The 69603-nt window shown below is 41.4% G+C and overlaps 3 protein-coding genes across 3 annotated transcripts; 2 read left to right on the forward strand and 1 right to left on the reverse strand.

Moving 5' to 3' along the window:
- Positions 1–30735: 30735 nt before the first annotated feature.
- On the forward strand, positions 30736–32992 carry LOC311014971 (adenosine receptor A2b; the record flags this gene model as incomplete). The annotated part of the gene is made up of 2 exons (XM_084011947.1): positions 30736–31537; positions 32700–32992. 2 exons carry the CDS (start codon positions 30736–30738, stop codon positions 32990–32992), a joined length of 1095 nt encoding a protein of 364 aa, XP_083868073.1.
- A 5048-nt stretch (positions 32993–38040) lies between these two features.
- Positions 38041–42163, reverse strand: cyb5b (cytochrome b5 type B). The gene is made up of 5 exons (XM_084023967.1): positions 41701–42163; positions 40782–40910; positions 40378–40404; positions 40214–40245; positions 38041–39472 (listed from the first exon to the last, which is right to left on the reverse strand). Exons 1-5 carry the CDS (start codon positions 41899–41901, stop codon positions 39382–39384), a joined length of 480 nt encoding a protein of 159 aa, XP_083880093.1. The 5' UTR covers positions 41902–42163; the 3' UTR covers positions 38041–39381.
- Positions 42164–43269: 1106 nt separating this feature from the next.
- On the forward strand, positions 43270–60741 carry dhx38 (DEAH (Asp-Glu-Ala-His) box polypeptide 38). The gene is made up of 27 exons (XM_084013724.1): positions 43270–43511; positions 44282–44610; positions 44867–45063; positions 45932–46087; positions 46167–46329; positions 46589–46707; positions 46800–46876; positions 46963–47118; positions 47242–47403; positions 47629–47736; positions 48115–48239; positions 48339–48476; positions 48621–48807; positions 49956–50141; positions 50290–50430; positions 50838–50948; positions 51197–51313; positions 51408–51515; positions 52023–52135; positions 53338–53546; positions 54921–55075; positions 55968–56123; positions 56422–56556; positions 56995–57120; positions 57207–57302; positions 57443–57564; positions 59880–60741. The coding sequence occupies exons 2-27, from the start codon at positions 44285–44287 to the stop codon at positions 59959–59961; spliced, it is 3771 nt and encodes a 1256-aa protein (XP_083869850.1). The 5' UTR covers positions 43270–43511; positions 44282–44284; the 3' UTR covers positions 59962–60741.
- Positions 60742–69603: the final 8862 nt, after the last annotated feature.

A 69603-nucleotide genomic window follows, 5' to 3' on the forward strand; every position in this document is an offset into this window, starting at 1 on the left:
TGTTTTCCAAACAGTATAACATGCATATCTTCTATATAAACACGGTCTTTGTAGCTAACTTACACCACAGGGGTAGACTGATAACGGGTTGATTTGTGTCATTTCCACAGAGAACTGGCAGGCAGTGTGACTCCATGTTCACACATTTACAGCTACGGTGGAGATAAGTAAATCTTTCAGCCACTTAAAATGTCAGCAGTGTCACGTCCTTGAATAAAAGAATGTTTCCACATTCACTACAGGTTCAATGTGGTGTAAAACTGAATTTTGAGACCACATTTCTTCTTTGAGCAGAAAACGTAAGGGGTTATAAACGTTATAAAGTCACAAGGTGATGAATCCACTGATCAGTAGTATAATATATGTGCTGATATGCCTCTAGACAGACGGTCACATGTTTGTTTTTTTACGTCTGCTTCAAGTATAACAGTAATTTTGTAGGTCAGCTCTAAATACAGAGGTCATAAGTGTGTGCTGTATTATCCCAAAATTACATCTGTTGTATAAAATGCCATTATGGGATTTTCAAATAACAATTAGGGACAGTTTGCATCTGTTTGCATTCAGTGTATCAAAGACATTAAAAAAGTGAATTACATATCATTTGATATTATAAATGTAAAGGTAAATGTAACGGCTTGCTATTTAGACAGGTTGAACAAATACTATGCTGTGTGAATCATGCCCCTCCTTCCCCCGATGGGCTCTATTGACCACAAGGTTGCGATGAAATTCAAGATATTCCAGGTTTGTTTACCCGGCGTTGCATTTGCAAGAAAAAAAGCTGATTATACTCACGAGAGGAATCCCAGAACAACACCAAGATGTGCTCAAATTGGATTTGTGAAGCTTTTGCATTGATTGGTGATGCCATCGGCGATGTTGTGTTTAAATGTTATCTCGCTGGCCTTAGGAGGCGGGTTTCCATCGATTAATGATGTCATTTAAGATCTTCAGCACATGAGGTGGCTTGCTCAACTCCTGAGTTAGTTACCTATTGATCGGTGATGTTGTTAAAGAGACAACGCTCCCTTTGGTTTGATTTTTTTTATAATCAATGTAATCTCTTGTGATCTCAAGTTTGCATTTCACCTGTGTGACCGTATTGAATCGAGGCCGGTGTATTTTCTACTGGTTAGTGTAACATTGTACTCAAAATCAATGACATCTGGGAACAGAGCGACATCACTACATGGACGTATGGAATTAGTTTAGTTTAGTTTAGTTTATTTGTTTATTTCGGGCATGTCAGTTAAATCATCTTCACACATCATTTTCACATAGTAAAAAATACACATGGCCGAAAGGGAAAGCGGGAGAAGCCAAGGCTTATCTAGTCCCGCCCCCATTACACACAGAATAAAATCATCATCAGAATCTTTTCTTTTCATTGCATTTTTCATTTGACATAACTTTTCCTTTTCCTAGTGACATTTGACACAACATGTTACAGCAGTAGGTGGTACAGAGAGCTGAAGTCCAGTGCATACAGATTACGTGTGTGTTTGCACACTTGTCCATATTTATTCATCACAATAGAGCAACAGTCTCAACATGTAGACAAGGTCCGAGGGAAAAGAGAAGTAAAAAATAAAAAATAGAAGAATAAAAAAGATAAAAAAAATAAAGAATAAAAATAAAAATAAAAAATACAGATAAAAAATATAGTCCAGTGTTGGAGAAGTAAATAATGAATAAAAAATAAAAAATGAAAAAAGTAAAAATCAAGATAAAAAATAAAGTCCAGTGTAGGTACTAGTTGTTGAGATGGTGAGAGATGGTGTGGGAGCCCCCCCTTTTTTTTTTTTTTTATGAATCCTCACTGTACTCTGCAGCTTTCGCTGCCCTTGACTTAGCCACTTCCTCCCGGTTATTGGCAACTTCAGCTCGCTTCCGTGACGGGAACTCGCGAAGTGCGGAGAGGTCAGAGCGCATCCCGACCATGGTTGACCGATTGGTCACTATTTCTTCCCGGTTAGTGGCCACTTCAACTCGCACCAGTGCCGTGGAGTCACGAACTGCCGAGATATCAGAGCCCATCCCGACCACAGTAGACCGAGTGGTGGCGTTGTCCGCCCTCACACTGGTCATCTCCGTGGCGATCTTTCTCAATTTCCGATGTAGCATGAAGATTCATTCTTTAACAGGTTTTTTTGGCAGACAACAGCCACATAGTGAAATAATGACATCAATGATTGAATGCTATTGATAATGATTGATTATGAAATGATTCTCTTCTCCCATCTTTTCTGGTCCATTGATGACTTTGCGTCACAGTAACTTCAGTGTTTTAACGATGACAGAAATCAAAGAGGGTGGGTTCTCTTTTTGTTGTTGTTCCTTAATTTATTTCCGCGAGAGAAATTAACAGACAAAACATGTGTTGCAACCCATTATTTAGTTTTTTTAATAAGCCAACAAAGAGAGGCACCAATTTACAGCCTCCGGTGGCTCACTGTCTCTGTAGGAGATAAATGGACTTAATTTTCTTCAGTGCTCAGCCTGCATGATCCATTGTCAAACCAACAAAAGCAAAGCGCAAACTACAAGGAAACAGATACTGATATCTCTGTTTCTATTTATCCCTGTACGATAATGCTGGACATCATGAAGCAAAATCCCTTTACTACGTAGCTATGTACATAATTCAATCCTGACGTTCCAGTATGAATGCATTTTTGGACATTGAGTAGCCGTTTCTCTTCCCAAGGTAATCTCCTGGCCGGACTCCCGGCCTCTGCGATTAAACCATTGCAGCGTATCTAGAATGCTGCAGCATGCCTTATCTTCAATCTACCCAAATTCTCCCATGTGACCCCCCTCCTCCGTGACCTCCACTGGCTCCCTGTTGCAGCACGCATCCAATTCAAGACGATGGCACTGGCCTTCAGGGCCATTAATGGAACGGCACCCATCTACCTTCAAACACTGGTCAAACCTCATGCCCCGAAGCGAGCACTTCGCTCCTCTACTTCAGCTGGCCGGCTGGTACCACCATCGCTGAAATCAAACAAATGTCGCTCAGCAAAGTCCAGACTCTTCTCTGTTCTGGTCCTCAGTGGTGGAACGAACTCCCGACTAATGTCAGGACAGCAGAGTCACTGCCATCTTCTGGAAAAGGCTCAAGACTCACCTGTTCAGACTTCACCTCGACTCTGCATAGCATGACCCACTAACACCCCCCCCAAAAAAAACCTATAGCACTCTGATCATAGCACTGTTGCTCTTGAAGTACTACTTTACTCAGATGAGGATCTAACACTTGTTCTATTTTTAGCTCTTACTTTATCAGCAATGATTCGTTGTGGTTTCTTTGTTTCCTTCTTTTGACAAATGTACTTATTGTAAGTTGCTTTGGACAAAAGCGTCTACATGACAAGAAGCCAACTTCATAAAAGGACTCCCATAGGTGGGGTTACTTGTGTGGCTGTCAAAGTCCCACACCGGCATAAACAGAACAAGAATGACAGGAAAAGAGAAAAATAACTTTCCTCATTAAGGCCTGGAGGGAAAGTGATAAAACAAACACAACACAGTGAGTACATAACTAATAAAATAAATCTCAAGAGGTAGCACTCAACACAGTCATACTTACAGAGGCTCCTTCCATTCATGTTACCAGAGTAACACTGATCAGGTCTCTAAATAATAATATTGTAGAGTTGCCGTTACTATTAGATTAGATATTAAAATACCACATTCTGTGTTCCCTGTAATCAGACTTTATAAAGTAATTGACACAGTTACTGGTGGCCCCAGACAAAGTAAGTAATTATGAACTTACTATCTATCTATGAACTTCTTATTCTGCACTGTATCTTATATTCCTTGATACTCTTGTTTTTATTTTAATTTAATTTAATTTATTTATTTATTTATTTTTAATGTTTTAATTTTAAACATTATTTTATTATTGGCTTGTTTTAATGGCTTTTATTTTCTCCAATGCTTTTAATGTTTTATGTAAAGCACTTTGAATTGCCCTGTTGTTGAAAGGTGCTATACAAATAAAATTGCCTTGCCTTGCAGTTATAAAAGGCAGACCTAGAGAGCAAGTATTAGATGGGTCACGTTCGTAAAGATCCATTTGTTCCCAGACCCCGTTTGTGTGGCCAAATGTGGTCCTGCAGACACTTGCTGTATGTAGATCTGGAGCCCCGCCCAGGTAGGTATAGGGAGCTTTAAAAGAACAGGTGAGGGCAATTAGCAGCTCTTTGTCTGGTAGCTGTGTGGCAGGACTGCTGTATCCATGCAGGGGGAAGAAGTGGCTTGTATTGTGTTACTGGAAGGTTAATGAGGTTTCTTGTATATATCCAGTTGTGGTGTGGCCGTGCCCCGATTGATCCAGATTGATGTAGCTCTAACCTCCTGCTGTAGAGGAAGGCTAGATGATGCTGTTTGTGTTCAGCTTAAGACATATCATATATACTCAGTCTTGCTTAGATGCAGAACCCCATACTGAGTATGTGTAATGGTAGTATGGTAATGTAGGAGGGAGACTCCCTCTGAGCTGCTTTGCCTGGACTTATTCACCAGTGCTGTACAGCCCATGTGCACACAGTCTTCAACTGTGTCCCACTGAGCCATTTTGTTTGCACCAGCAACTTACGAGTTGTAATATACCTTTTATGTGGAGGTGTGGTGTTTCATATTAACTCCTGTTGTTCAGTGTCAGTTTTAGCTTTTTTTTAGCCACCATCCCATTTTAAATAATCCTCATTGTGAACTGAATGCACGTCTCCTGCTGTTTGGAAGATTATCTGTTCCCTCCTCACCTCACAGACCCAGAGCCACGCCCCTTTCTTTGCCCATTCATTTCCCCACTCAGCGCAATCACCTCCAACCAGCCCATGTCAATCACTCAATCACTCCCTGCCCTGCCACAGACTATTTAAGCCACAGCTGTGACCACACCCCACCCTTTTGCTCAGAGACACAGAAACCTGAGACCTTTGTTGGAAGAGACTGAAACCCTTGAGCTCCTCGTGTGCGTTAACTGAGAAATGTGAGTTTGTTTAATTTGTTGTGGTAAATTACCTTCTGAAACCATTGTATTGCTGCTGAAGTTAGTAAATGTGACCATGAAGATGATTCTTGGATTCTTAGTTTCTTTATTTGAATGCAGCATGTTGTAATATATTTTGACCTAGTTATGGGCCTTAGGTGAACATTTGTCAAGCTTGTGGGAGATGTATTATATTATGTTACCGGATGTGGCAGTGAATTGTGGAGCTGATTATGTGCCTTTTGTTTGCTCCCTAGAAACCACACACACACACACACACACACACACACACACACACACACACACACACACACACACACACACACACACCGATACATGTTGGAAATAAAACCTTTTGAACCTTTGGAACTTTGACTGGACAACCCTGTGTTCTCACCGACACCCCCATTGGTATCAAGCCAGCATCTCAACACCCCCAAAATATCTCCTCTTCACCTGCTCTTCTTGAACCCCTGCAGTTTGATTTGTGTCCACACTCTGGTCGTTTGGGCCTATTACAGCCGACTGGCTTATTTAGGGACAATTCTGTCTAACTTGGACACTATTGAGTCGCATACAGGTGAACCTCAATAATGAGGCCAACAGAAACCGTGCCGTACAGGCTGGTTTATTACAATCGGGGTCATTCAAATCAATGTGTCCTGCTGCAGTGATGCAATCAATCAGCAGGCTGAGGTAATGGAAGTATGTCATCAGTGAACAACCAATAACTTACTAAAAATACAGGAAGGCAAACGATAACTCAATCTTTGGACCTGTCGGAATGACTCGTATGGTCCTTTAAGTACATCAGCAAACCATCTCTGAGACAAATGCTCCCAACCAAATGGCTGGTGATATTTATTTTGTGCTGTCCACAAGACGGAGCATTCTGTCCTCTCCAAGCACATCCATTGTGGGAGTAATGCATCACCAACAGTTTCCCGTTAATGTCTCTGAGCAATGTGAACTTCAAAAAAAACATTTTCTTATAATGGCCACCGATAGTATCTGCCTCTAACTGCAGACTCATGCCAGAGGTGCCATCTATCAGAAGTGACTAAATGGATGAATACATCTGTCGCTATTTGTCACATGATTGATTAATCAGTTACTCAAGAGAAAACTAACATCTACTGCTGCGACAAAACATTATCGAGGGACATTTGAAAGAAGATTTGAAAGCAATGTGTCAGACATATAGTCTGAAAATGATCCTAATAATGAAATGAATAGGGGCATAACTTTCTTTTCTTCCTTTAAATTATTTTTATTGGTTTTTACACAGGTATTGTACAAAATATTCTTTATAGGTAGTCACAGTATTGCATATTCGAACCCACCCCACCCCTCCACTCAAAGAAGAGAGAGAAAACACACACATAAACACATGTATGTGTGCAAAGGAATGCAGTAAATACACATGAATGAAGCGATTAAGTGGCTTACACACTAGGAAATCACAGGACAACTGCTATAAGGTAGTTCCATTTTGGGAGCCTGGTCTGTGGGTCTTAATGCTGGAATATCAAGGGCAGTGTTGGGATTATCAGGGTTCAATTATAACATATAAGCAAGAAGCGGTGCCCATATCCTATAAAACGTTTGCTCTGACTTACGAATAGAGCAGCGTCCATCCATCCATCGTCTACTGCTTATCCTGTATTCAGGGTTGCAGGGGGGATATGCAGAGTCGAGGTGAAGTCTGAACAGGTGAGTCTTGAGCCTTTTTCGGAAGATGGCAAATGACTTGATATGTAGGAATAAAGTCAAGCCACAGAGTTATCTGCTCTTTGCTTGGGTGAGAGTAGGATTTTAAAAGCACCCTAAAGGCTAGGTCAGGGAATGGTAAATGTATGATGGTACAGCCTGATACTACTGCAGTGTTTAAATGCAAATAGGTCTTCACCAAAGTTTTCCTAATGTCGATATCTGCTTATTCCCACTTCTCCCAGTGCCTCAGGCACATCTGTTTCCAGCGAAGCCCTGCAATGACCTCTTTCCCTCCAGTCCCTACGTGCCCACATTCTCACCAGTCCCTCCTTCCCTCATCTGTCTTGCATTTGCTTGACCTTCCCTGCTCACCTGCTTCCTATTCTCCCTAATTGGCCCAGTATACTTCCACTTCTACTCTGTCCGCTCATCAAAGTGTCTATTTTTGCATTGTTGTTTCATGCCTTTCCTTTTTGTCTATCTGTACCAGAACCTGCAGCTGATTTCTTCAATGAATCACGGAAGATCTCTGATTCGGGTCTTTCCCCTGTTACCTTGCACACACCAGCCGCCTGTGACGCAACACAAGGAAAACCCATCCTTCAGATCCATAACCACATCCTGTGCACACGTGGGAATGGGATTGTGTTTCAGATGTAGAGGGATCTGACGTCTGTCGATATCATGTGGTGGCATTGACTGAAATTATAGAGGCGGTATCTCCCAGCATGCAACGTGTGCTGTGTGGCTTGTGTCCTTTCGATTTTTTGAAGGAGACCACCTGGATGCAGGAAATGGCCTAATAGATGTCCCCCTCGTTCACTCATGCAACTTAATGACAGAGAAACCTGGAAAATATGTACAATATGAGAAAGAAAATCATAAATATGGGGAACCATGTTTTACGTTTATGTCCCTTTTTTATCTCACTGTGATAACTGGGTTGTAATACAGGACACTGAGATAGATTGGTATTAACAAGTTTGTTTAATTGATCCCGACAGCATGTCTTTAATGAAACTGGGCCACTTCTTTGACTAAAAGTTTTGAGTTTTCTGCAACTCTAAAACAGATTTATGATGCTAGCAGTCATAAACTATCTCGGGAGAAGTGGGTGATGCACAGAAACTGTTTGTTGTCCATTAGCAGCTTGATAATGGTTCTGCTGGTCCACTAAATGTTTGCCCAGTGTGGAAAAAGTCAAAGCTTCACGTGGGCCTGACTGTCCGTTGTGATTTAATGCCATTATCCCTTGTGCCATCCCACGTTATCATGCTGCAGTCGCGTTATTACTGTCTCCGTGTTTTGCAAGCACAAAATGCCCTGATGGGAGCGAAGGGGTCCGAGTCCTATTTATTCTAAAGTTTAATCTGGAGGCCAGAATATGCTTTGTGTCCACAATTTCTCGTTACCGACGGCGGCGTGGATGCTATTAAAGTTCATTTGCTGTTATTGCCGCTGCCTAGACTGCATAAACACTGAGATGTGATAATGCATAATATTGTGCTCTATTCTACATTACACACAAATGCGCACAAACACAATTAGTTTTAAGAAGAGTTGAGAGACAGAGACAAACAGTCAAATAGAGTTGGCTGGCTAGTGTTGTTGGCAGGTAAGTTAAATCTCCCCAAATCTGCTTTTGAACACCTGGCAGAGATTTATTTTGGCCTTGCTTCTCAAAAGATTACTCACCAATCATCAGCACATTGTATGCTCAGCTTTCCTTTTCACTTGGGTGCTTCCAAATGTGTTAGTTTTAAGCCATGACACCACCAGTTTTATTTGTTTCAGCTTAGTTTCAGAGAAATCGTACTTTGTCCATCATTTTGGCTCTAAATCAGAGACCTTCAACCGCAGAGTTACAGCAGGGGGCGATTTCATCCCAAACTTTTTTCTCTTCCAAAATGTAAAATATGTCTTAAAATACACATTAACATTAATACAACATCTAATAAGCAAATATAAATGTTAATTATAAGTGTTAATGTGAAATTGTGATGGAGAAATGCCAAAATAGAATAACAATATGTTCTATAAATATATGAATCTGTCAAGAATTATTATTTTAATGGCTTAGCATTGTATACACACAAAGTTCCTTTACACATGGCACTATAGGCTGCACTACACATTATTATAATAAGCAACATCATTTCCTAAGATAATAGGGGGTCCCTCCACCGTGTCACAATCAGCCAATAGGGGTCCTCGGCCTGAAAACGTTGAAAAGAAGCCAGCCACAGGTGAGAATCAGAGCGTTAGCCAACTCAAAAAAGCTTTGCCGGTGCAGTTGAGGACACATTTTAATGTGAGAGATTCCACAATAACTTCCCTGTGTACATCTCAGTAGCTTCCCTTGTGTGTTGTGTTTGCTCTTTATCAGCTGAAACACTTGGACCAGCACTATCACGCCTCCGGTTGCTGCCACTGTGCTGCATTTCATTGAGGACAATTTATAGAGGAGATTTCTGCTTACTCTGGACAATCGATCAGCAGTTGCAAGGGATTCCTTCAAATCTCAGTTAGCTTGGAGATGAAAATGGTGAAGCAGTCAGAGCACTGAATTGCTGAGAGAGTAGGTGTGAGATTTCTGCAGTCCTACACATCCTGGATTAAGCCTCTGTGCTTGTTTTTTTACTCCCTGACTGACTCCACGGATGAATGGCAACTACCTTTCCAAGCGTTTGACTGTCCCCGCTGTTATTTAATTATCCTTTCCAGAGCTCTCATTTCCTCCTCGCATGGAATCGGGTAATTTGTGTGGATGTAGTGAAACATCATCTCAAAGAAAAGGTTATGATGAGAAAATGTGCACAACTTCAAAGAGACGTGATTTATAGGGTAATTGTCCATCAACCAGAAAATGCTTAAAGGGAATAATTGAAATTGTGAATGTAATAAATGTAATGCTCAGCCAGATGTTTAACAAACTAAAGGATCCATGGCGACTCTCTCCCAATAGTAAAACTGACCAACAGCAAGTGCTCCACTTAATTTATAGAGCATCTGATTAAAAGGCTTATGATGACACCTCCACATTCAGTCTGTCTTTGAAAAACTCAACTTTCCCAGAGTTGAATAAACTGTTTTTAGGCAGTCAAGCAGAATATTGGTCAGGTTCTTGATTGTTCCATACTTCCTGGTCTGTGCAACAATGCCGCGATCGATGCCATTGATTCTCCACAGGTCCACTTTCTGGTGAAGATCAGATGAGGAGCGCGCTCAATAAGCCTTTTCCTGTCTGCCTCTGCTATGTCCTCAGCTTCATTGACTGCTTGGCAGATTAGTTGTCACTTTTAGTGGACAGAAAAGCAATTCTCTGCAATCGTGGGTTTGTAAAACTCCATTTACACTGTGCTGTCCAAACAGACTGATACTACTACTTATATCTATTCATGCTTTTTGTATTGACCTGTTTGCCAGGACACAAGCTCACTGGATCTGAGTAAACTACCAAATCCAAATACTGGGATGAAACTGGGCAGTGACTAACGGAATCATCAAACTGCATTTGAATAGTTTTTGTGTATCAATACACTGACTAAATATTATTAGGTTATTGTTAAAAAAAATCAGTATATTACACTTCGATGGGCGAAACGCGAAACCTGGAAAAAATCTGAAAAATTCACAAAAAAAGGTTTTCTTGCAGAATGATATTTGTTGTCCAATCAGCACGAAGGGCTGTGTTCGTGCACACACAGAGCCCCTCCCCCCTCGGGTCGTTCCACTATCACAGGGGGGAGGCGGAGGGAAGTAGCAACAAGCTTCCAATTCCTGAGCTGCGTTTCAATAACGGTTTGAGTCGCCCTCGCTCACTCGCCCTAAGCACTTGCCCTCGGGGGAATCCCCGGCGCCATCTTAAGGGCTGTTCCATTTCCCTGAACAGCTGAAGTGAACTCCGTGAGATCGACCCTTGAGGGCTGAGTGATCGAGTGAACAACGATGGCCACTTCAGAGCTGTATATCACCCACAATGCATTGCAGTGGTGCACGAAAAATATGTCCATGCGGTGGCGATAATGAACCTCAAACACCAGTGTCTGCTGTCTATTCACCACCAAGGAAGAAGAAGAAAGAAGAAAGTAGAAAATGAATTAAATTTAATTCATTTTCTTAAATTGTGCAGTTAGACTGTCTGTTGCAGAGTTATGGCAGAGCCCACCGTTTACAAGTGTAAGTAAATAAGCCGACGTATTGCCATCAAGCGCAGAATACGTCTTCGTCTCAATGAATGAGTCTCCGCATATTTAGTGTAATTTGGAATAGGCAGTATAGCGCTATTCCAACAACGTGTGGTTGATCCATGATTGTCTGGGCTGTTAGTGAACGAGGGCAGGTGTGTTCCATTTACCTCTTTCACTCCCCCTCCGCCCACTTTCCCTCCGCCCTCCAAGTGGCCTCCGTGTGACGTCATAGCAAGGGCTGAGGGCAAGTGAGCGAGGGCGACTCAAACTGTTATTGAAATGCAGCCCTGGTTAAAAACCCAAACGAGGAGGTCCAAAACAACCAAGGAAAAGAAAACACCGGTGGAAAAGAAGGGAAAAAAATCAAAGATGGCGACGGTGCCCGTGATAAAACCAGAGTCAACATCGGACCCGCATTTCAAAGGTGGCGTGATCTAAGGGATTTCAAAGGGCACGGAGTCGAGGGGGAGGAGCTCGGTGGTCGTGGGGGAGGAGCTTGGTGGTCGTGGGGGAGGAGCTCGGTGGTCGAGGGGGAGGAGCTCGGTGGTCGTGGGGGAGGAGCTCGGTGGTCGAGGGGGAGGAGCTCGGTGGTCGTGGGGGAGGAGCTCGGTGGGCGAGGGGGAGGAGCTCGGTGGTCGTGGGGGAGGAGCTCGGTGGTCGAGGGGGAGGAGCTCGGTGGTCGTGGGGGAGGAGCCTGAGAGTTGGAAACATTAAAAATCTGACAGAGTGCCCTCCATCTGCCGGACTTGGCGACTGGGACTTTAACAATACAGACTAGGTATTGTTAACCTTCCTTGTTCTCATCATCCAAAGTGAAATCCGCTAATCAGACAATCCTGCAGATAGGAGGTTTTGCTTTTTGGCTATCGATATGTCATCTTAAAGCTCCGGGTCAAACAGCTTGATGACAGTAAAAGTCATTAAACAGGTGACTTTGAGCAGGAACGCTGTGGTTGCTCCAGGCGTTGCATCCACCTGAACTCACACAGAGCAGGCATCCTTAGGGATCTGAGAATTTAATGACCCACATAGTTGATTCCCTGAAAAATAAAAGAGAAGAAAACAAGACGCTGCCAGATCGTGGCATGAAGCAGCTCCATTGTGTGGTCACTTTGAAAGAGCGCTCAGTGTATTGTTCATTAATCCATTTTCTGAGCTGCAGCCAGGAAATTACACAGTTCAATAAAAATCATGCAACCAATTCACTTGAAAACAATATAATAGCTTATTAAAATGATTACATAATATAGGTTCCAGCACCAAAACCTTATGGGATATATCTAGTCAGTGCTCACATTATGTTGTGAGACTGATACTACACTGCTTTAGTGGCATAAAATAAAATATGCCTTGAAAATGTTTTGTTTCGTAGATTCTGAACTCTGGTTTAAATAATGAAACATAACAACATTGTATCACGGTGTCACATTAATTTATCTACAAAAGGAAAACCAAGGATGTTTTGTGCATCATTTTAATCATTTATCACAAAATCTTCCTTATATCTAAGGTATTGATTTCAAAATAATGTTCTGTTAACTTCAACAATGCCTCTCTGGGCAGCATGTAGCCAGCACATATCTCTGCATTACTAATCACAGCTAATATAACAAAAGACTAAAAGCCACAAGTTTCATGTCTCTGGGGAGTTCTTTATTGTGGTAGTGGGTTGAAATTAATAATGGCGTTTTTGAAAGTAGAAAATCAATGTATGCCTTGAATGTAGTCCATGTCTTCTGCTCCATAGTCTTAAAAAATGTGAAATATGAAAATGATTTATTGTAAATTGTCAGTAAATATCTCTGGTTTTGTAGTGCTGCAACGACTATCAGGCAGACGGACCTCTTTTTAAAGATCTCCTTTCACTTTGTATGCAGCAGAGTACGTTATGCTGTGTTGTTTTTACCTTTCTATCATTTGACAGGCAGGTTGTTTGAGGTCAGCGAAGAGTCAAAGTGACAAAGCAGCTGGGACGCGGTTGACCCTTGATCACAAAGGTCATCAGCATAAACATTCAGCAATCTGCTGCGAATAATAAAACTTCACAGTTGAAAGTTTTTCTTGAGACCAATATGTGTTTGGTGGTTGATATTGCTGGGTGCGTATATCTTATTATCATCTTTGTGAGCATCATGAAGAGCTATGTATTTGGTTTACACACACTTTGAGAGACCACATATGATATTTGTCACTGTGACATTCAGTTTTTTATCCTAAAAATCCTTTCAATCACATGTTACTCTCTATCCTTAATCTACATCATACAGTTACCAAAATGTCATCTCTGTAAGTGAGGGGGTGGTACCTTGAAATGAATACCGTTGATCGTCAGCGACTTGCAGTGAGATTTACCATCCTGTCATCAAAGGAAAAAAAACCTATTTAGTCGTACAAATGAATAAAGAGCCATCAGAAGAATTTAGAAGATTTACAGTACAGGTGAGATTTTATTCCTAGTTTATGTAATTGGATGATAGACACTGTAATTCTTAAAGGACTGCTCTGACATTTTGGAAAATGTTTGTTGTTTGGTATTAAATTAGATTATTGGGCGGATATGAGTTAAATCTCTGTGCACATGTTCACTCTAGTTTAGACACAATCTTTCCACCCCAGTGTTCTCTAAAAGTCCCAGTCGGCAACATTTTTTTATCATATTCACTGAAGCTGACACTCGGCTCTAATAGAACAACATAAATCATTCGGTTTTAGAAAAAAAAAGACAACCCAAACGAGGAGGTCCAAAACAACTAAGGAAAAGAAAACACCGGTGGAAAAGAAGGACAAAAAGAAAGATGGCGACGGTGCCCGTGATAAAACCAGAGTCAACATCGGACCCGCGTTTCAAAGGTGGCGTGATCTAAGGGATTTCAAAGGGCACGGAGTCGAGGGGGAGGAGCTTGGTGGTCGTGGGGGAGGAGCTCGGTGGTCGTGGGGGAGGAGCTCGGTGGTTGTGGGGGAGGAGTGTGAGAGTTGTAAACATTCAGAATCCCTCCATCCGCCGGACTTGCCGACTGGGACTTTAAAGAAAGATATAATATTGATGTCTGATGAGTGTTTACGTTATTTAGTTGCCTTTAACAAAGATGTCAGACCTTACACCGGACCATTCTGGGCTAAACATCTTCAGCTCAACAGAAGAGGTGACGCCATGAGTGAGTTAAGTGTCCATGGTTTAGATGATGTCTGTAATTAGCCAGTTTCTGGCATGTTGTGTATACTGCAGCCTTTCTGAAAGCAGACAGAGATTTCATGGAGGGACTGAACTACAAGGCTGATAGCCAGAGGTTGGGTGCCTTCAAGTTGGCCAGGAAAAGATGGCGCCATAAAAAAAGATGCATAAAAATGACAAACATTTCAGAATACTGACTGTGGAAAAGAAGGCGATAGAGTTTGTCACCAAGGAAGAGCGACAGGAGAAAAATGCAGTCTCTCCACAACCAGATGGAGCAGAAAGAGTCCTGGAAAAGGCAGGGGAGAGACAGACGGCTATATCCCCGGAGGGAGGGGAAGGCGCTTAAACATCGATGGCAGACATGGAGTATGCTCCAGCAGAAGACAGGCCTGAGAGATTGACACTTTTAAGACATGTTTAAAAGAGGTCACAAAGCAGACAAAGCCTTGCAAGAACTACAGCTTGAGATGAAGGTTGCCTCAGAGCTCCCAGATGACGAAAGCGCAAGAAAAAAACAATACAGGAGACAATTTCGAAAAAAGAAAAAAATCTAAAGAAAAAAGTACTGAGGATGTTTGCAAATAAAGAAAACAAAGAGCAGAGCTCCATGAAGAATAAAGACTGAGGCTTATTGTTGAGCAATTAAACGTTTTTTTTTTTATTATTTTGAAAGCAAACAGCTCAAAGCAGAAAGGGATCACAAAATCGAATGTACATATAATATATTTTCGATTACAATAATTACAAGCACATTATTTTAGTTTTCTGTCTATAAGTGGAACTGAAAATACACTTAGTTTATAAGACATACAGATGGGGCATGACAAGGCAATGACAGAAGAAAAGGTGAGGCATGGTAAATGCATTTTTTCTACATATCATGCCATTTCTTTCCTTGTGCTTTTTAGTTCTTCAGATATCCAAGGCTTCGTGTTAAAAGGCGATGTGATGTGTCTACAGCAGCTGAAAAATCCCTGAAGTTTTCTCTTTTATACTCCCTCTGGCACAAACAGACCTCCACCTACGCGGTGCCTCGTATCGATGTGCCTGACATTTCAAAATGTTTGACTGACGTTTTATCAACACCACAGATTTTGTCTGAAGGGATCGCGTCAAGATTATGACAATTTCCCATCTTGTGTCAGAATACCGAGACATGGAATATATTTGGACTGAGAGGCTGGAAAAATGAAAGAATATTAATTTGGAGCATTAATATGGCAGCAAACAACTATGCTTTGCAAAGACACAGCGGGTGAAGGCTGAAGTCATTTTTCCTCCGTGACAGCCAGTCGGGCAGCCTGCTCTGCACTACACTCATACAGCAGTTACCACTGACAACACCACCCTGACCTGGTTTCGTAGTGTAGCACCAACCCTCATTCCCCCCAGAGGTTAACACTGTGGGCTCTGACTGCCCAGTTAAATACATCAAGAACAAGAAAACAAGATTCCTGCACTGCCCCGACCTGGAAACGACCAGATAGGACTTCTGAGAGGGCTCATAGCAGGCTTGTGCAAAATTCAGAATTTTAGAATTCAGGAATTTAAATTGAATTGGCTCCGCCCCCACAGGATGGTGAATTTGAATTGGAGTTGGGAATTACAGGAAGTGGAATTAAATTGAATGAAATTCCACACACACAGAAAGAATGTATTGAATCCTGTATATATTCAGAGTTAGGAAGGTTACTTTGGAAATGTAATTGATTGCTATAAATGATCGATTATCAATGTGGTATATTTTACTGTATTTTGATTACTTTATCAATGCAAAGTAATTTGTTGACTGTATGTAATAAGACTTCAGAAACTTCAGTTCAGCCCTGAGTAACAGGTTTCAAACAAAGCTTTCAAACAAAGGCCCACCATTTTGTAGGCCTATTGGTTAAAGCATGGGAGTCTTTTTTTAAATATGAATGAATATCCTTTGTAATGTAAAGCTTCGCTGTTAAATCACTGCACTTAAATGAAGTATATGAATTGATTTCATTTCCACTTCCTTTAATTCAAATTTGAATTGCAATTCTACCTCCTGATTCTGACTTCAATTCAAATTCAATTCCACATTCAAGAATTGAATTGGAATTTCTGAGTCATTCTCAATTCAATTCTGAATTTTGCACAAGCCTGGCTCAGAGTTCCTCTGGCAATGCTGGGTAATGAAGCCATCCTACTCACAGACATCTGTCTATGGATTGGTAACATTCTGTAAAACCACCACTCTCTAAAAGCTACCAGCATGAGCGAAAAGGCCGCCATCTGTTTGGTCTCGACGATCACAAGCAGCGGACAAGGCCTGCAACAATTTTTATTTGATTTCATATTTACCAGCTTAGTATAGAGTGATATTGCTGTGTGCAGAGCATGCATTTTGGACACTTATATAACTTAAAGACACAGACTTACAATTTCTTTTTTTTTTAAATCCAAAAGTTTGAGAAACAAAAAGAGAGAATGCAGGGGGGAAAAAATAATTAAATTTACTCCCAATGAAAATGACGTCAAGTCCAGTATTTTGCAGATTTGTTCCGAAAGCACTGGACCAAGGACTATAGTCTGAGTTACAAGAAAGGCAAAATTGGTGCCAAAAATGTCAGTGCCCCCCCCAGAAACTTGTGGGTTATGGGATGAAATATGTCTTTTTCCCTTAGCTAGATAGGATAAAGCAGTTCTGGCAAACCACTAGATGGCTAAGAAAGGAAAAGCAGGGCTATGGCTCAGGCTCAGAAGGAAAGGTGAACTGCAGACTGGGGATATTGTCGAGTGGTTGAAAGAGCACTCAAATAAATCCTGAACATGACACGTGTCCTCTGTGGAGGACCCATCTCTATCCCTGGGAGATGTCTCTGAGGTGGTCAAAACGTTTCTGACCAGCGGTGGAGGAGTTTTGCCCACCCCAACCGTTCCTTGTGCAACCAACTGCGTAAAGGTATTCAATACAAAGTCAAACTTCCACTGTTCCATCAGGGTTACACCTTGTCACTGCAGAATTGTGTCTGTTCTTTGCAGATGATGCAGTCCTGCTCCATCACCTGCAGCACGTACTCGGGCAGTTTGCAGCTGAGGTTTGAAGCCGACAGGATGAGAGTCGTTACCTCAAAGTCTGAGAATAATGGTTCTCTGCCAAGAAGGTGGAACACATCCTCCAGTGATTCACTCCCTCAAGCGAGGCGCTTCAAGTATCTCGGGGTCACAAATGAGTGTGAGATAGACAGATGGTCAGCAGAGGTGCAGGTGTTGTACCGGACTGCTTTTCTGTTAAAAGTCAGAGAGATAAATATAAAAACGAGAAATGAGAAACACATGACCAAAGAGATGATTGACTCTAGAATGTTTTTGTAAGTTGACGTGGCATCTCTGGTCAGATAACCTTCTATCTAAAACGAGTTCATAAATCAACAAACAACACACAATAAGATATTGAGACGACAGAGACTCTGACCCCAGGACAGCTTGATAGAATTAGACTCTATTTAAATCTTATTACTCTTGTATTCAGGCTGCAACACCTCAAGATGTAGAAAAGTAAAGTCTGAAGAGTTTCTGAAGTTTCTGAAGAGTTTAAAATAAGATACTTTCTCCAATATTTGGGCAATTAACCACAATTTTCTCAGTTCAGTTTAAAAATAATGAACACTCAATATTATCCACTGTAGACAAGATCTACAGCCGAGACTCTCTCCTACCTCACTTGTGTGGAGAATTAAACGGAATAATGAAATGTGACTTGGAGAGAACACAAGACAATTTTTCAAAGGGAGCATACTGTTTGAGAAAGATTTTAACTCTTCATATTCTGCAAGAAACAGTTTTTAATTTAACCGACCGTTTTAAAACCATTAAGAAGTACTCACTTACACTTGGAAAATGTGGAGAAATAATCAAGGGTATTTTAACCAGGCTTTCCAAATGAAACCTGATCTCTCAAAATCTATAAATGTGTTATTTACAGACAAACGCGTGATATTGAAGATGAAAAAACACATTGCACTGTGCAAACTCCGCCCTGGACCTTCTCGCTATGAGGAAACAGAACTCTATGAGACATGTTTATTTTTCATTCCTGCTTATACAGAGGAGCTGGACACTACTGAAGCATGTCGTGGGCTGCAAATACACCAAGTACACAGAGCTAACAGCAGTGGTCATATTGGAAACCAAAATAAAACGAAATTAAAATCCAAAATCATGCAAGCCACTGAGCCCAAACCATTGTAATGAATCTAAACAAGCAAAATGGGGAAGAAACCCAATATTACGACATTATGTACACCTCATCCTTTACATGTATGAGCACAGTTCCATACCAGCTAACAGGCTTTCATTTGTTATTTATATGTTGTCAGATAAGATCATTATGGATGAAATATGGTCACGTAAAGCTGTTTGCTGTATTCAGCATCATTAAAAGCATGACTGAGCTCTACTTATATTTTGTATATAAGCTATTTTCCATTCTCTCAAAGTAATCTGCAAATAAATGTAAACTAACATATGCATTTTTTTCTGTTCAATCCCGTATTCCTTTTGGCGAACACATGTGAAAATGACTAAATGGAGGGGATGAAAGAGAGTTGTCAAGTCTGTGACGCATGGGATGCAGCCGCAGCCAAAAAACACATTTCTTGCTCCGTGCCAGCACGCCCATTCTGAAGCCTCCATTTGACAGAGTTGTTGCTGCCAACATCCATATTCATGATCACCATGGCTGCCACAGTATTGCTGCGTTAATGGTTCATAAATGGACTCATTTTGGGAATATCGGCCTATATGAGGCCTGTACATTACCAGTGCATAGTGGGGATGCAGCAGCTGGATATGGTTGACTGCAGACACACATTCAAGTAGAAGGAGAAAATGTATAGTTTGTTACTTTGCAGTATTTTTTGGATTGTTTTGAGTTGATGTTCATCAGAATAAACTGACCAGGAAGATCTGTATGATTAGTTGACTTCTCCAAAAAAATGAAATATCTTTTATCTTAAGTATATACACAAAGAATCTCCACTTGAGCGAGAAAGTCTATACCCATTTCTTCTAGTGTGATTATGATTATTAATAATAATAATAATAATAATAATAATAATAATAATAATAATAATAATATGATCACTTAATGGGTGACTTTTCACAGTTAATCTTGCATTCAGACCATTTTAGCTCTAAATTAGTTGACATTGTCAAATTCTTTTATCAGAAATCTTTATTCTAAGAGGTTCTCTTGGGACTGCACTACTATTTTGTTATGTTCTTAATGACAGGGTAGTTAGATATTTCAAACAGCTGGGGGAACAGCATTCCATTAAGACAGACTCGGAGATTAACAAACACATTATATGAATTTGTGCAATCTCTTTATGAATCACTCATTTACCAGTGATTCTTCTGAATGGTATCTCCCATGTTTTATGACTCACCAGGGTCTCAACAAACACAGGACAGTCTGTTCTCTCCACCGGTCAGACAGAGACATCATGTACCTGTGGTTTTGTGCAACCTGAAAAGGAAAGATAGTGGTTTTAAAAGAATGGTGGAAAGAGAAAGGATGGCAAAAAAATCACAATAAACCTGGTCCTTTTTTCAAGCAGAAATGTAGATTGGACAAAAACTGCATCATACTGACAAGCTCCCTCTCAATAATTGGCTGACAACTCCATAATATACATGTAGCTGAAAACCTCATGATAATGGGCCAGTGTCAGTCTCCCTTTTATTCAGTGTTGAATATGCAGTGTTTGGTAATGTTTGAATACCAGAAAATCTTTTTTCCCTATTTTTCCCACAACACGCTATAAGGCAGCAGCTACACACTGATAGTGAACCAGGCATGAATGGTAAACAAGCTTCATATAAAGATGAAATCCTGGGGGATTCTTCTGCAAGCACCTGCTCCTACTTAGATAAACAGCAGTGAATCCAAAACAGGAGGGGATGTATATGAGGGGGAGGGAGAGAAGAATAGCGGATAGGGATGTATGCTCTCCATGGCTTCAACAATGGCAGCTTCTCGGATGTCAATTGTAAAATGGGTAGGAAAATGAATGGAGCTCAACATCAGTCTTTGAGTATTGTGGATGTGTTTGTTTGACCCATTCCAGCGTGGCTCTGGGGAAGGCAGCGTCTGACTGTCAGTCACATGGTCGATCCTGCTTTAGTGTCTGATGGATTGCCGTGATATTTTGGTCTCCAGAGGATGGATGGATACTTTATTTATCCCTGGGGGTAAATGTACACGTCACAGCAGCGGTATACAAACAAACACCACAAAAGTACAATTAAAAGTACAAACCCCTTTCAACATAAGCATGCATTGTGTCATTATAAATCATAAGTTGAAATTAAAGCCACTGAGGACGAGAAGGAATGATCTCCTCGCTGGGTTGAACACCTAAGTCTTTGCTGAAGATGCTTCTTTTCTCAACCAGCGTGCGGTGGAAAGGATACGCTGTTCAGGATGCAAACCGACTTGGACAGCATTCTCTTTTCCAGTCCAACTGAACTCTTTCTCCAATCGCTGAGCTGGAGTTTCTAACTATCTTGTTGAGCTTGCTAGCGTCTCTCGGCCTCCCGCTCCAGCACATGGCAGCACAAAAGAGAGTGCCACCACAGATTGGTAGATGATCTGCAGCATATTGTTGCAGACATTGAAGCCTCTGAGCTCCCACAGGAAGTAGAGCCAGCTCTGGAAGCTGAATCCTGCTGACTTTTCCTTTAACGCCACCAGCAGGTCCTTTTTCACTCAAACATATCTGCTTGATCCTACTAACTGTTCCTCTAGCACCACCCTGAGCTTCACATTTGTGGTTTTGAGTGAAATATCTCAACAATTATTGGATGTATTTCCATGAAATGGTCCAGACAACCATTTTTAGCATTGCTTGAGCCATACAGCTTTAGATTCTGCTGCCCTCAAATAGTAATGCCCTTCATATTTTCCTAAAGTTGCCGTTTAGTCAGTGCTGAGACCCTCATGAATTCTCACTATAGACCTGCAACCACCTTGCTGACTTGAGACCATCAGCTAGATACCTAGAAAGCTTGTATATTCTCAAGGTTATACTCTCTGGAGTTGTATTACTCCCACATACAGGAAGTTCAATTTGGATAAGAAACCCATCATTTTCCAATGTTGAGTAATTTGGATGTTTGACAACTCTTTAAAGCTAATTTGCAAAATACTCAATGCCATATTTGCTACTATAGCAACAGACAATACATCAACTCTGATGGCACCACCTGGAAAAATCCTTAGTTGCCGTTATGTGCAATAAAAGCAGTGTTGTCTGACAACACCATTATTGAGTCTTGACAATGACGGGAACCATAGTATCAGGTAATAAAGTGAATACTTTTCCTTCCGAGCCTGCAGATGAATCATGATTATGACTCTTATCACAGTCTGGTGCTGAAGAACCAGGCGGCAGATGAGTAATCTTCCGTTTTTTCAGGAGTTGTTTAAATGTGTTTTTGTTCTCTCCAGCAAGATTTCATCTGTGGCAGCTACAATCTGATTTTCTGTTAGCATGGTAAATAAAGTCATTTTACACAACAGACAGATTTAATAACGGCTCATTATTAAGGTTGACAGCAGTCCTGAAGCTGGAGATAAAGAAGATGGCAGTCTGTACATTGATCCTGCTTTTGATTTTTATCTGTCTTCAAAACATACTGAAGAGCTGCATGTGAACTGGTGTGTGTGTGTGTGTGTGTGTGTGTGTGTGTACTATTTAATACATACTATTCATAGATTAATCAGTATTGGACTTATTGGTTTATTAAACCCCTCTGTTTGTTGATTTTCTAGCAAATGTGACGCATTGATAATTTAGTCACACAAGCAGCATGGCTCTATGGATGGTGACATCATTATTTTTACATTTATTTTTACAGAGGCATTCATGTTCCCTCAGGATAAATAAGTACTATGATGATATCCTGACCTGGGCCATCATATGATCAAAGTTTTAGTCCTAATTAGAAATTGTTGCCATATTAAACTAAGATTGTGAACATAATAAAGATGACTTACATCAACATGTTGCCGTTTCATTGCAACCATATGAGCTGCCATTAGAAATTAGCATTGAGTAAAGCCTCGCAGAGCTCTTATTCATAATATTGTTTTCCAAGCAACATTTTTTGTGCACCCCATCATCCAAAGTGTAAAATCTATTTTGTATTTATTTTTCTCATGGGCTAAGGCTTTTCAAATTAACTTGTAATTGTTCTAACATTTGACTAAATGTAAAATTCGCACTGATTGTACCTGAGTTTATTTTTTGTAACTACATCAAAATGACGTGCCACATCCAGCACGGGGATTTTAAAAACACAAGCGTGTGGTGATTGGTCTCTCATGAGAACTACTTTTAAAAAAAAGTTGTTGTGATGGTATTATCTGTGAATAGATTTTTAGGTGAGGACAGCTCCTGGGGGGGCCATCGCTGTCACCGGCGGCCCTTTCAGCCACGCAGCGGCTTATTATCATTCGCTGCATGTTGCTCAGCATCAAATGTTTGACGCACACACGGATGACGTCAAATAATAAACATTTCTCCACACAATCAACAGGAACGAATGAAAGAGAAATTCATCAGTTTCACTGAGAGGGCAATCACAAAGGAGACTTTCACTTAAGCTGGCCAGTCTGTTTTATGAATTGAGTGCTTGCCTAGAGTGCTGCTGCAGAAACACATTTGACCTCCTCTCTTGCTTGGCTTCTTGTGCTGTCTAGGGCAAAGTATATTCAGAGAGTGAACAATTTGAAGAAGGTCAATTAAATCCATCTCTCTATCAAGCTTTACCAAAACAAATATGAGTCATATTTTGTATGGCTTAAATTGTGAGGTGATGGCCATGGTATGTGAAAATGCATGCACAATACTTGCAGACATTACCTTTGATAACAGTTTTCATAACTGCTGGCAAAATATGAAAAATTGAATACATTTATTTTGCCAGTTAAACATTTAACATTTTTGTTGAAACTTAAGAAGTAAAATACATTTTCACACATACAGAGCATAATAATCACAGTAGTATGTTTGCAGAACATTTACTGAAGAGACCCTGTGACTGATATTCACACTTTTATTCATTCATCGATTTTGTTTAAAGCTTATAAATGCTCAATGCACAGCAGGAGCAGGGCAGGATTTGCCCTCTCTTTCCCAATGTCAACACTTTTTCAAGAGGAAATGAGTAGAGAATGATACGCCAGTTGCATAAGAATGACTACAGAGCGATAGGCAAGTGAGATTCAATGGTGATTCTCTGAAAAATATTGAAAATGAAAATATCTTCAATGATATATTATACCCACGGCTTTTAAATGAGAGGTGAATAGCTGTTATGTAAGGCTGAATCTGTAGCCTCGGTAGGTATTTCTGTGAGAGGGAGAGAAGCAGAGGCACTATGACATACAAACATTGTGTAACAGGGTCAAAATGTGCTACGTAAATTATCCAGGATCTTTTTTTAGGAATGTGAAGCACCAGATTTTTATCTTTCGGTCCACACACAAAAAATTAGAAAACAGCATGTTTCGCTGCAGATCCATAAACTAAGCTTGTTTTAATTGAACGTAATCAATGACAGCTGTCTTGTTGCTTATCTCTCACCACCTTCTTAAACTCAAACATATGGTCCCCATCCTCATCAAAAACATTCACATGTTGGAGCCACTTTTTTCCAAGAATGGGAGGTTCATATATACAGGGACATCGCACATAAAGTTGGAATAGTTTGCAAATGTCTTACGCCAAACAAATGTTATGCATGAATAAATGTTCACCTGGATAATTGTGACACATAATGTCATCATTGCACCTTGTCAAAAGGGATTACTGATGCATTTAATTAGGCTTCTGTGTTTGATATGCAATGCATTACGTATAAACAGTCACACATAGCACTTTCTCCATGTAGTTTCTGCAGACAGCAAAGCGGTACTCTTCTTTATTTGAGTCCACAGGGAGAACAAATGGTGTTCGTCCACAAAGAGGATATATCTTAGACACCACTTTAATAACCTCCAACCTGCCGGGTTGTTTTTGTCTGTGCTGACAGCGCCCCTTTATCAGTTAGACAGACTGTCAAGACCGACATCAACTTTTCACACAATTGCCCATCAAACCGCCCAGGCTGTACTGTTTCTGCTAAACATCGTGCATCAACCCTCACTGCTAGAATGAGATAAAGTGTTGCTGCCCACACAGACACTCACACACATGTACAGACAGATATAATCAATGGCCACCTTCCTCCACATCAGGAAATGCTGTACAGTAGCAGGCCAATGGAGGAGTCAACCCACTCACAGGATATTCAATTGCAAGCATGTACAAACCCATCCTCTCTCTATCTCACTCACGTTCACATGGGATCAACTGCGATTACACACCTTTGGCCAAGTATGGCTGGTGTGTGCACACTCCCACATGTTGACCCGAACACAAACACTCACCTTCTGTCATGTGGAAACATCTCCTGATTTGAGAAACTCTGAAAGCAGCTGGATTTATGAATGAACTGAAAAGGAGAAGAAATGGCTCAGAGTGCACTTCCTTCTTTTTTTCAAAATGTGCAACAAACATCGGCTGACAATCCACTTTAATGGTCGCAAGTCAATTCTGTAGCATCATGAGGACCAGCAGAAAAAATATATGAGCAAAACTGGGAATATTTTAGGGAATAAATGAATGGATGTAGTATAGTCCTCCTAAAACAAATGTACAATTCACGCTTTACACTTGAGTAATATATGTAGAACCTTGTGCTATATACAGTATGTGACTGTCTAGTGCTCCCACAGCCTTTCAAAATGAGACAGAATCAGGTAAGGAGCATGCAATAGACTGTGCAAAGAGCATGAAGGAGTGCAAATAGGGGAGGGGGATGGAGTACATTAACCCAAGAGTCCACCCCCTCCTCCAGGCCTCGTGTTAGACATCACCGAGAGAAATCCGCTCATTACAGCAAGAAGCACTATATCAAACTCAGATGCATGTCAGATATCCTCTGGGGCATCCGGCCATGGCAGCAGAGCAGAAAAGCTCTGGGTCTTAGGGCCATATACTGTATAAACATGTATATTTACAGTCAATCCTGTGTGCTGTATACTTTTGATAGATAAAGTTCCCCTATGGCACAGCTGCTTCTCTGCTGTTACATACTGTAACATAGGATTCTGAAGGGAGATGTCTTCATGGAATTCAAAATATTATTCCATTCCCTGATTTCAATGATACAAATAAAGGATTTTTTTAATCTAAATGTACAATAGTGTTTGTTCATTGTGTTGACAAAGACATTTTTAAGGTCATAGGATGTACTTATTCTAATATCAAGGTTTGAAACCATCTTGATATAAATGGGATGGAGATGTATATGATTGTTTGGTAGTCTTTTGGGGGAATAATACATCAAGGATGGTTATTGTCCCTGAGGGAATGGGTGACTGCCTGGGAAGAGTGTGTTGCTGTGCTGTTTAATGGACTGAGTCACACAGAAGAATAACTCTGAAACAGATGGTTACCTGAGTGGGAAAGGTCAGTAACAACCTTTCCTGCCCCTTTCTTTGCCCTTGCCTCAGAGAGTATGTTTGTTTTTGGAGGAAATAAGTTGGCAGCTACCACTCAGCTGTGCACACACAAACACTTAAGGTTGTCATTGGAACAGGAGGCGGAGGAAAGCCTGACACTGATGGTGTGTGATCGTGGAAATTGGACCATGATTGGTTGTAAGATGTCAGGCTTCCTAAGGTTGTGGCAGAGCGTACATCTTCTGTGGGACCTTAATAGGGATGAATTGATGACTGATGCATTGTTATTGTTGATGGTGAAACCTACAAAGGTGTGCTGCCCTGCAAACTTGGAGCTCGATGGAATGGGTGGCTGTGAATACAGTCGGCATTGGCAATTTTATTTGCCTCTACTGGACAATTTACAATAAACAGAACCATTGAAATATGGCAATGGCGATAGTGAAAACATCAAATTAGATCTGTTTTACACGCTATTTTGTACTACAATGTTTCTGTAATATTAATTATTCATGAGAGGCATGGGTTACACCTGTGTGATACTGTGTAGTATTTAGGCTACTACTCACATATCACCTTTATTAATTCCAATTAATGAGACAGCCCTACTCGATGTGAGGAAAGTCCTGCAGGGTTTCGCTAATTGTATTAATAAAGACACAGAGAGAGCACTTAGCTTCTACATATTATTAGAAGTATGGAATAGCCCAGCATCCATGTATAATGTGCTAATAGATAGAAAAAGAAAAAAAAATCACTGTATAGATTTGGGGGATTCCTGTTGTATTTAAAACCCGGATACACAGACAACAGTGTGGTTGTGTGCCTAAATAAAGTAAAGGTTCAGATTCTTTCTATTCATGTTGCCTTACCTCAGTAGTACCTCAAAACCTCAGTCATATGCCATGAGTAGGTTGTGAGGATAAAATCTCATAAAATGTACTTAAACATTTGTTTTTGCACAAATCGAGTTACCCTATTTTCAAATTCCTCAGAGAGTAATCACACTATTATTACTACTACTATTACTATTATGATTACACCAGGCGCATGCAGTATAGGTCAGACCTCCATCAGGTGTGTCTGCAACAGCCACTGCTGTATTATGTGATTCAATGATTAAAACCCTGTTGGCGAACCTGCTTTCTACACTCAGGACCTGGACATTTCAAACAATCTTGCCAAAACAAAGTTAAACTTATCAAACTCACCTTAGCTGAGTGGGTGATGTACTCAGCAGTGTGTTGTGGTAGTTCAATGGTAGTATAAAACAAGTGGTAACAGGTGTTTTGACAAAGTGTGAGTCACTGCAACCACAAGAGGTCCTTGAGCATGCAGCCATAACTGGCCACACAAAATATTATGTGGTTTGCAGCTACAGATTGCAAGATTAACCATGGACAGACACAGAGCTCACTCACTCACTCACTCACTCACAACTGAAATAATACAATCCTATCCTTTACACCAAACCTCACACTGAACTTCTCCCTGAGACGATGTCTACAATGAGCCCCTCTTGTTTGATACCTGAACTATTTGACCTCATGTTTCTACAGACATATCTCATCAATATTAATATCAAAATCAACACATGCACCATACATTTGTACATCAATCTATAGAGAGAACAAATAAGTCCCACTTCACGAATGCAGGTATCAAACCAGAGGTGCTCTAAGGACGTATCATCAGACCAAAAAAGATTAACAACTAAGTTTGTCTCTTGCCTTTGTGATCAATAAGTCATAACCAAAAGATATAAAGGCATACTTCTTTGCAATAATGTTAATAAATTAGTGCCTACATATTTCAACTGTATTTCCTGTCTTCAAAACAAGTTTGGGTTATGACTCATTGTTCTGAAAGCTAATTACAAGTCTAACCTCTCATCTTTTGTTTCATTGTATTAATTTATTTGAATTTTATGAATACATGAATAAAACTAAATAAGTAGCTTCATCATTTTGGATGGATGATGGATTGCATCTGCCGTGTGCAGTTCATGTTCTAGTTAATTCTTTAGGGTGATTTGGGGAGTTTTCACCTTGAAACATGAAATATAATATCCCTCTATTTCATTTATAAAAGTAGGCAAATTATATTAAAGACAGAGAAGGTCATTTGGAAAAAACACTTTGACTTTGAATGCATCACTAAACTGAAAAAGTCCCGCCCCCTTCGTTCAGACCTGGTTTAAAGCCACTCCCCCAGAACGCCAAACAAGTGTTAAGCCCAAGTTATGCTTCCGCGTCGACACAACGCAAGGGGGCTTGCGGACCCCCCTTACGTCCAACGCAAGGGCCTGACGTGCACCTCCCAAAAATCCTAGACGCGCGTCGAGGCGACGCAACACCAACGCAACACCAACGCAACACCAACGCAGCGGCATTGGCTGTGATTGGTCCGCTAACTACATCCGCTGGAGACTGCTTTCCGGTTTCCACTCAAAAACACCGCCATTTAAACTTTTAATAGGCTACTTTTATTGTTTGCACCTCGTTTTATTGTTTGCACCTTGTTTTATTGTTTGCACCTCGTTTTATTGTTTGCACCTCGTTTTATTGTTTGCACCTTGTTTTATTGTTTGCACCTCGTTTTATTGTTTGCACCTTGTTTTATTGTTTGCACCTCGTTTTATTGTTTTCACCTCGTTTTATTGTTTGCACCTTCTCGCTTTTGCACAAAGAAATAAAACACCAAGTTCTGAAAAATAGTGGATGTTTAAAGACGGAAAGTAAACAAATAGGCTATAACGAGGCTAACGACGATATACGTCAAGAGTCTCTGTCGGTCGGTCAGTCTTTACAAAAAACATAGCGCCCTTTACCGGTGTGGCATTGAATTGCATTTCGACACGTAAACCCAACACAGAACCATCACGGTCTCCAAGCAACTGCGTGGCCGTTGCGTGGCCGTTGCGTTATCACTACGCGGAAGCATAATCAGGGCTTTAGCAATCAGGAAGTAAGCATTGACACACAGGCAGGCCTTATTTTCTCTGGCTCACCTTTTGTGATTCAACGGGGTTTTTACAGTCCTGTCACGGCCACAGATGACGTTTTAAAAAAAAATGTATGTCAGAGCGTTCCACTTATTCATTGCTATCGATATGTTACGAGGATTTCAAATAATACAACAGAAAGTGTTTCTGAATAGAATCACCGACTCAACCTTTAAAGGAAAAGTTCGGAATTTTGGACAAAGGACCTCATTTCCAACTTACCCGAGGTGATATAGGTCGGTGGAGACCGTTTTCAGCACAATTGGTCCGGTCCATAGTTGCACAAGTCACTGTTGCTAAACTGGTGTCACGTCAACGGTAACATCCAGCCTGTCACTAAAAACAGCTTTAACTGCTCCGCAGAACACCCGAGACAAATGTATTATGACGTCGGACTATCGATGTACATGTCAGTGTTGGTAGAATAATTAAAAAAATTAAACCAACCTTGCATGGCATTGGAATAGCTTATACTTTGTTCCCTGTTGTTGCTAAGGCTACGTCAGCGGCGGATTGATATTATCTCCGGGCTAGTGAGGCTACAGAGGAAGACGGTTTCGGTTTCGCACCATTTTTATAACGCTGCTACGAGTACTAGCTGTCACGACTGTAGGGCGCTTAGGTTTCGTTTTTACGCACTACTACTAACACGCAAAGTAAAATTCCGCTGCTGCTGAGAAACTAGTCCCTCAAAATGTTTTATCATTGAAAATGCAAGGTTGGTTTAATTTTTTTAATTATTCTACCAACACTGACATGTACATCGATAGTCCGACGTTATAATACATTTGTCCAGGCCCGGTTCTACGGGGGTGCATAAGCATGCATTGCACCCCCAAAAAAATAGTTTGCACCCTCAATTAAAAAAAAAAAAAAAGATTTTCATTTTTAGAAATATGATAAAAATAATAAAATACTTGCTCACAAAACAAATTGTAGTTAAACTTGTGACAATTTCCATTAAATACCGTTGAGATATGAGCTTCCAACATCACTCTGACTGTTCACCAAACTGTCAAAATCACTCCGCATTTATGTATGGTGTTTTGTTTATATGTTGCTTGGCAACAGTCCGCTCAGTGGGGATCTATTTTTGTTGGCGGAAGCAATTTCATCCGTTTATATGATTAAATAAACAAACAAATCACAATCTATTGTCAATTATTATTATTATTAACAGTACATTTTACGAAATATAACTGTTGTATAAAGTAATATCACGCTCGAGGTCACAATGTTGTCGCTCTATATCAGCGCTGCTGTGATAGCCTTCGGCGGCCGGTGGCCGGCCGCGTCGTGTGTCGTGTGCAAAATGCGCGCACCCTGATACCATCTTTTAAGCACAGTAAATGTTTGTTGTCCCAACATGTCAGTAGAACTACGCAGAAGTGCTTTATATGGTAGAGAGGCCTGCGTGTATAAAAGCGAAGTCTGAACTGAAGCTGGGTAGCTGGTTTTAGTATAGTACTGGTGCACCCTCTGTAATCTCAGATGCATCCCAAGGCATTCTGTTCTGGAACCGGGCCTGCATTTGTCTCGGGTGTTCTGCGGAGCAGTTAAAGCTGTTTTTAGTGACAGGCTGGATGTTACCGTTGACGTGCGCTAGCTCAACACCAGTTTAGCAACAGTGACTTGGGCAACTATAAGGACTGGACCAATTGTGCTGAAAACGGTCTCCACCGACCTATATCACCTCGGGTAAGTTGGAAATGAGGTCCTATGTCCAAAATTCCGAACTTTTCCTTTAAGTTGCATTTTGTAACTAAATAGACTTAATTTCAAGAGCACCTTAATGGATCACAAACTACAGAGGGACCTATTGAATAAACAAATTTCATCTACAATTATAAAGCAATTATGTTGTTAGCAGTTAAGGAATTGCGTCAGCGTCAAAGCGGATGTTTGCGCAGCAGCGCGTCACCACCACCCAACACTAATTGCACCAGGTGTGCCTCTGATTGATGAAGGGAGAAAGGCTGGCAGCAGCTGCGCCTGCTGCTTCCTAATGGAAACCTCCACCTCTGCGTCCACTTTTGCGTCCTTTAACTTTTCTTCCAACCTACTCGGGGAGTTTATGTGGCGGCCATGCCCCTGTGAGGAAACATGTATTCAACGCTTAACGTCTCCGCTCCCGAGGACTCCAACCTGTCAGCCGTTGACCCCCAGAGACTGCACGAGCTGACTCACCGGGCCGTCAAAGTAAGCATAATTAGCGTTTTAGGCGTGATGATCACTTTGGGAAATATTGCAGTTCTCCTGGTTATTACTTCCTCCGTGGCTGGTTGGTCGAGAAACTCCCGGTACTTTCTCCTCTCTCTCACTGCTGCAGACTCCGCGTTCGGACTGCTGGTCATGCCCTTGAATCTGGGCCTGAGTCTGCTAAAGGACTACACCGACGGGCCGGACGCGCTGTGTCACGTCGTGGCCTTTTGCAACGCCACCGTCTACTCCACCTGCATGTACACGCTGGCCGCGATAAGCCTGGAGAGGTACATCGCGGTGTTTTACCCGCTGCAATACTCCTCTCTGATGACGCGGAGGAGGACCCTGCTCCTCATCGCGTTCTCCTGGTGCTTCCCTCCCTTCCTCCTGTCGCCAATACCATTCCCAGATGGCATCATCGAGGTGCACTTTTCTACCGCGTCGCTGGTCTGCAATCCGTCCTACTCCACGAATGTGGGCTACTCCCTGAGCCTGACGTGTTTTATATTCTTCCCCTGCTCCATCATCATGACATACGCAAACCTCCGAGTGTGGTGCGCTGCCAAGCGACAGAGACTGAAAATGCGCAAATACCACTGTGCGCATCGCAGCAGACACAATGTGGCATCCCGAGTGCTTGTGCCTGTGATGGCAGCCTACTACACCTGCTGGACGCCCTGCATGGCAGCCATGATATACAACGGTAAGCAATGCCTCAGTGGAAGTAAACGTTTACAGGAGAAGGGAAATGCAGGGATCTGACACACACTCTCTGTTGTATGACTCCCTTAATCTTCTCTAATTCTGTTGATGACACTCTTACAGAAAACTCCATTCAAGAAAGTGATGTTGGAGTATAGACAATGGGTGGATGTCTGAGGCTTTCATACAGACTAAAACTCCTTAGCAAAGGTGGTGAAAATTCACATTTACATGCGTAGTTCATTGTGAGAACATCTTGACTCTCACATAATTGAATTTACTCCAAAATGAAGAGTCTCGAGGGAGTCATATCTTGAAGAAAATGAAAGAATATTGGTAGCCAATGCATCCTGATGGCGTTAACTGTTTTGAAATGTATTAAAACACTCTTTTTGAAGATGGGTTCTTTAATAATAATAATCCCGGGAAGTTTAGGGTTTTTAGAACTACGGCTTTGTTGATGACATGATTTTGAATGAAGGTCATGTTTGAATCCAAGGGGCAACGTCGATGTTCAACCAGGGCTTTGTTGATATGGCACGTCTGGGCTCCGAGGTAGAAAGTGATTTCAAACTCAAGAATTTGAACATCTTAATTTACAATTCAATCTACATTTAATGGCCTTTCAATACATTTCTCCATTGTTTTCAGCTTTGACTGCGCTGAATTAAATAGCTGTCAAAGATGTTTATGGAATTATGGCCATGACTATATGACTCATGCTTTTTTAATTTCTCATTCACCCCAGCCACATGCCGTCTTGGAGTAATCGAGAATTAAAGTGGAGTCACGGCTGAATATTTTTTTAGAAGTGAAGACCTTTCACAAAAAGGGCGGTAGTTTATCCGATATGGATGAAAGTCCTTGCAAAATGAAGCTAAAAGTCTTAACTTTCAAAGTGGGCTGCTGTCCAAATGCTAGTTAGCCACCACCTCACCAAACCCAATGTTAATTTTGTACTTTTATATCTCCTATAAATGTAACGTTGATGGCTTCACATCATTGCTGCCAGGAGGAAAGACTTGCATCTCTGAAGAAAAGATATATCAATTTAAAGCCATCATAAACCAGCCATAACTAGACTGTTTTTGCTTAATTTTTCTTGTGTTGGCTGTTGCTGTGACTGCTTGCTCCCTTTCAATCCCCATATTTCTGCCCCACAGCGGTCTCAGGGAGCAGCGTACCAGAGTGGATCGAGTTTGTGGTAGTATGGCTGCCGACCTCCAATGGTTTCCTCAACTGCATCTTCTACTTCTGGATAAACCGAAGCTTCCGCAGGAAATTCCACCTCGTCATCCAGAGACTGACTTGGGCCCTCTGCCCCAAACTGGCTGACACCCTTGGGTGCAGCGCTTCAAAGACACAGTTTGTGTCAGGAATTCTGGATAATAACAACGGTGTCCATGAGCGTTCTTCCAGTGTCTCGTCCACCTGCACCCTGCTGAGTTTGGCTTAGACGTCGGCACCCGAAGAGCACCGCTGGCATGGTAAGGGACACGGTCGGTCTCCTCTGTGCAGTCTTGTATTCTCTGGCTGGGATGGTCAACTTAGACCATGTTACATGTGACATATCCCTACATAAGGTATCGAACGGTAGACAGGCACCAAGACAGGCTACGATGGCACGTACTCCAAATAACCACTGTATAGTCTACATCCTTGTAATGAGTTATTGATTACTGTATATTCTTTATTTTATTTTTTTTATCAATTTGCAGTCTAAAAGAAGTGTTCAGATGAGTGAAACAGGCTCAATTTATAACTTATTTGGATTTTTTTGTTTTACTCATGCACACAGTCTTGCCATGTCTTGCTTTACTGTCAGAGAAGGCCTCTTAAACCACCTTTTTTAGTTGTTTTATAGTAAGCCATCAGCCTCGTCTGTGCCCCAGAAATGCCTACCATTACTCTGCATCGATCAATATAATCTTTTAATTGTCAGCTGTTGCGTCTTTAGACTCGGTTGCCTCAGTCAACATATTTCAGTTGAGTCATTTGAGGTAAGTCAATTAGATCATCACAAGAAACTGATATTTAGATTTCTTTTCATGACACATTTGTGAATTGACATCACTATCCGATTACAAGTGCTTTGAAGGATTAAGGCCGTCTAACTCCTCTTCAATTTAAACAGCACGTCAAAGACCGTGGCATATAACATCTGGGAGAAGTTAACCTTTAAGTGACGGCATTTCAGTGTATTCAAGGAGAAAACTAATTTTGCAGCTACACTGTAGAAAGGTCACTACATTTGTGCCGGCAAGAGATAACTCTGGTAACTTCTGAGGCTGCGGTTATTTATTTTGAGATATTAAGCCCATATTCATCTTTGTCTGAATAGTGAACTATCAGGGTGAAGACTGATTTAGATTTTAAGGTAATGAAGGGTATAGTTTTCCAAATACATTCAAAAGAAACTTAAATTCAGCAACATTTTTTTAGCCTTTTGGTTGCTGCTTGATGTCCCCATCATTCATGTTAGTGCATATGCAAATGATCGCCCTCTCCTCGCACTTGTCGAAGCGGTTATGGTGTTCACTATCGGAAGGTCTGTCACTAAATTATGAGAAAACAATGGCCGACTTGATAATGGCCTATGTATGTATATATTTTGATGTTTCTAAATTCTTAATTTTATAAAGAATGAACAAATATTTGATAATGTATTGGTTTATGAATAATGAAATAAAGTATTATGCCTATGAATTGCGTCTTCACTTATCTGAGTTTCATATTTACAAATGTATCTCATGTAAAAATATAATTTTTACAGAATTATAATGATGTTAAATTGAGAAGCGTCTACAATAACTCTATTGTAATTTGTATCTGCCATTTTTCCTGCTGCTCTCCACATTAGTAAATGAAGTTTATTTATGGATAACCCCTTGAGATGAACAGTCATCTCGTTTTCAAGGGGGTCCAACATACAATACCAGACAAGACATTGTTACAGCAACAGACACAACATACATAAATACATAGAGGCTCTCATCAACCCACCTATCCAGACACCAATGCCAAAACCCCTCCATCCCCACCTGCTGCAGTTATAACTATTGCCAATTGACTTGACATACAACCACCTACCACACAACACACACCAATACTAAATAATAAAATCGACCTGTCAAACGAACAGTGAAGGGCAGGGTAACTTACTCATATCTCTTAGTTGTTCACTCCTACACTATGACAGCATGTTACTGCATGAGCTGCTCTGCCTTGTCAGACAAAGGTTTCAAGTGAACATCACTGCTTTCGTGTGCTGTGGATGTATCTGCGCCAGATGTGTTGTTGGGCTACAAACGCGTGTAGATGCTGCTGTTGATTTGGTTTTCTGAAGATAGAACTGGAAAGCAGAATTATTAGTAATTCATGCTTGCAGTGTTTTCTCAATATCTAATGTACATAAATTGAATTCAGGAGTTTATAAGTATCACTAATTCATACATGGAATTTGTCCATGCTGTTTGCAAAAACAAGCATGGTCTTAATGAAATGCTCAAAGCAGGGCAGCGTAGTGCAGCACACAGGATCCACACCTGGTTAGACTCAGTTGGAGCCCAGCCGGAGTCACTTCAAAGAGCCCTGAACCTCCAAGTGCTTTACTCTCCAGCTTCTACGTGTAGTTCAGCAGCATCGGATCAGCTGGCCTCCAGCAGAACAGCACAGGCTGTTTGCAGGATGCAGCCAGAATCATCGGCTCAACAGCAAAAGATACAAACAGGCGACTCTAGGCGCTGACCACCAACATTGTCATTTTGAAACGGAGCGGTTTGGTGTGGAGAAGCACAAGACAACCAAATCCATATACCATCGGAGGGCAGTAATAGCCATCAACTGTGGAAAGAGATTCGGATGCTTGCAAGACAGTCAAGGCTGCTTAGAATTAGAGTGCTGGCATTCAGCAACCCTCCCATCAGACCCTTCATGGACCACCTGTCACCGCTCCATCAGTGCCCGGTGGCACGGGTTCCCCCAGGACCTGGGCAGGAATGACCTTCAAGCCAGCCAAGTCGAGGGCCATAGCATCGAAGAGGGGGAAGGTGATGGACAGGTTAAGCTTTTTTGAGGAACCTGTTGCAATACCATCTATCACGGGAAAAAAACAGTCACAGGCCATGGCAATATGTTTCGACTGTAGTCTCAGGGATGCAGCTGCAGTCCAAGCAACCATGAAGAAGCTTGAGACTTGGCTCACCAGTGTGGACAAGTCTGGCTTACCTGGCAGGATCAAGGCCCATCGAGATCCTTGACAGGATGATCAGTTGTTACCTCTGCCATGCGAATGCAGTACAGCACTGTATGGTAGGAGTAACCAACTCCAGCTCCCCATCAGCAGGCTTGACGAGGTGTTCTCCTACAACAGAGGTCTTGTTGTATCGGGTCTCCAGAGACTCAAGCGTGGCATCGGCAGGCCCTCTGTGTTGGGTGGGGTTGTGGTTTGCACTTTCACCTCACAGCAAGAGGGGCCTGAGCTCTGTGTGGAGTTTGCATGTTCTCTCCGGGTACTCTGGCTTCCTCCCACAGTCAAACACATAGCATGCTGGCCTGTTCAGGGTGTACCTTATACCTTCACCCAGTTACCGCTGGGATTGGCTCCAGCCAGCCTGCGACTCTGACTAGGATGAGCATTTACAGATAATGGATTGATGCTCTCACTGTTCACTTTCTTCGGTTTCACATCTGATAAAGTGTCTTATGATGAATCACTTGAATTGCATTATGCTAATTACTACCTACCAATGCCATGTTAGATAAGAGGTCGAGCCTGGAATACAGGGGTGGCAGTTAAAGCACATCATTGAATGTAATCGGAATATGAGAATCTAATGCTTTGGCTTCTGAATGGATTTATCTATCCTATCCATCTGATCTATCTGAGCTGTCTTATTTAATAGAATACTGACCGTGTCCATTCTTTTTTTATTAAAAACATTGTTTCTAGTCATGAAATGATACTGTAGGTAAGTTTATTCCTGCAGCATCCAGCATGTTTTTCCAGCTGTTTGAGATTTTGGCCGAGAAGGTCTCCTGGGACATTGGAGTGTTGTGCATTAGCAGCCTCAGCTCTCCTTGAGGATGAATGCCGATAGAAATGACAGATCATCCAGTCATGGGGAATGATGTCTGTCTGAGGGCTTCACATACCCCCCACAAATACACTATGCTGTCTCATAGGACGTCATTATTCTGTCTGGTCAGAATGACTGCCACTACATCAAGGCTGATGTAAATGCAAAGCATCTTTAATGCTTTGGGTTCAAAAACGGAGAATATCTATAATTAAGATCGAACACATTTCTAAAGCAAGTATAGGCAGGAGTGCAAAAAAATAAAAAAATTCTGTCAGTATATAGTCTCTAGCCATGATTTCAAACCATCTCATTGTACGCAATCTTTATCAGTCTTGCAGTAATAATGTTGCAGGTTGTTTTTCATCATTGTATAACGTCTTTGCCAGCATTGTGTGTGAGTTTACTGCCGTTCCATGGCCATGAGAACCTGGAGGGAAACACGACTGGATTCTGTTATGGATTTATTAAGAGTGGGTGCACAAGTCAGATAAACCATTTTTAAAATATATTTTTGTTGTTTCTGCTAAAGGCCAAATGACACAACTGACATACAATAATATCTTGAGGTTGTAGTGCCACCTTGTGTTTATACTTAGTATGGCATGGCAAAAATGTATAGTGAATATATGACTGGTGGTGGTGTTAATAGGATGACTTCCGGTCATTTCATATATTTATATTTATTTTAATTAATCAAGAATTCTCAATGGTCTTTGTTGCTATAATTGTGCACATTCACAAATTGTAAAGAAGTCTTTTTTTCAGATGAACTGAAATGCTTTATTCATTTTAAACAATTTATCAATTGTTCTTGATTTGTCCTGCTGGATTGGATTAGAATGACTCTATCGGGGTTGATTTGTGATCTCTGTGGTTTGCTGGTCGTGGGCAGTCCGTGCTGTGAGGGGCTCTTATGGATGTTGAATTTCAATCACTCCTTCCTGTTCCTCTCCAAAAAGAAAATAGCTGAGGGGAGCAGGCAAATGCAGACTCAAGTATTATTCACTTTGTGCTGGTATCGCACTATGAAACAGAAAAACAAATCAGTGTATAAGTGCATAACCGTGGCACAGTCCTTGGTCAAATTACATGTTTTGACATGCCATATTCCTTTTGCTATTATGAATTTACCCACTGCCACAATGCCTTACAATCACAGAACAAGCACCCGCTGCCCAGCCTGTCCTGTACTTATTTATGATTATTCTTTGTTCCCACATACCTAACGTTGTTTCATACGCTTAATTGTCATTACTTTAACATTTCTTTTTGTATGTCTAAAAATTGCCAAAGGAAGGGAAATGATTTCCAAAAGAGCAGTTAACTAAATAAACATATTGTTAAGAGTGATAAGGCATATCGCAGGTTTTATAATGTGTATATTATCAAGTGTTTCAGTAACCAGTGACACCTTTTTGAAAGATTTGTTTTATTCAAATAGACTTTTTATGACAGGAAATGACAGTTCAAATGTAAAGATGGCAAATATTTACCTTTAATCATCCAACTAGATTTTGACATTTGCAATAATACTAGTCACAAGTAAAAATAGCAGCAGCTTGAATTCAGAAGTTTTGAACATTTAGGAATTGACGGGTGGTGAATGGACTTCAAATTATTGTTCAGAATGTACAATAAAAGGATTGAGTGTAGTAGTGTTATGCAAAGCTTATATTTACCATTACATAGTTAACAGTGACAACTTCTGAACTGCAACCTTGAGTATTCAACAATGTTGAGTAAATAAAAAAATGTGTGTACATATATAAATGTCTATATGTATATGCATGCACTGTGGCCTGAAACACACCAGAACGTTTTGATAAAGCACCAGTTTAAAATAACACATGGCGAGGAACAATAGCATTTAAAACGGAAAAATCAAATAAAAATACTTATTTCAATGGTATTCCCTAATCATTCACTGTCAGCTATTATAACTAGGTAATAAAATATTATTGTATTATATACTACATACAATTATATTAAGATATGGTTCAGGCATTTTGAACATCTACTTCCTGATAATAGAACTGTAGAAATGACAGAACACATTGTACCTTAAATAATCACAACTACAATACAACTCACGACTGTATTTTCAAAAAGGAACAAAGATTTGACACTCCAATTACATAATTGGAAAGATGACGCATTTAAACCCAAGCGATAATTGCAATCAAGCAATGCTTAACCAGAACGCCTTAAAGAGGGAATGTAATAAACTCCTGATTCGTATCGACAGTAAGGTAGCAGTAAAGTTTTTTCCATTTTATTTAAATGCATTGTTATCATTCAGTGTAATAAGTAGAATGGTCACATTTAATTAAAACCCTGATTTCATCACCATTCATTCCATCTCCTCCAACATTTCCATTCTGTCCATCAGGGTAATGATGGTGTACCAGGCTGTTCAAATAATCTCTCTCTCAGAAGGCAAATAACATACAGAGACCAAAATGAATCAAATGCATATATAAGTTTAAATTAAGGACAAAATTTAACATTAATGATAACAGGCATAGTCACAATGAATCGTAAAGAAACTGAAGGCAGATAATTCAATAAAGTCTCTGCTCAACTGGTTGTTTGGAGCACTATGTAAATAGACAAGGATACAAGTACTTTATCAAACTGCTCCCCTCCTGTTCTTGTTGAAAAGGACGCAGACATTACTAATTGTGTGCGTTCAGTGTGAGGAGGTTTTGGTCGAACATTTCAAGGCCTCCCGATGAAAAGAAAGATGAAAACAGGACGCCAGCACTCAAGAAGACTTGTGTTCAAGCATGTAGTAGCGATACACCACACCGACGACAATTGCAGCAATAGCAGGTATCAACCATGTTGTCCAGGAGCTGTTGGAAGAAAAATTAATAAACATTAATCATATAGGATATAAGACTCATTGCTTCGTTTTAATGTGACTATCAGTGGGCAAGTCCTCTGGTTGCAAAAAGAAGTGGAACTGCATAGGAGTCTACGAGAAGAAGACCATAATTCTAACTTGATTCATAATCGCAGTAAACTTCGTAATAGCATACATAAATAGATGTACTTTTTAAATCCCAAAATGGGATATTATTGAAACATAAGTAACTAAACACGCATTTACCGCCTCAATCCCCAAATCTTCTTCAATACAACTTGATGTTAATTTGATAATTTATGGTTGCATTTAGAGTAAAATGGACTATAACTCAGGTATGCTTTAGTGTGTTGGCTCCCTTGTGACTGAAAGCTCCAGGCTGGGAGTCATCCTGTGCTTTCATTTTACAACTTCAACTCTTTCATAGTGCTTTTAGTTCATCAAAGTTATTGTGGCCTTTTTAGTCACCTGATTCTGCAGTAACTAGTCATTTTAATTTAAATCAATAATACATACATGTTATTCTCCATATTTACAGGGATTCATACACATCAGCAAAAATAAGTTGCACTGTCTCCCTGTTTTCCTCTCACTTATTTCCGGAAGCATTTCTGAGCCATCAATAAAAGGACTTTGTTTACAAAGTACAGTGATCAATCTTCACTGGCGGCAAGAAACTTGACTTTTGGGTTCATGAGTGTGACACACAGCGTTCATCACGGAAACTTACCTCGACTCTCCTGAGTTAGTGTCATTTTCATCCTGTAGCAGAAAAAGGACACACATTAAGGATATTGTAGGATTTAGCTCAAAACCAAAACCTTTGCATCATCCCTGTTAATTCTGTTCCAGTGACGTTTCTGTTGCAGTTCAGGTGAACAAAAGGGGGCTTACTTTTGTGCTCTCCTTTTGTCTGTCATCCTGCAAATAAAAAACAATAAATTAGTATGACTATCATTATTACACAAAAAACAGTAAAAAATCAGTAAATACCTCACACAGCACAGGTAATTATATTCACCAGTATTACTATCTCACAACACAATATTAGTTTTATAATTACTGCAGTAATTTGGCTTGGAATGCTTTTATTTCAATTCTGTTTATTAAGTTTGACAATTTAAAACTACCTTTTGAATGTGCAACTTTTTGTTTCTGTCAAAACTATTTTAAGATAGACTTGGCATTTTGAACCTTTCACTCACTTTCAGGTGCCTGTTTTGAGTGTTCTGGCATAGTCATGTTTTTTGGTTTCCTATGAATCAGGTCTTTCAGAGCCTACAGAGGCCTGATCTTACCATGTGAAGCTCCCCGATGTAGTACTGCAGGAGCATCTCCCTGGCATCTGTGGAATGGCCCACATCCTCAAAGCTCTCTGTGGCATCTGCACCTGCCTGCTCCAGCAAAACCTCCTCACCTCCGGGATGCTGAAATCATACAATGGGTTCACACACACACAGAGTGTTGACATTTTCTAACTTCCCCATGATCCTTCAGTGAGTAGACAAGTACATCCACTCAAGTACTGTATTTGTACAATATTGGGATATTTAACCTTACATTTCCATTATATGCCCTACAATTATTGACAACTAAAGCTGGCAGTTGCTTCATAGATTGTGATTTGACATACATAACAAACAACCAATTTATAAAATAGAGTGAATTCCTTAATCTAATGTTAGTTCAAATGAGCAGCTCCAGTATTAAAATAACTTAACTTAGGTCTAAGTGAGCTCGATAAGTGTCAGACTCTTATACAACGGGATCAAGATGCAATAATTGTTTAAAATTAGCCTGAGATACTACACGTTACATTTCTACATTGATTGGTCACAATATGTTGCTCTTAATTGTATATTACGGTAAGAGTAACGTTATGCACATACGGGGAAACAGCGTTAGTTGTTAGCTAACGTTAGCTAACAGTTAACGTAAAGTACAATCACTGTTGATGTGGTTTAACAACGAGGAAACTCTAAACTTTGGACTTTAAAGATAAACGCTAGATTGCGTCGCTGTTCGTTGACGTATTAAGCGAATACAGACAGCGACGGTTACACGTCAACACGTAACTAACGTCTTATAATTCCAGGAAGTAATCTTAGCCGAGACAGCTAACCAGACTAAGCTAAACACACGTTTATAGGTAACGTAGCAGAAGTGACTAAGTAGTTGCTGCCAGCTGGAAGAAAGTATGAATTACTTAATCCTTACCTCTTCAAGGAAACCCGTGATGTCATACACTTTATCGTGGATGACGAGCCATGCGCCAGTGCTCAAATTATGTTCTCTTATTTCTTCTAACGTGTAATATTTTTCTCCACCTTCTACTGATTCGCCATTTTCTTCCACATTGGAATCATTAACGGATCCGGTGCATGTGTTCATGGGGTTATCTTCCATTTCCTCGCCCATTCTAACGTTATTGCAAATAACTTATGCTCTATATCGACAGAGAAGCCAGCTAACGTTAGCTTCGGAGCCACGTCTCAAGATCAGTTTGCAGCCTGTTTGGAGTACGACCGGTTTTGCTCAAAAATCTCCTTATGACACCACCGAGGCGTGATGTCATAAACAAAAGTGTTACCACGGGCGCAAATACTTAACAAATTACGAAAGACAAGAAATACACCCTAAGCCGGCACATCAGCAGACATGGGGAAACAGACCAATGACATGCGTGTCCAATCAGCATGGACCACAAACAGAACAACTGACCAATGAAACTGGCTTTCGGAGAGCTGACCAATTAAAATCGACTGCTTGACGATCACAAGACTTGGACATTTTTAAAGGTCGTCAACTGTGCGCTATCATTGCGCATACGTGCGCATAATAGTTTTTGCCTTTCCTATGAACGTAAAATGTTCTTTGTTTTGGCACGGTTTGGGATATAATAATCAGAATAATAATCGTAATAAAATTGAGAATTATAACACATTATTTGGGATATTTACATTATATTATGTGTAAATATCACGTAAATATATACCACATTAAGTGAACACTAAACAACTCCAAAACCCAGAAAAAGCTGCTTATATTCTTGTAATTTGAATATATAGGTAGTAGACGTGCTCCATTAATGGTACATGTAAAAACGAATTATAATAATTTCTCAGTGCTTTTCCATACATTTGTCACACAGTGAGAACACAAACTGCAGAATAACTCGTCAAAAATAAAATGTCCTTTGCTGTAAGATTACAGTGCTTTCTTCATTTGGGGGATTTTATTTGGACTGATGCATATCAATCTGAATAAATGTATGGCAAAATACTTTACTTAAATTATGTTACATTTTTACACATGGTATTAACATGTGTTGATGTGCCTCTTTTTGCGCTGATAGGGGGCCTGGCCTGGTTCACCATGTGCTTTACATGTTTTGTAAGTAGGCTATTTCACCACATTCAGGTATTTGTCAAAGTGTCTTATGAGACTTGAATCTAATTTCCTCACAGTATAGCCAACCAGAAATAATCAAACATGCACTGCTTCATGTAGGAAATACAATATCAAGAGAAATTACCTTTCAGTCAACAGGGAGGAAAAACAGCATGACTTTTCATAATAATAATGATAATGATGACTTCTCTTTAATAATAACAGCAGGCACTCCATTATTATTACGTTTTAAAACAAATTGCTTCAGCGAAAACAATTATCTTTATTTATCTTGTACCTTACTCCAATCCGATAGGTGGCGGTAATGCGCCTCCAAACTGGTATAAAATACACCAACGAAGAAGAAGAAGAATTGAGAAATTGCAATGGCTGCTCCCTTGTCTGTAAACACGCACGTAGTGTTTACGAAAGGCGCAGTTGAAATATTATCTAGCGACAGTCCAGGTCCCTAATTTCCTGGATGTCTTACTCGTCTACGATTTGATAGCAAATCGTTTACTTAATGTGAACGTTTCTGGATTTCAGACCCAAAGAAAAACGCGGTAGTCTTCTGTTATTCGCCGCACGGCCTTTCCGGGACAGAGCCTGATAGCTCGCAGGCTAGCTGACTAACTCAGGTATGCAGACGTTTAATTTAATTTAATCTATCCGTTAGTAATCATGGCGAGTATAATAATCTAATTTACACATGCTTGAATACAATACAGTAACTGCCTTAACGTAGACTTTACGTTACGTTTGTTTTTGTAATTTGTGAAACAAAATAAAAGAGAGCTAGCTAATATGAACCTGGTCCTATTTGTAAATTTTGACTGAAGTTAAGATATCTTGAAGTCACATATCGGGTAACGAATGGCCTAAATATGCTAATCGTAAATGTATACACGTGAATTACGACCTTAGACGTTATCTGTGTGTTAATGGGATGTGCCTTATTAAGTTAATGTCACTACACGCTGTCCCGTTTGAGCTGAAAGTAAAATTAAATTATTTGTAGAAGATAAAGAAAAAAGCCTGTAACTGTCCTCCCCGTTGTGTTCAGGGACGGAGACGCACACAAGCCTCGGTTCATTTGAACGTTACTGCTGAATTGATTATTAGACTGACAACAATTTAAATAACGCATTCATTCTTCAAGTATTTTTTTATTTTTATAATAGGAAATATTTTCTTGTCCATCTTCTCCTAAGAATGTGCTGCTTGGGTCACCTTTGGGTGTCCAGTTATTGGCTTTATCAGTATTTTCTGACATCATAGGATTCATGATGCACAAAAGCTCAAACCATTAAAAACAGGCAGATATATTTAATTTATTTATTCTAAAAGATGTTGTCATGAGCAACAGTTTGGTAGCTTAACACCTTTTGCACGTATTATTCCCGTGCAGATAATGGACGACGATGCGTCCATGCATAGGCTGGAAGGGACCGATCCTGCTGCTCAACTTGGCGGACTGATGGTAAAGAAGAAGAGTGCTGCTGCAGAGCCCCATGTTTTCCGGGCGCCCACTCCTCGGACTTCGCTGCTTGGCTTGGATCTGCTGGCAGCCCAGAAAAGGAAGGAGCGTGAGAGTAAGGAACAGGCAGAAGCTGCTGCCGATGACGGAAATAGAAAGAAGTCAAAGGTTTCCTCCTACAAGGACTGGGAGGAAAGTAAAAGTGACTCTGGGTCTGATGAAGAAGATGATGACAAGAACAAAGATGCTAAGAAGGAGAGGTAAGTGTCGGTGTGTCCACAGAATAATATTTAATTGAAAATTGTGGATGATGTTTATGGAGGTTATCATTATTTCTGAGGATTTTTCATAATATTACATTTTTTTGATCTTTATACTCCTGGACTTCACAGACCAGCTCATTAAAACACTGCAAATAAATGATTCCTTGTTTATTCTTTGTTGACCTTTCACTCATTGGTAACTGCAGTACAAATATGTGTAGTATGACTAATTTTTCTTGTTTTGTTTTTCCAGCAGGAAGTATCGTGTGACTGGCTCCGAAACACCCTCGAACCCCGGAGGGGTCAGTGAAGAGTTCAAACGCCGACACCAGCAGAGGGAGAAAGACAGACGTGAGCACGGAGTCTACGCCTCCTCCAAAGAGGACAAGAACAGAGAACGAGACAGAGAAAGGAGCAGAGATAAAGGGAGAGACCGGAGGAATGAAAGAGGTGATTCTAAAGATCATTCATTAAGTTTGTATTCTGTTTTTATCTTAATGCAAGTAGACTTTTGGTTTAAGTCCAGCATCATTTATCAAGTAAAAATAGCAAACATTTTCTGGTAATAGCCTCTGCAAAGGGAGGATCTGCTGTTTTGTATCATTTTGTTTTTTGACTGATGTAAGAACAATAAGCAATTATATTTTAGACTCAGACATTTTTTGATGGGCAGATGGTTGTACTTTTCTTTTTTGTATATTTATTTGAAACAAAGGTGCTGATTGTTGATTGTAGAAAAAAGAGCAAAGACACCCACCTGTCTCCATCAATGGAGCTGAGGTGGAGCAAGTTCCTTAGAATCAGCATCACAAACAACCTGACGTGGTCATCGCACATCTCCATCCAGGTTGAAAAAAGGCTCATAAACAGCTGTATTTCTTAAGCAGAAGAGGACACATTTCCTGTGAATGAAAAGCATCCTTACTGGAACCATAACAAACTGGTATGGGATGTGCACGTCCCATCAGGACTGGAGGGCTTTATAGTGGGTGATGAAAACATTGGTACCCATCTACCAAGCATCAGTGATATTAGTGACAAGAGGTGCCTGCGGAGAGTCCAAAGGATATTTAAGGAGAAAACCCAACCCAGTCACAGCCTGTTCTCCCTGCTACAGTCTTCAGAGCAATTTCTTTCCTCAGGCAGGCAGACTCCTGAATAAATCCTGAACCTTGTTTGTGTATTTTCTAATGTAGCAAATGGGACTACAAACAAAATATTGTTGTGCAAATGGTGCAATGGCAATACATTTGACTGATATGAAATGTAAGATCAGTTAGGGTTATGAGAGTAACCTTTCCTTGTGTCTGCCCTTCAGATGAGCGAGAGAAAAGCCGAGGGAGCAGCAGCAGCCGGGCGGAGGGCTTGGAGCGCAGTGAGAGGAGCGAGCGCTCACAGAGAGATGGGTCGTCCGAGCGCATCAGCCGGGGGACGAAGAGAGAAGAACCCCTGACACCACAGCATCGCCCCAGAGGTAGTTTAATTTGTTTTTATTTCACTGTGTTATTTCTAATTGTCCTTGGTTGACTAAACTTATTTTGTTATTGACATAGATTCTTTCACACCCTCCCGCTCCAACTGGGAGGAGGACGACAGCGGTTATGCCAGTTCAAGGCATTCCCAATGGGAATCGCCGTCCCCTGCCCCGTCTCAAAAAGAGATGGATCGCTCAGAGCGAAGCCATCGCTCCGGCCGAGAGAGTGAGAGGAGAGACAGGTAAGCAACTCCCAATTCATTTTATCTTACATTTTTATCCTCCCGACCCCAAAGCCAAAAACTAATGAACACAGAAAATTCCTCATTATTATACAATTTGTAAAAGCAATGTTGTAATCATATTATAGTAAGTTTTCTCATAATAGTGTCTGTTTAATCAATATATCACATATATATCACCATATCACCAAACACGCTAATGCATACATCGCTGCGCCGTAATGCTACTTGATGCTTAAAATCATGTCTGTGTGCTCAGGTCAGTGAGAGGCCGTTACCCTGACGACACACCCCTCCCTACCCCATCATACAAGTACAATGAGTGGGCCAATGACAGAAAGCATTTGGGTTCTACACCTCGTTTATCACAAGGAAAAGGTACTATTCTTAAAAACAGTCCATTTCATGGTCACATGCAGGATTTAAATACTGAACATCTGATAACATTTTTAATTTGGTCTCTTTTTCAGGAAAGAAAGAAGATGGTGTGGGAGGAATTCTCTTTGATAACGCGGGTGAGAAAGACCAGTGGGAGGAGGACCAGAAGGTGAGTGACAGTTATCTCTCATTTATGCCCCAAATAAACTATTTTTATTTGTTTCTTTTGACATCTCTAAACGTACTATTTTGCAGCAAGCTGACAGAGATTGGTACATGATGGATGAAGGCTATGATGAGTTCCACAACCCTTTCACTACCACTTCTGAAGAATACGTAAAGAAGAGAGAGCAGATCCTTCAGAAACAGACTCAGAAAAGAATATCTGCACAAAGGCGACAGATCAATGAGGTACAACCACTTCCTATCAGCCTAATCAGATCAGTGTGTCTGCAAGTGCAGACATAAACTCTATATGTGTGAACTCTACTTGTTGGTGTATCTGTCTCTGTAACGGGCTATGTTTCTTCTCAGGATAATGAGCGGTGGGAGACCAACCGTATGCTGACCAGTGGTGTGGTGCAGAGGTTGGAGGTGGATGAAGACTTTGAGGAGGATAATGCTGCTAAGGTCCACTTGCTGGTTCACAACCTGGTTCCTCCCTTTCTGGATGGAAGAATAGTCTTTACTAAGCAGGTAAACATGGCCAAATTGACTTTGAGCAGGTGGATTTCTGGTCGGTCAAATAAAAAGAAATTGGCTTTGAACCCTGCCTCTAGATTTATCATTTTGGGTGATAAATGGCTCTTATTGAATATTTAATAATGGCTGGATGCTTTACACGTCATTTTTTGTCAGAACTATACTTGTAGAGTGTGTCATTGATTTGAATGTTTATGTGCGTGTGTTTTTCTGCTTCAGCCAGAGCCTGTCATCCCTGTGAAAGATGCTACCTCTGACATGGCCATCATCGCTCGCAAAGGCAGCCAGCTTGTCCGGAAACATCGTGAGCAGAAAGAACGCAAGAAGGTTTGCTGGTTAAATAGAAATAACACTCATTTGAATGTTGTTGATATACAGTATATATACAAGTATTTTAAATGCATATATCACTGTAAAATGTATCTGTAAGGAGAGATGTGGTGAAGCACGAAACACAAAGCAGATGTGATCTTCATATTCTGCTGTTAAGAAAAGTCAAATGTCAACCTGTTTAGTTGAAAATGCCAACGTTGTCTAACTTCATCACTTCAGTCAATAATTTATTCCCGATCACCTTACCTGGTCGGTTGACGACATTTTAACTGCAAACCCCCATCAGTGAGGGAAATGGCTCGACAACAGCAGGCATCGCTTCTGTGTTGACGTGCACATTTTCATAAGGTATTTAACATTTATTATTTTCAGGCACAGCACAAACACTGGGAATTGGCCGGCACCAAGTTGGGGGATATCATGGGCATCAAGAAGACTGAGGAGGAAGAAGCCGCTGGAGCAAAAGTGGTTGGCGAAGACGGCAAAGTAGACTACAGGTGACCAGACTGTCTTTGCAAAGGTCAAAGGTTAACCCGTAGAACTGTCAGCCTCTGCCATATTAATCTTTTGGGTGATCTCTCTCTCTCTCCTTATAGAGCAGAGCAGAAATTTGCAGACCACATGAAAGATAAGTCGGAGGCCAGCAGTGAGTTTGCTAAGAAGAAGACCCTTCTGGAACAGAGACAGTACTTGCCTATTTTTGCTGTCAGACAGCAGCTTCTTAACATCATAAGGTATTGATACCCGGAGTTCTTTACTATCCTCAAATGCCGTTTTATTCAAAATGTTCACCTAAAAAGTGGTTTACATCAAAACTGATGCATTATTCATCAACCAAGTTATGACTTTGACTGTTTGGATGTGTTCACTGGCTGCAGGGACAACAGCATTGTGATTGTTGTTGGGGAGACGGGCAGTGGGAAGACCACCCAGCTGACTCAGTACTTGCATGAGGACGGCTACACTAGCTATGGCATGGTGGGTTGCACTCAGCCCCGAAGAGTGGCAGCCATGAGTGTGGCCAAGAGAGTCAGTGAGGAGATTGGCACTAACCTTGGAGAGGAGGTAAGACAACTGTCTGATGCTCATGCAAAAAATAACTATAACAGGACATACTTGTTGTGATCTAGATGTTTTATATTCGATTGTGTAACACTTGTGAACATCTAATGTGAATTAATTTGCTATTGATATCCTGAGAATGTATCTTATTTAGTTATTTGTGCATATAATAATCAATCATCATGCAATATCTTAATATATATATTTTGCAACTTTGTTGCAGAAATGTGTTTTTGCAGTTGATCATTGATGAATACGCCTAAGAAATGTACAAATATTCGAGTGCATTATTAGTCGTAAGAATAGGGTGAAGATGATCTGAGAGTGTTCTATTTTTATGCTTAAAGATCATAAAACATTAAAGATGGAGTCTACGATTTTTCACTTGAGCCAAACTTTAGCCAATAGTAGCCATCCGGTCCGCATGGCTACTATTGGCTAAATGTTCCGATCCAATCCTCGCTCACTCTCCTGCTCACGTCTCGTCCCGACTCACTTCCGCGTTTGAAACTACGAGCTGACAAGACGCTTGTTGCCCTGAGTAGTTCAGGTATGGAGCAGGGCTCTCACGTGATTTTGGCTGAAGCTGCAGCGTCTGAAGTAAAAGAAACTGCTTTTTTCCTCTTCTGTTTGTTAGGATAGTATTTTTCTATGTAATGTCCCCCTTAATTTGGTAAAGAACCTGAAATAGTACCTTTGTTTTTGGTATAAAATCAGTGGTGTAACTAATATGGTCAAACTGGACCTGCGGTTTAAAGCCTATATGACCGCTCATGTTAACCTAAGTAAAGACACATGGCTGCTGTTTTCTTGTCTCTGCTATGACCTTGTTTTGAGTGGTGGCCTGTACACAGTATTTTCTGTATTGTGTAGATCCCATTCTGAGGGTTTCCTTGCACAAACTCAGTAGCAAGTCATATGCTGTATAACACTGCCATCTGGTGGTCAGAGGGAAAACATCATGTCTGATGCTGGCCTAGGGTTTGAACTAAGGAGCAACAATAAAGGGGAATAAAGCTTGGCAAAAATCACTCTGTAGCTGCAAACATTTTTATTTTAATGAGGTTTGATTTGATTTAAAATCCCTTTGCATGTCATGCAAGATCAAACGTATGATTTTGAGTTGATTGTACTGACATTGTTGCCTGCAGGTGGGCTACGCAATCCGCTTTGAGGACTGCACATCCGAGAAAACCTTGATAAAGTACATGACGGACGGTATCCTGCTCAGGGAGTCACTGAGGGAGTCGGACCTGGACCACTACAGTGCTGTGATCATGGACGAGGCTCACGAACGCTCCCTCAATACTGATGTGCTGTTCGGCCTGCTGCGTGAGGTCAGTACACAACTACCTCCATTTAAGATGGATTTATTACTTTCAAGATACACAACTGCTGTGTATAGAAATGATAAATTAACTAGTGAGACTTTTCTGACTTCACTGTGATTCCACTCATCTGTCTTCTTCCCTCTGTTTCCATCAGGTTGTAGCCCGACGTACTGATTTGAAACTCATAGTTACCTCTGCAACTATGGATTCAGACAAGTTTGCTGCATTTTTTGGCAATGTACCCATTTTCCACATTCCAGGGAGAACATTTCCTGTAGACATTTTGTTTAGCAAGGTATGTTTCTGTTTCTATTCTTCTTTAACTAAAGGGCACTTGCACTGTATCCTGAATAAATTAAATAATTGCCATTAAGTCCTTTTGTGGTAGCTTTAAATAATTATTTTCATTATATTCAGGAATTTCTAATACTTCAGTCTTAATACGACTCTAAACATATAGTCTCAAAGCACAATCATCTTAGATTGTAATTTAATCTTAATTTTTTTAGGACAGTAAATTATGTATCAACTGCAGTTGTATTTTCAGGACAATACACAATAATGAAATACCCCCTAGGGCCTGAACATAGCTTTTTAAAAGTTAAATGTCAGTTAATACACTATCTCCACAATACATTTCAATGAATATGAAGTTGTTGTGTGTGGGTTTGGTCTGATTTTGTTGTGGTTTGTGTTGTGCAGACTCCTCAGGAGGACTACGTGGAGGCTGCAGTGAAGCAGGCCCTGCAGATCCACCTCAGTGGGTTGATAGGAGACATCCTCATCTTTATGCCCGGGCAGGAGGATATTGAGGTTAACGACATGGCAACTGTTATTATTTTTATCATCACTTAAATTGTTGTTCCATATCCTTAACCCTTTTTATTACTGCAATCTAAATGTCATGTACAAAATGTGCTGTATAAGTCGAGTAGTAGTTTTTGCCCTCAAAATAGACAGGAAGTGGCCAGCCACTCATAGGTTACATTCTGCCAATAATTGAAGTATATTTTACATGCATTTTTCCCATATTGATGGAAGGTACTTACTTGTCCATGCAGGTGACGTCGGATCAAATCGTGGAGCGTTTAGGGGATTTGGAGAACTCTCCTCCTCTGGCTGTGCTGCCCATCTACTCCCAGCTACCTTCTGACCTCCAGGCCAAGATCTTCCAGAAGGTTTCTATCCATACACTTTAAATCGAATGTGTCCTTGTAATGAACGCACCTGAGAAAACCAAGCTGACTGCCTTTTGAATGTATCCTCTGCTAGGCTCCGGATGGTGTGAGGAAATGCATCGTGGCTACGAACATCGCTGAGACCTCCCTTACTGTGGATGGCATCATGTTTGTCGTTGATGCAGGATACTGCAAACTTAAGGTACTCCAAGGCCTCATATAGGATAACAAGATACCACTATTTTACATACATCCTCTCGTCCTGCATACAAAGCATTCCGAAAAGAAAAAAACAAAACGATCTATGAAATATCTACAGATTATAATAACATGCCTCATCATATTTACAAAATGTATATCTATTCTTATCTTACTGAGCAAAGCATCGTGCTGTTCACTGTAAAAAGCATGGGTAGAAATAAAAAAAGAACATACTTATCGGACAGACAAGCTTTTCTTCCTCACCGCCCAGTTTTAAAATTCAAAGGTAAAATACCAGATCCAAACCAAGCACATACATCTTTGTTTTTAAACAAATCATAAACATCATTTTCTGGGCCATATTCAGATTCTGTCATTGTAAAAACTACAGCAATTTGTCTTTTGTAAACACAGATGTCCTGAAAGGTCCTTTTCCTGTGTGCAAGGTAAACCAGTCTGACACCGATTAAGTGTTACTGTATGAGTCACACCTTTTTTCTGTCGACAGGTTTTCAACCCTCGCATTGGGATGGATGCTCTACAGGTTTATCCTATCAGCCAGGCTAATGCCAACCAGCGGTCAGGCAGGGCAGGACGTACAGGACCAGGACAGTGTTACAGGTAACAGCCCTCGTCTTATTTCTGCATGTGTTCACACACACTTGTTCACACCCTCAACCACAACCCACAACCATGGTTAAAAGTTGAACCTTATTCAGGTTCCTGAAAGGCTAAAAACCTGTCCTGAGAGCAGGACTTTACATTAGTTTCCCAATATCTTGGTTCACATTGAAATAAAACAAATAATATTTTTTCCCACTCATTTTTCCTATTTCTCTCAGAATGTGACGTAAGTTGAGTATAACTGTTAGAATGCTCTCTAGTCACCCATTTAAGATGGATTTCTTCTTTTTTTTTTAGACATACACACAGCTGCAGCTGATGTGGGTGTAAATGATCAACTGATGAGGCTGTTGTTTCATTTTCTAGTCTAAATACTCCACTCGACTGTTTTCCACCAGGTTGTAACTCCACATACTGATATGAAACCTCGTTTTTAACTATGGATTCAAACAAGTTTGCGGCATTTTCTTTTTTTTTCAGCAATGTCCCCATTTTTCCACAGTTGTTTGAGATCAGTGTCATCCTCAGATGATGTGTTCAGGGCTGGGTGTGGCCGTGACATGATTACAAAAGATGCTGTCAGAGGTTTCACTTGATCTCTCCCTGCTTTGCCATATTTAAGTAAATATTGAGTGACAGTGACACACACAAGGGGGCGGGGCGATACACTTTGCATCGCTAATGAGCTGTGACGCTTATGAAACTGTGTGTGTGTGTGTGTGTGTGTGTGTGTGTGTGTGTGTGTGTGTGTGTGTGTGTGTGTGTGTGTGTGTGTGTGTGTGTGTGTGTGTGTGTGTGTGTGTGTGTGTGTGTGTGTGTGCCACTCAAAGACCCTTTTAACTGTGACTGCAGGCGCTCACGAGCTCCATATACATTCAAATAATTCTGTAATTATAAGCGCCTGCTTCAGCTGTAATTGTTGAAGAGCTTTGTTAAGTAAGGTGCTTTACTTTAACTCTCTGAATGCTCCCCTTAATAAACCATAGCTTCCTGATTTTTCCTCTGCAGCTGTTCTACATCTAGTGCTTACTGCCTCGTTGGAATTTGCACCTATTGGAGTACAAAATAATCCACATTGATGTCGCATGACATGGCCTAGGAGCATATTCCTAAATTCCCCAAATTGAAAATGAGTGTTTTGAAAATGACTCTTGGTGACTAAACTGTGTGTCTGTCTCTGTGCCCGCCTCCCTGTCCAGGCTGTATACTCAGAGCGCCTATAAGAATGAGATGCTGACCACCACCATACCAGAGATCCAGAGGACTAACCTGGCCAACGTAGTCCTGCTGCTGAAGTCTCTGGGTGTTCAGGATTTGCTCCTCTTCCACTTCATGGATCCACCACCTGAGGACAACATGCTCAACTCCATGTACCAGCTGTGGATCTTGGGGGCTCTGGACAACACAGGTGGGTTGTGAACAGGAATAACCAGAGGCATCATAATACAGTGGTGATAATACAGTTTAATTATGTACATATACATGTCACATTTTAATAGACCTTTATGCTGAATAATATCCTGTAATTGATTAACTCTGTACACTTAAACTAGGACTGCAACTAACAATGACTGGAAACTTATATTGATTGCAGTTACAATGATCAGTTACTAATATGGATCAATACACTAGTATAAAGTCTTTCTATACAAATTATTACAATCATATAGGGAAACAATTTCAAACAATGACTATTCTATTCATGTAATCAACATGCAAATGCCACGGATTACTGTAAGAGGTTTCTACTGATTTTTCATGAATATACTGACTTAATTGATTAATTGATTCATTTTTTGGTCTGTAAAATATCAGCAAATTGCAAAAAAAAAAAAGGTAAATTCTACAAATGGCTTGTTCTGTCCGACCCAAACCCCAAATATTCAGTTTACGGTCACAAACGAAAGAAATGCAGATCCAAAATAAAAATAAAATAAACAAATCACAAACGTTTTGCCATTTTTCATTTATTTTTTGCCAAAAAAGATTCGTACCGTACCGTTCTTAAGTACGGAGCGACCACACTGCCAATCAATCCGGACTTTAGTGTGTGAGTGTGAGTGTGCCCTTATTTCCAGAGGGGCCAAACAACATAAATCATCCTCCTGTTGAGATGAAGATTAAGCTTTGACAGAGAATATTGGGTTTCGGGGTCGTATTTCCCCCTCAGCGCTGCTTTGAGCTCCAACACAGTGAAGCTGACACCACAAACACAGGCAGGAGACTGTGCTGCGGTGATGATGTAGACACAGCAAACAGGCCTTGAGGAGGTAGTTGTGAAGTTTAGCCAGTGGAGTAATTGCCTAGTAACTGATCCTGTGTTTGATGTGACTGGTCGGGTCTCATTTCTGTCTCATCCTTAGCCAGATTCCAGGGGATTTAGGGATTTGGGGATGAGGAGGGACTTTTGATGATTCCCTGTATGGTGTGTTAACAGCAGATTATCTCTGATTAAGGCTTACCTGCCCCAAACTGGCTGCTCTGCTTCTCTGCTTTTCCTCCTCATAAGCTTCTTAGACTGTCGTCTAATCATTTAAATCAGAACTGGCAAAGTTTTTGATCTCACTCTTTTTTTCTCGACTGTCAGCAGTTCATCGTCTCTCACGGTGATAGACAAATAAGTGTCACATTATGCCGGCTTCTCCCTCACGCCAGAAGGCTTTTGATGGAAAAGGAGCTTATCGCTTGTGTGATGCTTGTTCCTCCTTAATTCCTCACGTCGTATGCACTTTTATAATCTTCACACCTAACCTCGTAATTGTGTTCTGTTTGGTCCTTTCAGGTGCTTTGACACCGACGGGGCGTCTGATGGTGGAGTTTCCCCTCGACCCCGCCCTGTCCAAGATGCTGATCGTGTCCTGCGACATGGGCTGCAGTGCTGACATCCTCATCATCGTCTCCATGCTGTCTGTGCCGGCCATCTTCTACAGACCTAAGGTACATCTCATTGGGTCCAGTTGCTGTATAATTACACTGTTTAGTGTGTACACTTGTTTGTGTGAAAGTCATGGATGGCTGGATCTAGTCTAATACTGTTGATACTATTGCTTCTGTTAATACCACCACTACTGGTAATACTACTACTACTACTACTATACTACTGCCAACACCAAATACAGTTGGAACCCAAGGGCCTGGGCTGCACCACATTTCTGCCTAAAAGCCTATTAAGGCAGTTTTTCCTCGCCACTGTCGCTGTAACGCTTCCCTCTGGCTGATGTTGGGACTTTGAAATTGTATTGACTCTGGACATCTTGTGTATTCTCGTCCTGCTCAATGTGTTAAATGTCCGGAGATGACTTCTGTTGTGATATGACACTATAAATAAAATAGATATTGATTCATTTGTCATTTTACAAAACAGCATTGCAAAAAGTCTGAGCTGCTACCTTTTACATACCATTAATGTATGTTTGTTGTGCAGCTCTTATCAATATTTATATATTAAACATGGGTCACATGACGAAAATGTGCTGGAAATGAACCCACAGAAAAGATGTCTGTGAAGGTTCTCTGCCAACCAGGTCATGGTAATCTTTATCGTAGACAGCTGGACTTTCTTTAGGTCTTTGAAGAAGCCTCTTGGATTGGAGGCCAAACCTCTTCAGTTCTGACCCACAGAGAATTACCCCCCAAATCTGAAGCTCCCCTCAGCCTGATGGAGCATTTTAGTGATTTCAACTGATATGGCGTATTTGGGAACAAAGGGTTTATCTGGGTTATGTTCACACTTTGTTTTCAGCTGCTAACGATTGACACTTTTAAATACATAGAATAGAACTGGTTTGTGTACAACAATAAGTAAAACTCTATCTGTGTGTCTCTGCAGGGTCGTGAGGAGGAGAGTGACCAGGTGAGGGAGAAGTTCTCCGTCCCAGAGAGTGACCACCTCACCTACCTGAATGTCTACATGCAGTGGAAAAACAACAATTACTCCAGCGTCTGGTGCAACGAGCACTTCATTCACACCAAGGCCATGCGCAAGGTCAGAGTCCACCTGCTTCCCCTGCTGTCTGTCAGCATCCTCTGGCCACAAACTTGTAAAGAACTTGTAAAGAAACTTGTACTTAATTGTTTTCTTGTTTTTAATTTGATCTTTGAATATGTATATTATAGTATATGATTCGGGTCCTTTTGAGGCCTATTCAGTATCCTGCTGAATTATTTTTAATGTAGGGATGAGTAATACTCTTGGGAATCCCCCCCCCAAATAATTTTTCAAGCCAACTGGTTGGACGGGTTCACTATTTGGTTCCATTTCCAAGACGTATTGTTTTTTGCAGGTGCGAGAGGTGCGCTCCCAGTTAAAAGACATCATGGTGCAGCAGAGGATGAACCTGATTTCCTGCGGGTCAGATTGGGACATCATCAGAAAGTGCATCTGTGCTGCTTACTTCCACCAGGCAGCCAAGCTCAAGGTACTTCCTGCACTTTCCTCAGTTAATATGTTACGCCTAGTGGCAACTGGTTGTGGCAGATTTATAGCAGCATAATTACAGGGTGGTGAAATATCCCTTCTGGCCTCACATTAATACAGCGCTAAAATCTGAAAGTGAATGTGAAATCATGACTGTATAATCAAGGTTCTCCGTTTGACTTATGAGTATCTGGCTAACCCAAGCAATCGTGGCAGTGTTGGATATACTTCAGATTTATTTTCTCGCCGTCTAAGCCAGGTGCAGAAGCAAATTAGCCCATATGACCTGCTTTGCTCTGACCTTAAAGTGCTCCCATAGATGCAGGCATAAACACACGCCATTAAACTGCAGCACACGACATGCGGGGTCCCATTTTCCTATCCAGAAATGCCTGAGTCTCGCATTTAATTTGTTATTTATGCCTGTGTTTGCTCCCAGGGCATTGGCGAATATGTGAACGTGAGGACAGGCATGCCATGTCACCTCCATCCCACCAGCTCCCTGTTTGGTATGGGCTACACTCCTGACTACATCATCTACCACGAGCTCGTCATGACCACCAAGGTAAGAAGGCTTTCACCCTCCGAGCTCAGCCAGCATTAAAATAATAATGATGTATGTGGTGTTTAACTTGTGCTTTTGTGTTGTAGGAGTACATGCAGTGTGTGACTGCTGTGGATGGAGAGTGGCTGGCAGAACTTGGGCCAATGTTTTACAGCATCAAACATGCAGGGAAAAGCAGACAGGTAAGGAAGTACAAGGGTAGTATTGCCCACAACAACATGATGTTGACCAGTGGTTCCTGTTGGCTTGTACCCTCTTAGAATGGACTTGCAACCTCTCGTCACTGGTCGAGGTTTCTCATCCGTTTGTGTTGCTTTTGTAGGAGAACCGTCGTCGGGCCAAGGAGGAGATCAGCAGCATGGAGGAGGAGATGTCCATGGCTGAGGAGCAGCTGCGAGCGCGTCGAGACGAGCAAGACAAGAAGAGCAACACTGGCACTGTTAAGTAAGTTGGCGAGCATCTCTCCTCCTCTAGCCTCCTCTCCACATGGATCCTCATCCAACAATAGTTCCCCGTGGCCCTCATTTTCCATACACCGTCAGGATAGAAACATTTAATTTACCTACCTCACTGCCAATTCATATCTTCAGCCCTCCCTCCCTCCCTCCCTCCCTCCCTCCCTCCCCTCCTCTCCCTCCCGCTACTCCACCTCTCTCACTCTTCATGATGAGCTTTTCTCACCTCTGGTCCCTCCAGACGAGACAAAAAGAAATAATATTGACTCCTGGCTGACCCCCATTACTGCAGCAATTTAAATTGTGCCATAGCAGAGCAGAGAAAGGAGGGGAATGTTCAATTTCAAATTAGACCAAAAAATTAATTTCACACCCATCCGCAAGCTTTACGGAGAGAAAGACGGTTATAAAGACACGTTTAAAAAAACCTTTCATTGTTAATTAATCAGCTGGTTTATCTGTCTAAGTTTGCGTGACCACGTCTGTAACAGAGCTGTTGAAAATAATCACACTGGAGGTATAGGATTAAGAATTAGATTTAAGCGGAGGAAGCTGGAGGTGTGATAATGAATGTCTGCTCTCCTGGGCTCTCGGCTGCCTTTGTCCTCCGGCAGGCCTCACAAGTGTCTCCTCTAAGAGTTCAGTGTGACCAAGATGAAATATTTCTTTGGATAAGCCTTCATGTGCCGTCTGCTCATCACCCGTCTCCCTGCTCACCAGCTCAGATCTGTGGTGTGAATTAGTGGCTGTTGTTTGTGTTTAGAAGTGGAAATGTGGGCGAGTGTTTTCGGAACCACATAAGTGATAAGAGCCAGAGGTGTCGGCCCATTTAGTCCCTTATGAAGCACTGCATGAAGCACTGAAACTTGTTGCATTGTCCTGAAGTACAGTCATGTATACCTAGGGCCGGGTACCGGCGTACCGTGCTTTTCTCGTCATATGACTGTCATTTTTTTTAAAGTCCCAGTCGGCAAGTCCGGCAGATGGAGGGCACTCAGATTTTGAATGTTTCCAACTCTCACGCTCCTCCCCCACGACCACCGAGCTCCTCCCCCACGACCACCGAGCTCCTCCCCCACGACCACAAGCTCCTCCCCCACAACCACCAAGCTCCTCCCCCACGACCACTTAGCTCCTCCCCCTCGGCTTCGTGCCCTTTTTGTTTTCTTTTCCTTGGTTGTTTTGGACCTCCTCATTTGGGTTTTTAACGAGGAATTGGAAGCTTGTTGCTACTTCCCTCCGCCTCCCCCCTGTGATAGTGGTACGACCCGAGGGGACCCTGCATGCTGATTGGACAGGATGATCCGGACACAAACGACAGGCTCTACGTGCACGTAGAAGCATGCTTTTTTTTAAAAACCGGATGATTTATGTTGTTCTATCGGAGCGTAGTGTCGGCTTCAGTGAATATGATCAAACAAATGTTGCCGACTGGGACTTAAAGTTCTTTTTTTGGGCTGCTTTTGCCTTTTATTGAGAGAGAGTGAAAGAGATGGGGATGACATTGCAGAAAGGGCCGGCGTTTGGATTCGAACCCGAGGCCACTGCGATGAGGAGGCGCCCACTGAGCTATCCATGTATGACCGTAAATTGATGTTTTGTGTTTTGGACAGGGAAAAGTAAGACATTTTAAAGGGTAACTAAGTTATTTTTAGACCTGGACCCTATTTTTCTACATTTTTGTGTCAAACTAACTAATAGTGTGAGTGCTGCAGACAGCAGCCACTCATAGGCTGCAATTTAATTATATTAACCTGGCAGCATCAATTTATGTCCACTAAAAAAGCGTGTTGATCCTGTGGGTGCTCTGACCCTATGAGGCCCAGAGGGAGAACGCTATTCCCGATATTCAGATTCCACAACCAGACGTCTCCTTGAGCGGAACTTGGACACGATAACAAGCAGACCGGATCAAGCAGTTATTGGTAGCTTGGTGCATTGAGACAGTGCAACAATTTGTACTGAAATGAGCAGGAAGACAGAGACTGGGACACAGTGACAGAAGGGGGTTGTAATTTGTGTATGTGAGAGAGAGATGAGGGAAGTGTGTGCAGTGTCAGGGTGTCACACTGCTGTAATTAAAGATGATAGATTGTGCTGTCAGGCGCTCTATGTCCCAACACTCTTCACAGAGACACCAGCTTGCCTTTTCACTCTTCTGCAGTCCTGCAGCTCTCACGTTCACATTCAGGGCCGGTTTCCGGTCTCACCCTCGGCCTGTGTGTAACCAACGCTGCGTAGCATTGGACTGAACAGACCAATAAAGAATCAGGCTGACCACTGACTTTTTTCCCTCCGATTCAGGGCTGTGAAAATTTGCACACCAGGAAGAAAAGACGAGGCCCCCATGACGCCCAGACGCACCCCTGCCCGCTTTGGACTGTAGACCCCCCCGCAGGTTAGAGACCATCTACCTGGCTCCCCTAGACTCATTACCACCCAGACCTGGACCACACCAGCACAAGAAAACAACACAGTGTAACTTCCAGCTGCCATTTGTCCCTCCAAGTATGGCCCGAATCAACTGCAGTTCACATACTGACCACTAGAGTGAGAACTTGTATAAGGCACAAGACTGAAAGGCGATTTCAGGTCCATCAAACATGCCTCCCACCATCTTTATCAGACAGTAGCTGTTTTCATGATACATTTTAAGGGAAAGGATTGTTTTCTTTTGTATATTTAGTATTTATATTTTGTCATTACTGAAACGTGTTTTACAGATGTCTCCATACAGTAATGTTTTTACCCGAGCTAGAAATATTAAATTTTCTGTTGCATTTTCTCCACCCTGCGTGTATTATTGGAGGGAACCTGAGATAAAAAGTGATCTCATTTCAGTGTTACTTGTCTTTGTGTCCTTGCATTTACTAGTCCTGGTTCTGTTATGGCTTGAACAGCGTGAGCGCTGCCATGAAGTGCTCCTCTACAGACTGAAGCACTATTCAAACTGTACTTGTGGCATGAGTGTCTTCAGTCTATAGAGTGTATTGTAATGCCCCCCCCCCCCCCCCAATACACACACACAGCACACTCATGCAGGCTTAGGCAATTGACCTTTTTCTACTTTCTTTCAACCTTGTTCCACCAATGTAATGTATAACAGCTCTGCTTCATACAAAACATTTTCACGCTGGATTAAACATAACCGTTTTATTTTCATGGTCCTTGTGTTCCAAATAGCAGTTTCCTTTTTGTGTATTTTTTCCCTCAAACAAATGTTTGCAAATGTGTCTTTTAAATGGGTAAATGTGTTTGTTGATGTTCGCCCTCCTCTGCCCTCCCAGCTCATCAGAATACCGTGCAGCTTCAGATAGACTGGGCTATCTGGAACAAAACAGTTTAGTGAGGGCCATGTTTGGATAGTGACAGTGGTTCTGTTCCTCTTTTCTTTCTTTCTTTTTTACATGGATCTGAGACACCAAGGACTAATGGATTTTTCTTTTTCTCTCTTGACATCTTTTGTAAATGAAAAAATAAATGTTAGCTATTTTTTTAATCCAAGGTGATTTCATTTGATGTTGTAGTCACTAATGTCACATTATGTGTCTGTGTGCACTGCAAGTGCCCAACATAATAATGTCATTTAGATTCTCATTTTTAAGTTAATGCAGTGTCATGAATGATGGCTTAATAAGTGAAAATGATGCAAATGAGTTTAGGCTGTTATCGCTCTATATGTGACCAAAACAGCAGTGGACTGTTAATTCAGAAGTTCTCAGCTGTGCACATGCAGTATATGGCTAGAATTATTATCATTTTATACAGCCAGAAATCTAATCAGGTCTTATAACAAATCAATCTGCCAATTACAGCTGGATTACATTTTTTTTTTCCATAACATTTTGTAAAACCCATTATAATTGCTTTGAGCCCAACGGGACATCTTTCATTTAGGTCTACAACTAATGAACCATTTATAATATTTTGTCGATCATTAAAAAAAAGCTCAACGTAACATGTTAATCTTGTTTGTTTTGTTTGACCAAAAGCCCCAAATCTTACACTTATACAGCTGAAACTACAAGATGTTGGACATTTGTGGTTAAACAGTGACGTAAAAGATGATCAGTATCCAATTATTGGATTATGAAAATAGTATTTTCTAATGATTGAATTAAAAATGTCTATATTTCTTCAACCAATAACCCGACAATATGATGTTTGACACGACAAAGAAACAGCTGCTGATTTAAGAAGCTGGAACCAGGTAATATTTGGCATTTTTCCTTGACTTAAACCGATTTATTAGAAAAAAAATAGTAATTGTTCATTACTTTTTGTCAATACGCTATGAAACCTCCACAACAGGATAGATGATGAAGACACTGAAAGGACTTCATATGAAGCTCACTGCCGTGCGTGTGATGAACGTATTCTTTCAACTAACTTGAGGTCAGTAAGGTCATGGGCCTTGGAAGGAGCAATCCAAACACAGTAAAGTCCCATGAGCTCCAGTACACACCTGGAAGTGGTCTTAATGAAATTCCCTGCATGGTTGTTTTCATTGTCAGCGTCACATTTATGAGCTGAGGCGAGTGAAACTGATCAGAGGGAAACAAAAAGCCTGGCTCTGTCCCTCCCTCGCTCGTACCCACAGATGTCACACATCTACATGAGTGATCCCTGGGCTTTGAAACCCCCCAGCTGTAAAGACGTTGATGTGCTTTAGATGAAGTGACAGGTTATATGTGGGTGGATCTCCTGTTTGGCTCTATGGAGGCTGTATGTAAATCACCAGGTCACGAGACTGTTGAACAGAAGCCTGGCTGGCGTTCCAGTGTCTTCATCACGGCTGGGCTGACATTTCTTGATGTTGAAGCTGCTCTTACTCGCTGGCATTTGGAGGGAAAACACACAAAAAAGAAGTTCCTGTGATTTCTTCAAATATGGTGTGCATTTTTTCCCTCTGTGCTGAATCCCTCTGCTCCTTTCTTGTTGGTCAATGATAGCCTGCCTCTGTGTAACCCTTCATGCAAATAAGCGTGATTATGAGCGTTCCCTCGACCCCCACAATTCTCCAAGTCATCTTGATTGAGTGTGAAAGTCGGAGGAGCGGATGGATATAATGGACTCTGCCAACTTTAATGAGACAAACCTCAGCTATGGGGCTGACATTTTGAAATAGTCCTTGTGAATGACGGTGTCAGCAGTCACCTTTACCAAAGCTTTCTAGGGATTGTCCCTGTAATGATGGAGAGAATTAACATGGCCTCCGAGGCGGCTGAGGAGGCGGCCCCGGGATTAGGATGCAAAGCCACGCCTCTTAAATGGGCTCTTGTGCCACACCCCGAATAAAGTACAGCTCCCGTCCTCCGCCTGCACATCGTCACCCCGAGACTGGATGGAGGGATTAGGGGGAATGTTCGCCGTTGACCACTGTGAGATTTGTTGTGATGAGCTGTCCCTCACATCATCTGCCCCGCCCTCGCTTTCCCTCTCATCCGTCCCCCTGGTTGTGGGTCCGGTGGCAGACGGGGACGAGCTCCGCTGTCATTACAAACTTAATAAGAGCAGAAGTGAGATTGATGAGAAAAACAGAGGCATCAACTGCTCTTTTAATTAACTCTTTGTCCCATAATGGTGGTAGGATGGAGGCACCGAGCAAAGAATGAGACATTTTCTTTCTCTTTTCACCCCCTTTTCTGTTTTGTTGCCTCGCTCACCCCGATAATGAACAGCCTTCTGGGACCCAATTACATCCAAGGCTGCATTAGGAGCGCAGCAGGCCCAGTGGAAACTTCAGCTGAGTTCCCCCCCTCCTTCCAACCTCCACTCCCTGTTACCCTGCTGGAGATGGCCTTCACTTGATTGAATTTTGAATGTTACACCCCCCCACACCACACACACCCCGTCTTCTGTAGTCCCTTACCTTCACCAGTTCTGAACCCATATGTGGTTTATGATGAAAGCAGCAGGCAATGCATGCTTGTTGTCGGCTGTCCTTCACTTGATAACGGCTTGCACTGATGGAGTGGCTTTGTATACAACGTGTAATTGATGGCGTGAATTGTTGCACTAAAGTCTGTTTGTGTGTTGTGTGCTGCAACATGCTGTATATTCTTGTGAGTTATGAAGGCAGGTTAGAATCAGTTCATTGTGCTCTATAAGCGGAATAAACATAGATGGAATGTGTTCCATAAATTTGCATTTTTCAGACGCTGAAAACTTTACTTATATAACTAAATAATAACAAAAACGCATAAACATACATTTCTATTTGCTGAAAATGTCAGTATATAAAGGACCCACAGACATGTACCACCACCTTAAATTACATTTAATGCCAACAACAACCAACACAGCCTACTCTATAAAACAATATAGCAGTCATCCTGAATATCTCTACAAAATGTCAATGTCCATTCAAAATATTTTACTCTGGATCGAGCAATATAGCCATCATTAGTGTGGCTAAAAACATCCCCGAATGTCAACACTACAGGAACATCTTGGAAAACAAATGATTATATATTATTGGTCAGGGTATTCACAGTTCACTAGAGCCTGGGAGACATCTATATGTCCAGTATGTGATGACTGAATGTCTTGTAGATGGGGGCTGCCTGTAAATGTAATGCTTAGGGACATCCGAGACATTAATAACAATTATTGGTGTTCTTTAGTTTCCTCGGACACCTTAAGTGTGGCGTATTGACTGCTGTGCTGGAAAGAATGTTGCCTATTGATCCGGCCGAGGCAGAAACCAATGGTGTTGTCTTCCTGTGAGGCTCGAATGAATCCTTACATGCTGCGAGCTCAGTGTTTATCCTCAATGACGCCTTCTGGAAAGTTAAAACAGAGCAAGGGATCGGCACATTAACGGCTTTCTTCATGCTTTTGGTTTCTAAAAAGTCAAATTGGATTTCACCAAACTAAATAGATACAGTTTTTAGTTCTGCGGGTAAATGCAAGACATGTAAGAGAGTTGCAGCATACAGTAATGTTTCTACTGGTCCATTGTCTTATCCCTAACCAACACTTTGTGTATACTGTACTATCATGCTTGGTCTACCTCCCTGTGGACTGTACGGTTACTAACAGCTCATCCACTATTGCTTAGGGGTCTTATTTTGTTCTAGAAGAAAGACTTTATACTGTCAAACTCAGACATCCCATGTGATTGAAGGCCGATGGGCATGGAACTCTCAGAGCTGCCCTCAAAGCTGCAACAATGCCTGTTTTCACACAGCCAACTTGTGGTGGGTGGAGTGGAAGAACAAAGGCAGACTTGTTAGGGTTTAGATGCCTCTATTATTCTTTTATTTGGCTGCAATTTCTTGTCTATCTGCCCATATTCATTAAGATTTGGCTACATTGGTGGGGTCTGTGGCTCTAGGAGTAGTTACTGTACATGTCTCAGAACACATCAAGCACTTTACTTTTCTTTTGTAGAAATCAACATACAGAAACTTAATCATAAAAAATAGATCAATATTCTTTTCAGCTCATTGTGGATTGGATAGATATGCCAAAAAGTAATGAAATCAGTGTAGAAAAATGTAACATTAAAATATTCCTACAGTTTTCACTAACATAAAGTCTCTATGATTAAGAAACCTTTTCAATTAGTGCTGGTTCAATATTTTAGTTTTTTAAGCTTTACTGCACACATTCTGCAAGTGATTACTAGGGATGTCCCCATCTCATTTTTTAGCTTCCGATCCGATTCCGATATTTTCATACAGGTTCCGATATTTCCCGATACCAATTTCCGATATCACTTTTTGTGTTGGCAAACAGTATTTAATTTCGTGAACATTAAGAAATAGACAGGCATCCAAGCTGTGCTCAATGGCTTTTATTGTCTCACTATCACAAATAAGGTGTCCGTCAATGATGCCAAACTGCAGACATTTCTTTAACTAGCTAACCTATGTTAACTAGATAATGATGATCCTGATGCAATATAGAACGACAAACAAACGTCACAATGGAATCATGGGAAATATTAAATATGGATCGGCCATGAAATTTAATTGGATCGTCCGATCCCGATCCACCTTAAAAACCCAGTATCGGGGTATCGGATGGGGACATCCCTAGTAATTACAGTCACATCTGGCCATCAAAGTGCTTACAATGAAAACACATCAGTTAAAACATCAAATGAGACTCCAAACTCAACAAAGACACAAAACTGTACTATGAACACAGTACAGTACTTTGCTTGTATAGTACAAAAATATCATTCATGTAAACTCTCAGATTGGAAATGTGGGATCTGCAGAATCTGAGTCACATGGAAATCAGTGACCTGAAAGTCCAGATATCTCGGCGGCTACTACTTCAGTTTTGACAAAAAAAAAATTCTGAGTCCTAAAACTTTGTGGAAATTCTCAAATGTAAAATGTCGTCAACAAGCTACAATAAGTTTGGCTCAGATCAAGTCAACAATCCAAAGAACAAGTAAAGAATACTGAGACACTTCGGATTGTACCAAAAAAAGGAGAGTTTCAATACCGAGACCTAATGACGCCTCGTATGTATGAGCTTAGTGACCTCAGCCAATCACACACTTTTGTGTGCCTGTCACTATCACAAGTCTCGGTCCGACTTGACCTCCCAGCGCACTGAGCAGGTTGCAGCAGCTGCTGTGTCACCGAGGCCTGGTCGATATATACAGTAGCTGGGGGGAGAAAACATCAACTGTCAGCCGGCAAAATCACAAGGGCTAAAATCCTGCTGTAACAATGTAACCCAAATCCCCAATCAGCAACCGCTTGTTATGCTCTTTTCTGTGTCAAGAACTCCCATATTACATGATTGATCGCTCTTTTATTTGTAAAACTGGTCTCTAACCAGATGTAAATTCTAACAAAATGCAAATTTGCTCTGCTTATTCAGGCCGAGCTTCCAGTGTCCCAATCCCTCTTAAGCTTCTTGTTGACCGCGTCTGCCAGCTTTGTGTACACAATTGGCTCCTCTGCAATTCCAACAGCATCGTTAATGTCGGCCCTTTTGTGCCGCTCAATTCCACCGGAATAAACAGAATCACACGTGCAAAATTATTTCCTAACACAGATAATTAGTCGAAAAAGAAAACAATCCAGAATATGAATAATAATGCGCCTCGGTAACATTATAACTTTTAAGCATGGGGCAAAAGAAGGATTTGAATGCCGAGGGAAATGAGCTTATCAAATACAGCTTGAAAATGTGCAGTGAATGAAATGAGTCAATCATTTTAATGTGAGATGGGAGCCCTGAGGAGAATAAATAAGCAATCGTCACATCATGCAGGGAGAACAAATGAGCATGGTACACAATTAGGCAGGGTCACATTCTGCCAGAGCTGTGAGCGTGGGATGGGCTAATGAGCTGTGTGAGCGAGTGTGTATGTGTGTGTGTGTGTGTGTGTGTGTGGGGCTTTTTGTGAATGTGTCTAGGCAGAGAAAGAGGAAGTAAGAGATGAAAAAGCTGATCCCTAAGCCCTCAAAATTCTGATGTACAGACTAAGACAGCCAGACACACAAGCGGCAAGTCAGGCGAGAAACAAAGACAAAAAGTGAGAGGGCTGGTGGAGAAGAGGTGGGCTATCAGTCGACTTGGCATCTCGGGCAAGTAGACGTGCAGGCACACAGAGCAATGGGCAGGTAGGGCAGCCCAACAGACAAAAAAGGAGACAAGTGCCTCAGAAGGACCAACGGCACCGGGCTTTCAAAGGCGTCTCATAGTTATTAACTATTCAATCACATAAAGGAGAGCTGAAGGCGTGAAAGGTTGCGGACCGAAGCACTTTTGCTTCAGTGCATTAAGAGGCTGGTCCAGAACTCTTGCTGCGTGAAAGAGAAATAGATTGCCTCCCAGGAAGATGACTGCTCAAAGGGGTTGGCTTTTCCCCCTTAATAACGGCAATCTGCTGTGAAAATCTAATCCCAAGTACCATTTACACTGAATCCAGATAACTTCTGCTCAGAAAAGCGTACAATATGAATATTTCATTCCTTAATATACAAATAAACAGAGCGCCCCTGAGCACCCCCCCTCCCTGATCAAATTGCTAATGAACACCATGCTGTTAAAAGATGCACATTTTAAATGGCATCGTGGATTTAAAGTAAAAGTCAGAAAGGAAAATACAATTCTTGGCAAGAGTGTGAAATGCATTGATTGGATGGACGTGTGTGTACATGACCCGTTCGTAAAGGAAACTGTTCTAACCTGAGTGACATAAACACAACACCGATCCCAACGTGAACACTGTCCCTCCGTTGAAGTTATGGCTCCATCTTCGGCATTTAATTCAGATATGGACGCACCCTTTAAGCCCCCTGCTCCTTCTCGCTGGCCTAATTCCCCCTCCTCAGTGGTGGATAAGAGGGCTCAGAAATCCATCCATATGCATGGCCAACTATCTGTAGAGGGGATGTCAGGTCTCAGCCTGGCCAGCTTTCTGAAAGTACTGGTAATGACACTTAATGAAAGCTAGGGAGCTGAGCTCTGAGAGGGAAAGCCCACCCCCACCACCAGACCAGGCCTTCAGACGCCATAAATAAACAAACATGCTGCGTGAGAATAGATGTGCTATTTCCCTAGCTCCTCTCATGCCATTCCATCCATTTGTTTATCTATTTATTATTATTCTCTGCATCTCTGGTTTGCTTTCAGCCCACCTCTGTACTCCTGGCTCCCTGCAGGCTTTTGAGTGTCCCAAAACATTAGCTGGACTTTGCTCCAGTCACCCGGCTGCCCTTAATAGTCCTGAGTTTGCCTCAGCTCTCCACTGGTCTCCACAAATATGCACACACACACACGGACCACCGTAAATCCAGCAAATATTCAGACGTGTCGCATATCTCCCCTTATTAGCAATCACTGCTTATTCCACTCTTTCTTAATTGATTAACAAACTCCAAGTGGAGCAGTTCGGCATACAAAGGAGCACTTGTGCCTCCAGTAGTGGTGGTGATGTGGCTGAAGCCGAGGAGAGAGGAGGGCCCTCTGGTTGCAGTGATGCTTGTGTTGCGAAGGGTGGTGAGGCTCAAAGTAAACAGAAGGAATGAGGGGATAGAGAGACTCTTCTTAGCACAAGCCCCTAATCAGTACAGTCAACACATGGCAAATTGGGTTCACATCTCCCCCCCCTCACTCCCGCTCTGCCGCTGTCCTTCCACCACCAAAACTTATCCCTTCAATCAGCCCCTATTTTCGCTGCATTCAATTTGTGAGGATATCAGATAGGAATGTGTTGCAAGGCATATGGTAACACAAATGTGGCTTACTTTGAGCCGAGGTGGTATTGGCTGAGGAAGATGAGATGCTTCCGCTCTGGGACACAATTCCACCAACAAATAACCCTTTCTCCAGCAACACAAACGAATTACATTTGATTTTTTTTGACTTTACAAGTTTCCATGGTGATACTTGAGTGACACGTTGACTTCAAATTGCCCTGTCTGGTTTCGGTGAACACTCGCAGCAACTGGAACACTTATAGTGTGTCCGGTCGGAGGGGAGAACGTCCTCGGGTCAGCCGGGTGAAAGGTTTGCAAACTCTAGGGGGCTCAAACGGTGCCAGGGAGGAGAGACTTCTTCCTCTGCTGCACCGCTTTTCCACCCTCAACATCCCCCAGCTAACGGCACAGATGTGTTAACAAGCTTTCGCCATCAGTCAGGGCCGGGACACACAGGTGGAGATGACACAAGTCAGTCAGAGTCGAGTAGTTTACAGTGGGGGTCAAACCGGGTGCAGGAGGAGGGGAGTGCCAAACATGTTTGTATGTAAAGGTGAGTTTCTGCTCTGTGAGATAGAGACACAAATGTGCATTCAGCAGGATGCAGAAGGCACAACCCAGGGGGGGAGGAGGGCTTCAAACACTGATGTGCAAGCTGTTCGGGGCTCTCAGGCTGCTGATTTCACAGCTGGAAAACACAGACCATTAGTCACACAAACACACTGAGGCCTATGCTAATCCCACAACAAGCAAAATCAACATGACAGCCGATAAAATCCGGGGAGTTATGCAGCAGCTTTGCTTTTCAGTGATACTGTCTGTGATGTGCTAGTGAGTGTTTGTATTGACCC

This window comes from Eutrigla gurnardus, assembly GCF_963514095.1.
Source record: "Eutrigla gurnardus genome assembly, chromosome: 1".
Lineage (NCBI taxonomy): Eukaryota > Metazoa > Chordata > Actinopteri > Perciformes > Triglidae > Eutrigla > Eutrigla gurnardus.

Excerpts from the sequence above, each read along its gene's own strand:
- dhx38 (XM_084013724.1), top strand. The coding sequence starts at position 44,285 with ATGGACGACGATGCGTCCATGCATAGGCTGGAAGGGACCGATCCTGCT. Across the intron at positions 46,330-46,588 it reads GAGAGTGAGAGGAGAGACAG|GTCAGTGAGAGGCCGTTACC; the intron begins GTAAGCAACTCC and ends CTGTGTGCTCAG. Across the intron at positions 47,119-47,241 it reads AAAGGCGACAGATCAATGAG|GATAATGAGCGGTGGGAGAC; the intron begins GTACAACCACTT and ends GTTTCTTCTCAG.
- cyb5b (XM_084023967.1), bottom strand. The coding sequence starts at position 41,901 with ATGGGCGAGGAAATGGAAGATAACCCCATGAACACATGCACCGGATCC. Across the intron at positions 40,911-41,700 it reads TCACGGGTTTCCTTGAAGAG|CATCCCGGAGGTGAGGAGGT; the intron begins GTAAGGATTAAG and ends GTATGATTTCAG. Across the intron at positions 40,405-40,781 it reads ACATCGGGGAGCTTCACATG|GATGACAGACAAAAGGAGAG; the intron begins GTAAGATCAGGC and ends TTTTATTTGCAG.